At 40.5% G+C, this 72,089-nt stretch overlaps 3 protein-coding genes across 4 annotated transcripts; all 3 read left to right on the top strand.

The window, feature by feature from the left end:
- The first annotated feature begins 38,198 nt into the window (after positions 1-38,198).
- Positions 38,199-41,024, top strand: LOC121788893 (uncharacterized protein At4g15545-like). The gene is made up of 8 exons (XM_042187487.1): positions 38,199-38,587; positions 38,688-38,756; positions 39,624-39,677; positions 39,798-39,858; positions 40,018-40,089; positions 40,177-40,431; positions 40,541-40,586; positions 40,674-41,024. Exons 1-8 carry the CDS (start codon positions 38,303-38,305, stop codon positions 40,843-40,845), a joined length of 1,014 nt encoding a protein of 337 aa, XP_042043421.1. The 5' UTR covers positions 38,199-38,302; the 3' UTR covers positions 40,846-41,024.
- A 4,809-nt stretch (positions 41,025-45,833) lies between these two features.
- LOC121788896 (zinc finger protein CONSTANS-LIKE 2-like) lies at positions 45,834-47,159 on the top strand. Its single transcript, XM_042187491.1, has 3 exons — positions 45,834-46,258; positions 46,529-46,669; positions 46,814-47,159. The coding sequence occupies exons 1-3, from the start codon at positions 45,917-45,919 to the stop codon at positions 46,994-46,996; spliced, it is 666 nt and encodes a 221-aa protein (XP_042043425.1). The 5' UTR covers positions 45,834-45,916; the 3' UTR covers positions 46,997-47,159.
- A 17,624-nt stretch (positions 47,160-64,783) lies between these two features.
- LOC121788895 (transcription factor JUNGBRUNNEN 1-like) lies at positions 64,784-66,273 on the top strand. 2 transcript variants are annotated; one of them, XM_042187490.1, is made up of 3 exons: positions 64,784-65,150; positions 65,237-65,484; positions 65,723-66,273. In XM_042187490.1, exons 1-3 carry the CDS (start codon positions 64,940-64,942, stop codon positions 66,062-66,064), a joined length of 801 nt encoding a protein of 266 aa, XP_042043424.1. In that variant the 5' UTR covers positions 64,784-64,939; the 3' UTR covers positions 66,065-66,273. The 2 variants fall into 2 exon arrangements, with proteins under 2 accessions (XP_042043424.1, XP_042043423.1); XM_042187489.1 differs by having other exon boundaries at positions 65,231-65,484.
- The last annotated feature ends 5,816 nt before the right edge of the window (positions 66,274-72,089 follow it).

The raw sequence follows: 72,089 nt of genomic DNA, 5'->3' as shown, positions 1-72,089 counted from the left end.
GGGGGACGCAATGAAAGACAAAAATAAAGGACGAGATTGAATATGAAAACCCAATTAACTTCAAAAAGAAATATTTTGGTCTATCAAAAGGAGAGTCATAGGATGACGCCCATGTATGAAGACACGACGCATCCGGGAATTCCTAAAGCTCACTCAACATCCATCGCAACATCCCGCTCAACCTGCACATAGGGAAAACATATGCAGGGCTGAGTACTTGTTGTACTCAATGGGCTCATGCCGAAAACATTTTATAACAGTTATGTCATCCATACCAGTGAACTCGAGTTTTACATGTAGTTAAGAAATATCATCGAGAACACAAAAACATTTTCATAGTCTGGCCAGACAAAACAATCTCCCCACTTTCAACAACCAATCATTCACATCCTCTTACCATAGTGCGACGAAAGTGTGGCCACACTATTCGCCCACGAGACCGGCCCACAAGCAAGGACGGCTCACGATCCCGTCTGTGTACACAGCCTGATAGGGTTTGCGGCCCTACTCAGACCCGAATTCGTTTATTATAGCCCTATAGCCTAATGGAGCGAACTCACAAACTAGGCATCAAGCACAATCTCGACATAGCCCTATAGCCTAATGGAGCAAGCTCAAACGAACTAGGCATCAGGCAACAATCTCAACATCAAAACAATCACGGCATGACATAACACTTTAAACCACCCTTATAGCTCCACAATCATACTTTGGAAAAATAAGAGTTTAGTTAAAGAAAGCCCACCTCGATTGCTTAACAACACAATTCCAACTTATGCAACTCTCGTTCCTCGAGCTCACGTATACTCAATCACCCTTGCCAACGACAACACAATCAGCTTTCCATAAACTTATGTTATCATGCATGTCCTATTGTTCCTTTTTATCGTTTCCCTTAAATTACCCATCCCATCATTCATCAACCTAAGGAACAACATGCCATAATATTTCTCAACGTGCCACACATAATCACGTCACAGGATACCTTCCCAAATCATACATGCATCATATAATTCATTAAAACTTGGCAACAAGTGATATTTCCACATAACAACAAATCTGGCAGAAATGCGCGATTTGTTTGTAAAAATCACCAAAAATCCATCCGACCTCATATGAAGCTAAAATTTGGTCACAACACAGTAGACACATTCAAGTTCATTCAGGTAAAGTTTCACACTCAAATAATGTCATTTGTTTAGTAAAAACATTAATACCACTCTCTGGTCGGAATATAAAAATTCTGGCAGCATTGCGCAGTTTATTTGAAAAATTCATCATATATTCATCCGATGTCCAATGAGGCTGAAATTTTTACACGACTTAGAAGATACTTCAAATTTTCATCAAGTTTAAGAATCACATCAAACGGAGGTAATTTGATCGGTCAAACAGAATACGAAACCTTCTGGGCGAGAACATAAGTTTCTGGTAGAATTGTGCAGTCAACTTCAAACATTTTTTAAAAATTCATGTTTCGACAAAAAAGGGCTGAAATTCACAAGAAACACAGAAAACACCTTGAAATTTACTCAGTAAAATTTTCAAATGAAAATTCTATCATTTGATAGGTCAATTATACATCAGAAACCATTGTTCGAACGTCACAGATTTCAGGCTTACAAATTCGAAATTAGGGTTTCTTCCTCATTCATCCAAATACAATTTTTCATGCTTATATTACACAGTCATCCTTAAAAAGGTTCTCATAATCATGTTCTCATATAATCACACATCATTCACCAATGAATCATTCAAACTTCACACATATTCATTCAAAATCGCATATTCACAAATCTCCTCATACAAAACACAAATTCCCACCGATTAATTATGCGATCTATGATTCCTACACTCACTATATGCATGAGGGAATCAAGAACAAGGATTCAATGGAAAAGATGAGAAAGAGAATTCAAATATACCTTTCTTGTTCAAAAACAATCGGTAGGAAAGATAATTGATGCGATTCTTCGATGAATCTTGAATTTCCAACTCCAAATTGATGCAAGAACAAAGGATTGGTGAAGAATTGGTGGAGAAGGAGAGGAAGAGAGGAAAAAACGTGTGGGGTATTTATAGGCAAAATTGATAGATATTGATAGATTTGGTGGTTGGAGAGATTTGACAAGATATGGTAAGATTTAATTGGATTTTAATTTGGATAAATATCCCAAAACAATTAATTAAATCCAAGAAAGAAAATATTATTTCCAATAAATAGGAGGGCCGAAAATTCCAAATAAAATGGCTAGAAATATATGCATGATCCCATTTAATTTAATTCACACATTTGAAGCTTAATCACATTAACTCACATAACCCACAACAACTAATTTTACATAATTAACTCAAACACATAGAGACTCAATTTCCACAAAAGAAATTCTTATTCGACATCCACATTAATAAAAAAAAGCCATCAAATAAAAATTAAAAAATAAAAAGTCACAATTTTCCATGGTGCTACACTAGCTCCACTCTTCTTGAATCTTCCGCTCCTTACTCTTTATCTCAACTCTTCTCAAATCTTCCATCTTTGACGCAGCTATACTCGACTGAGGACATCTCACTCTCCGCACCGTCACCCACTAAGTTACATCTGAAATTTTAATTGAAGAAATTTGTTGGGTGATGATAAGGCTAATTTCATGCATTGGTTAAAGGGTAAAATTCATGTGTTTGCAGGGTCTAACGCATATTTTAAGCCAGGTGTGTAGAAGGTTTTCGCCAAATCCAGGAAAGAAGAGGACAATTACATGGTCCAAGGAACTGGCGAATAAGTGAGCAATTTGGAGGGAAAACGACTAGACGGAAGAGATAACGAAGCTGAAGGGTAGAATGGAGATTTCTACGAAGGCTTCTAGAAGATCAACTCCGCACCTATATAAGGAGGAGAGCATGCAAAAAGAAAAAAACTTCGGAGGGTGGAGGACTTGTGACCAGATTGTGGCTCGTAGCTCACTCACTTTTACACACTTGGGGGGGGGAGAAATGTTCGGGAGATCGTAGGGTAGTTTTCGGGTTACTTTGTGCTATTTCGTAGTTGGGCAACACCGTCCCCACAGAGGGCGAAGAAACAATTTAATCGCTTTCATTTTAATTTCCGTCGTGAATTTCACCGAGCTTCGCTGTTCGAAGCTCGGCTTTGTTTTCCGTTGAATTTCTGTCGGTTTATGAAGTTTCTATTTCCGAATTTGAGTTACTGTTAATTTCGAGCATGGATGCAATTGGTTTTAAGTTTGTCGAGGTACTTTGATTTTTGCGTTGTTCTACTGAGTTTGCGCAGAATTGTTGAAGGCTTGTGTTGATCGGGATAGATCGGTTGAATCAGAAGTTATGGAGTTGAATTTGTTGATTGATGGGTTCGGAATGCTTGGATCCGGAGTGGATTAAGCATCCGGCGTTTGGATCTGAAACAGGGTGATCGGAGTTGATGCCGGATTTTCGTGTTTTAATTTCATTCCATCTACCGTATGTAGATCTGTTTTATTTCCGGCTAATTGCAAGTTTCCGACGTCCACACTTTTACATTCTGTTTGAATCTGGGTTTGTGCTCTGTTTTCTACATGTTCGCATTTGATACAGGTAATGAGATGTGCGACAGTGTTGGTTAATCCTTTAGTTGTTATTTGCAGCTTTAATACTGCACTTTCTGTTTGCGGAAAATAGTCTCCACCGTTTTCCTGCTTCCTGTCTAGTCAAATTAGGAAGTTGATTGCTCAGTCTAAGAAGTTAGTTTAATGTCTAGCAGTTATGAGAAAGTTTAATGTCGGCATGATGTTTTCAGTTTCCTAGGTCCGGTGTTTATTTCGTTCCTAGGTCTAGTAGCAGTTACACCTCAAGCAAAATTTGTGTGGCAGCAGCCGCTTTCTAATCCAGAATCTTCTAAATGCTTTCTTACGCATCCATCTTCGTGGGATCGACCCCTTGCTTCTCTATACTAGTCTATAGTATAACGGGTTGAGGGATCTTTGAAACGTGAGAGTTGTGTGTCCAATCACCGAGTCTTCTATATTCCCTTGAGTTCCTAGACCGAGTGATCTAGTGAGTTCATTGGACTTAGTAGCTCGACCTAGAACAGTAGAACGCCCACACACTCTACTCCCACACACTTCAAATGGCGCCGTTGCCGGGGATGGAAGGCGTAATTTGTGATTGTGTTTAGAGATTTTGACGTACATAGTTTTGATTTGTTCTTTTCTTTCTTTACGGATTCAGTTTATAAGCAGCAGCTCACGGTTTGGATACTAGGGTAACTTGTCTGAGTGGAGGAACGATCAGTTTATTTGGCAAGTCAAGGACACAGCATCTACGGTCACCACCAGATCATGGTTATCTACGGGAGATCTATTTCCGTTTGGTTCAGGAAGCGACGAAAGTTGGAGTTCGTCAGGAAGGGAGGATCCTAAGTCGTCTTCAGAAAAAAGTACAGAAGAGGCAGAAATCGGGGACATGGCACACGTAGACGATCCAGATCCGGAGATTGGTTCGCTCACTGCCCATCTAGACGGTGAGCCAGCCCAGGCTATAGTGATGAACCCGCGTCAAAGAGCCATAGATATCAAAACAAATGTGTTAGGCATTTTACCAACATTCTCTGGATGGAGGAACGAGTGTCCGTATGAGTTCTTAAATGAGTTCAGCAAGTTGTGCAGTATTCAGAAAAGGCCCAACGACACAACAGAGGAGGATTACCGCCTACGTGCGATTTCGTTCGCCTTGAAATGAGAGGCCAATACCTGGTTACTAAGGTTACCTTCGGATTCCATTCGTACATGGAGAGATTTCAAGTTGGAATTCCTGGATTACTTTTTCCAGTCAAACAAGACGAACGCCCTCAAAAAAGGAAATCGTGGAGTGTAAGCAAGAGTATGACGAGTCTCTGAGTCAGCATTGGTCGCAGTTTAAGGGATTGTTGGATGCCTGCCCGAATCACAGAATGATCGAGGCAGAGATTTATTATCTGTTCTATGAAGGGGCAAACCCCGAGTTGAAGGATTTGATGAATTCCTCGAGCGGGGGAAATTTCACAAAGAAAAAGGGGAGTGAAGCCAGAGAGATCTTGGGAAAGTTGATTGAAGCTAAAAGGCATACGACAGCCCGAGGAATGCTATGAGGAGAGGGTCAGCAAATGCGCTGAGAGAGCAAGATGACGAAAGAGTTGAGGCGAGAATAGATAGGCTTGAGAAAGCACTCCTGAATGCAATCGAGAAGACTAATTCAACAGCCTCACAAGAAAAAGAAAAACCTCCAGGTCCAAGAGAAATTTCATCCCAGCAATACTATGGCCCTCAAGAGGGAGATTACCAGGCACAAGTTAATGCGATGAGAAGTTGGAACCTAGATGGAAGTTGGAATCTGGGGAGGCAGAGGGATGCACCCTGGAGGAACCATCCCAATTTTAGATGGTTTGACAACGATCTGGGAGAAATCAGGAGGGGCAGAGCAACTGGAACAACCGGAACCAGGGAGACCACTCTAATTGGGGGAATAGGAATCAGACTCAGGGAAACTCTTATGTGCCGCCACACCAGAGGAACCACACTGGAAACTATCAGAATTCCCAACCACCTTACCAATGGAACCAAGGGCCAGGAAATCAGTACAACAACAATTTAGGGGGTCAGGGAAATTTTCGCCATAGTCAGGGAAGTGGACCACATCTGGGTTCAGGACCAAGTTCTGGCCAGTCGAGTTCTAAAACACCAAGGAATCTAGATGACATGGTGCATGATTTAGTCAGTTCTCAACAGCATATGGAGAATAACTTGCAATCCAACAATGACGTAGTGCATAAGCTTCAGGACGCGCAGTTGGAGCAGAAGGCAGCAATGGATATGTTAGCAAAATAAATGTCCCAGATCGCAACATCATTGAGCGAGATGTGAGGAAACGAAGGTGAGATTCCTGCCTCAGTAAGGCCGCTAGACAGAGCTAACATCAGTCAAATCACTTTAAGATCTGGGCGAGGTTATGAAGGTACAGCGATGAGGAAGGAGGAAGAAATGCCTTCCGTGAAGGGCAATGAAAAGAAGAATCTAATTCCTGAGTCCAAGAATTCGGAAGCAGATGGTTCGAGGAATAGAGATGACCTTCAGGCAGGTGATCTGGGGAAACCACTAACTAGAGAAACTGAACCATTCTTCCTAGACCTAGAGCTGAAAGCAGAGAAGGAATTAGCAGAGGGAAAAAGGGACGGGTTTCCAACTGAAGGATCTGCAAGACCAGGGAGGAAAGTGAAACCGTTTCCGCACCGAGGAGAGGCTAAGAAGAAAAAGGATGAGCCTGTGGATTTTATGGACATCTTTGGAAAATTGGAGATCAACCTACCATTTTTGCAAGCTTTGAAATTGCCGGTGTTCAGTAAATTCATCAAAGAGTTCATAGCGGGCAAGACCAAACCCAGTGGGAAGATTCTGATTGGAGAAAATGTATCAGCAGTAATTCAGAAGCGAAGGATGCCATCGAAATGCACTGACCCAGGTATGTTCACCTTGCCCATTTCAATCGGTGATGTCAAAATTGAGCATGCCATGTGTGATCTAGGGGCATCGATAAATGTTTTACCACTGTCCATATACAAAAGTTGGTAGGAGTAGGGATGGTGAGTACAAAGGTGGTGATTCAATTGGCGGATAGGTCGTGCATTTGTCCAGAGGGAGTTTTGGAAAATGTTATAGTCAAGGTGCAAGATTTTCTGTATCCAGCCGATTTCCATGTTATCAAAATGAGCGACAATGAGTCTGCTGAGTCTAGCGGCGTACTTCTAGGGAGACCTTTTCTCCGAACCGCTAAGACCATAATTGATGTTTTTGATGGAACCATATGTTTGGACTATAATGGGGAGAAGTATACGTTTAGCATAGATGAGGCAATGAAGAAACCTTTAGATGTTGAAAATTTGCATGCTATCGATGTTGTTAACCCACTAGTCCAGGAATATCTTGAGACGAAGTTAATGCAGAAACAGATGGATAATTCAGAGTCGAGCCACTCTATCGACAGAGAAGTAGCTGGATGGTGCGAGGCAATGCACACAAGGGAATTATCAGATAAAGAGTTGGCCGAAGCTATTTCGGAATTCTGCATGAATCCGGAGGCAGCAATATCAAGAGGATCAGGTCATGTGGCTAGTATGGAAAATACTCCAGGGTCTGGGAAGGGAATGAAAACTGCTGAAAAAAATTATCCCTTGCCCCAGGAAACAAGCACACCCAAGAAGGAATTGAAAACGCTTCCACCGGGACTCAAGTATGCCTATCTAGAAGAAAACGAGGCATTTCCAGTAATCATCAACAGCAACTTGACCAAAGAACAGGAAAAGAAGTTACTGGAGGTAATCGGAAAGAACAAAAGGAGATAGGATGGACTCTCTCAGACCTAGTATGAATCAGTCCGGATCTTTGCAAGCATCACATTAGACTAGAGAAGGGAGCAAAGGCCTGTAGAGACCCCCAACGCAAGATGAATCCCAACATGAGAGAGGGGGTTCTGAAGGAGGTTTTGAAGCTGCTATCCTTAGGAATCATTTACTCTATTCCAGATAGCAAATGGGTCAGTCCGGTTCATATGGTACCTAAAAAGTCAGGGATATATAGTTAAGAATGATAATAATGAATTGGTGCCGACTCGACTTGTCACTGGGTGGAGGATGTGCATCGATTATAGGAAACTGAATGAAGCAACCAAGAAAGATCATTTTCCTTTACCTTTTATTGATCAGATGCTAGAGAGGTTGGCTGGAAAGAAATATTTTTACTTTCTTGACGGATACAGCGGATACTTCCAGATCTATGTAGATCCCGAAGACCAAGAGAAGACTACATTTACGTGTCCCTTTGGCACGTATGCTTATAGAAGAATGCCGTTTGGGATGTGCAATGCGCCAGACACTTTTCAACGTTGTATGATGAGTATCTTCTCGGATCTACTGGAGGATTGCATCGAGATCTTTATGGATGATTTCACGGTGTATGGGAATTATTTTGACTCCTGTTTAGCAAGTTTGGATATAGTGTTAAGGAGGTGCCAGGAAAAGCATTTGGTCCTGAATTTCGAAAAGTGCCACTTTATGGTCCATGAAGGAATTGTCCTAGGGCATGTAGTTTCAGAGAAGGGTATACAGGTAGACCCAACAAAGGTCGGTGTGATTTCAAAACTGCCTTACCCTACGAATCAGAAAGAAGTTAGGGGATTCCTAGGGCATGCTGGGTTTTACAAAAGATTCATAAAGGATTTCGCGAAGATTGCTCAGCCGCTCACCCATCTGTTGCATAATGATGTTGATTTCATTTTCGGCAAGGAGTGTAAGGAGGCTTTTCAACTACTGAAAGATAAATTAGTATCTTCCCCTATTATCAGAGCACCTGACTGGAGTCTGCCGTTTGAAATAATGTGTGATGCAAGCGACTACGCAGTAGGGGCAATGCTAGGTCAAAGAGTCGATGGTAAAAGTTACGTGATCTTCTATGCCTCGAAGACACTAAACCAGGCCCAGAAGAATTATGACACCACGGAGAAGGAAATGTTGGCGGTCGTGTATTCCTTTGAAAAGTTCCGACCATACTTACTGGGGTCGAGGGTGATAGTTTTTACTGATCACGCAGCTATTAAGTACTTACTGGCAAAGAAAGAATCCAAGCCAAGGTTAATCCATTAGGTGCTACTCTTGCAAGAATTTGATTGGGAAGTAAGAGACAAGAAAGGAACGGATAATAAGGTAGCGGACCACCTGAGTCGGATTTTTCAGGGAAAAACAGACGAAGCTATACCTGATGCATTCCCTGAGGAGCATCTGTACTACATACGAAAAATTCCTAGACCTATCAGCTGGGAAGCGATAATGGCGATAACAGGTCCATGAGATACTGAGAGAGAGAAATGTCAATTGAACGATGAACCATGGTCCGCGGACCTAGCAAACTACTTGGTCACTGGAGAAGTACCTAGTTCTCAAGAAATCACCCGGGCCCAGAAGATGAAGCTCAAAAGCGAGGCCAAGTATTACTACTGGGACGACCCTTACTTGTGGAAAATGGGAGCTGACCAGGTGATTCAGAGATGTATCCCCGAATGAGAACAGAGGGACGTGCTGAATCGTTGGCATGTGGAGGTCATTTTAGACCAAGGAAGACTGCGAGGAAAGTCCTAGACAATGGATTTTATTGGCCTACGCTACACAAGGACGCTTTTGAATTCTGTCAGAACTGTGAAAGGTGCCAGCAAACAGGAGAAATTTCTAAGCGAGATGAAATGCCGCAGGTCCCAGTGATTGTCTGCGAGATTTTTGACGTCTGGGGGATGGACTTCATGGGTCCATTTCCATATTCATATGGGAATACTTATATCCTTGTGGCTGTAGATTATGTTTTGAAATGGATAGAAGCAAAGGCTACCACTTCATGTGAAGCCAAAGAGGTGGCCAAATTCCTTAGAGCCAACATCTTCAACAGATACGGAGTACCGCGTGCGATTATTTCTGACCAAGGGACACACTTCCGTAACCGGACGATAGAAGCCTTAATGAGGAAATACGGGGTCCACCATAGACTTTCTACCCCCTATCATCCTCAATCTAATGGACTTGCGGAGATCTCAAACAGGGAAATCAAAGCAATACTGGAAAAGACGGTGAATCCGTCAAGAAAAGACTAGAGTAAGAGGCTTGGAGATGCGTTGTGGGCCTACAGGACAGCCTACAAAATGCCCATCGGAATGCCTCCCTATAGGTTGGTTTTTGGCAAGATGTGTCCCCTGCCCGTGGGAGTGGAACACAGAGCATATTGGGCGGTCAAGGAGATTAATATGAGACCCCAGGCTTCGGAGGAAGAATGGAAGTTGCAACTTCAGGAGTTGGAAGAGTTGAGACTGGAGTCATATGAGTCCGCAATGTGGTACAAAGAGAAGACAAGGCTCTGGCATGATAAAAATCTCTGGGTCAAGGAACTCCAAGTGGGGCAGAGAGTGCTCATTTTCCAATCCAGGCTCAAGCTGATGCCTGGGAAGCTAAAGTCCAAATGGATTGGGCCATACACTATTGTTGGCCTTCGAGCAAACAGAGCTGCGGAAATTCAGGGCAGTGCCTCTAACTCTACTCATTTCCTTGTGAATGGTCATCGGGTAAAGGTTTTTAGGGATAATTATGAGTTGTGCGTAGTGGAGGAAGTGCCACTACGCGCACTCTCTGTTATCGCCTAATTGGTCTAGTAAGGAGTGCTCTCGAAGAACTCCTGGGTCAGGTAAATGGGAATGCATTTTTAATCTATACACTGAACCAGGGGATCTCGAGGGTACTAAATTGAAAGTGTAAATATTTGGTTGTTTTTATAAAAGAAAAAATACCAAACAAAGAAAAAAATTTTAATCTTCCAAAAATATTTTCGAACACCAGGCTCCTTGACCTGGGAACCTGGCGTTTCATTTTTGTTGTTTTTATCTAAGTGTGGTGTTGCAGAGAAAAGCGTTTACATGGGGCAGAGAATTTGAGTTTAGGAGGGAAGTGGAACGGTTTCGAATTTCAAAATCACACTTTATGGGAAGGCGTACGGTTGCTGACCTCATGCCTGCAACCGCCTACTGCAACCGTTCCCATCTAATACCTATTTTCCCTCCTTATTCTTTATTTCTCAAACTAAACACACGCTCTCACTATAAAAAAATCTCCAAAATCTTCTCTCGCATTAACCCTAATCGGAAATTTTTCTTCTAAGTTTTTGTGTGATTTTCATAATCAGATCATGGAGAACAAACCAAGTGCAGGGAGCCCCTCCGCAACTGCCGGCGCGGCGACGTTCATGGAAGAATTAATGCAGAAGTTCGGCAGTCCAGAAGAAGCGATGAAAGCCTTCGTTATGTTCACGACGATGATGGAAGGAGCAAAACCTGCTGCGTCGACAACCACCGCACCACCACCACCGCCGATTCCAGAGGATTCGACAGCCCAACCTTTTGACGTATAAGCCGCAGCCGAACCGTTGACTCAACTTATTTTAACACAAGTTATACCCGCAAGTGTACGGGGCTAGTGTAGCAATCAGTAAGCAAGAGTATCGTATCCCACAGAGACAATTTTGTATCAGCTTAACTACCACGAACAAAGATCAACTAATATCTAGACAATCAAGTGCAGTTTTGTTTGTTCTAACAACTAATAAAAGCATATAATAAGCAAGTATCAATTAAGGACTAGAAAACACGGTGTGATAATGAAAGATAATATGGAGAAATTGTAGAACTCAAGGATCCGATGCACAATTCCAAGCTCTTTCCACTCCTAAGATTGATGGCCTTGCAATCCTTAAAGTCTTTAGGATTTACAACCGTTTGTGACGGAAATTGGCCCGGTTGATGCTGAATACCCACGGCCTGTGAAATCTGGCTCATCTGGTTATCGATGCTCTTCATGTGAATATTCAGGTCATTCACATTAGCTTCAACCTGCACTAGCCATTTGTTGGAGTCTTTCATGCACTCTCCCGTTTGTTTCATAAAGGCCATTAGCACATCTTTTAACTCATCATTCTTCGGTTCTTTGATTTGGCCATCTGATACCTGGAATCCGGGTGGTGGTTGCAGGGCATTATTCGGGTTCCCGTAAGACAAGTTAGGATGCACCTTGTTCCCATAGTGGTTGTAATTGCCTCCTCCTTGGTTGGGGCGGTAATTGTTGAAATTTCTGTTGTTGCCACCTTGATGAACGTAGTTCACATCTTCGACTTGCATCTCAGTCCCAACTTGACTCGTTCCCATATACCCAAGCTTGTCAGTTATGAATTCCAGCTGCTTGGATATTGCATCCATCCTATCATTATCGGAGGTGGATGCCACCCTATAAGATTTGCCTCTGTCATTTCTCCATCCATCATCATTTGAAGCCACTCTCTCAATCACTTCAAGTGCTTCAGCTTCTCCCAATTTCAAGAGAGATCCTCCGGCGCTCATGTTTAGTTCACGCATTGCTTCCAGCGTGCCTCCCCTATAGAAGGTTAAGATCTGTTGTCCCGGAGTTAGCCCGTGATTGGGGCATCTTCTCATCAGCTGCTTGAACCTTTTCCAAGCCTCCATGATATTCTCCTGAGGGTGCATCTTGTATTGAATGACCTCAGCTTGGCGTTTGAGTGCTTCACTAGGTGGATAGTATTTCTCCAAGAACAGCTCCACCATTGCATCCCATGTGGGCACGGAGTTAGGACTCATGCTGTCATACCAGTCCCTTGCATCATCTTTCAGAGAGAATGGGAATAATCTGAGGCGGACTTGCTCATCTGTGACCCCGTTCGCCTTCACTGTATTGCTGATTTGTATAAACTTGGTGAGGTGCTTGTTGGCATCTTCTGAGCCTGTCCCACCAAATGCATTTGCTTCTGCCCTGTCTATCAACCCCGCCCTCAATTCAAAGCTGTTGGCTGCTATCCCCGCATTGTTGACTGGTGGATTAGCAACCTGTATGTAGGCAAATTGATTTTGCACGGGCACTGGCCTCACATTCTGTTCATCCAATTGCCTCTGCATGGCAACCAGCTGTAGACGGAGTTGGCGGATGACAGGATCCTCATTGTTGTTCTCCTCCCCGTTATCCATTAGAATTGGAGAATGAGGCTCGTACTGGATAGGTGATGGAAGTGGAGATGGACTTGGTGATGGAGTTATCTGGATAGGAGAGGGTGGACACCTGTGAGCGGGTGAAGAAACCCGAATCCTTTGGTTTAACCTTCTCTGCGCGTTCCTCCTTCTGTTGGATGCTTCGATCTCGGGATCGATAAGCTCTAGAGGTGGACCTTTAGAACGTGTGTGCATACAACCTGAACAAGGAAACACATCTATTAGAGAACTTAAAATAAAAAGTAAAAATATAGCAAGTAAAATCTAGATTAGTAATCTCAATTATTATCACGATATTAAGCTATAGTGACACACAATTGTCCCCGGCAACGGCGCCAAAAACTTGACTCAACTTATTTTAACACAAGTAATACCCGCAAGTGTACGGGGCTAGTGTAGCAATTAGTAAGCAAGAGTATCGTATCCCACAGAGACAATTTCGTATCAACTTAACTACCACGAACAAAGATCAACTACTATCTAGACAATCAAGAAGCGTTTGGTTTGTTCTAACAACTAATAAAAGCATATAATAAGCAAATAATAACTAAGAACACGGAGACACGGTGAGAAGAGATAATATGGAGAAAATTGCAGAACTCAAGGATCCGATGCACAATTCTAAGCTCTTATCCATCGATTTGCCTTACCTTTTGGTGTCTCTAGAGTTACTAAGCCGACCACAATTATAGATTAAACCCCCTCCCGAGGTGAAAAACCTGTAGATTAGGTGCTAGGATCGAAGTCCCCTTCTAATCCTAAACTCCTAACTCCCAAAAGCTCGATTAGGTCAATGACCTCACTCAAAACCTCAACTCTCCCGAGTTATATTGTATTAAGGTGTGAATTATTCTTATTTCCGGATTAATTATTTCATCTCCCGATTAATCTAATTAATCCTACACAATCAAGTGGTGATCAAGCAATTGAAAGGAATAAACTCAAGAACAATCAAATAACTACAAGAGCAAGGCAAGAACAAAATCAATCGGATAAAAACTATGAAATTAGTGCATCATCACCAAGAATTCTACAAGAAAAGTTTAGCTACTCATGTTCATAAAGGAAGCCATGTTCAACACAAAGTAATCCATCAAAAACATAAAATAAAGATACTAAATACTCCTGTAAGATCGATCTATGGAGTGAAGCTTCAATCTTTCGATGTGGACTCTTCAATCTTCAAATCTCTCTCTCCAAAGTGTTCTTGAGGGTATTTGTGTGTGTAGGGGCGGTAGGTGTAATAGCTAGAATGTGTCTCGAACCCTAGGCATTTTCTCTATTTCATCCACTTCAAAAATCGCGTTTTCAGCTTTCAGACGCGTCAAGCTACAGTACCCGGCCGGGTTGAATTATTGTACTGGAAATTAACCCGGCCGGGTCTCCTTTTCAGACTCCTTGCTGGCCTCAGGCTCTACCCGGCCGGGTTTAATTATTGTACTGGAAATTAACCCGGCCGGGTCTCTCTTTTCGTGCCTCTCCTGCCTTGAACGCTTTTTGCCCCATTTTCTCCTCTTTTCAGCTATCCTTCCTAGAACACTCAACAAAACACATAAAACTCCAGAAGATAGAATAATCGGTTAGATGAAGACAATTTCGAGTGATAGAATTGACATTTAGCACTTCAACATACCAATTACACCTATGAAAATATGAGTTTGTCAACCGTCTACCAGCGCACCCGAGAAAGACGCCACGGTAGGCGACTAGAAGGGACATGAGGCGGATCTGGGTGAGGGGTTGGAGCAAAGGATGGGTATTGAGGGGGAAGCCCTAGTTGCTGTTGAAGGTGTGTCGGAGGGGGAAACCCCTGTTGTACCTGTGAGTGTTTCAAAGGGGGAAACCCCTGTTCTTATTAACAGAATTTCAGAGGGGGGAACCCCTGTTCTTTCTGAAAGGGTTGTTGAGGGGGAGACCCCTATTTACATTGAGGGGGCAACTCCTGGATTGTCTGAGGAGGCGGTGCCCCCCGTTACTGAAGAATCACTAGAGCCCGTTGATGGTGGGGTGAATCTGGTGGTAGATCTGACAGAAGTCCTAGAAGGGACGGGTTCGCCGGTAGATACACGGGAAGCTAGGCGGCAGGCTCGACGAAGCCTGTTGGAGGAGATTGATGATACAGCCCAACCTACTGAAAGAGAAGTACTGGATCCAGCGGCTATGGAAACAGGGAAGACAGATTCTCCTGGATCTAGCAATAAGGAGGAGCGCCGCCAGGCAGCGGAGAGGAAAGGGAAAGGTAAACATGCAGCTACTTCCTTGGTCAAGAAATCGAAGAAGCCCTCTAAGGCCAAGTCTGTCGAAACCTCACTTTTTGCACCCGCGAAAGTACCGTACACGGAGGAGCCACTTAACCCTGCCGGGTCCAGTGACTCTAAAGAGGTCGAGATAGAAGAGCCAGAGGAGTGTTTAAATTTTGAGCCTGCAGAAGTATGGATCACCAAAGGACTGCTAGACGCAATGAAAAAGTTCGATGATCCCAAGCGGGCGGCGACCTACAAGGAACGGTGTAGCACGGGTAAGCTTGCAAAATCTGGAAAGCGATATGTGCGGGAAGAATTGGAAGAAATAGACTCCGACGAGGAGTTTCGTCAATACATCAGCGCGATCGGGTTTGACTGGCTCTTGAAGCATAGTGAGGCGGAGGTGCCAGTTGCGTTGGCCCGGGAGTTCTTTTCCACGTTTTGCCTGAAGTCCACCACAGATCTAGATGCGGATTCCATCACTTTCCACCTTTTTACTGAAGAACGTGAGATGAGTCTTAGAGAATGGTCCCTCCGGATGGGCTTGTTCTCGCGTGCTGAGGATGACGATGGCATATGGAATGAGAGGATGGTAGGAGCCCCAAGGAACACACCCGGATTCACACCACAGTCCGCTTGGGAGTTCGTCACGCACCCGAAGGTTGGACAATTTAAGACCAGTTACTCAAAGGCGTTCAATATCGACAACCGGATCCTGAGGTTTGCTCAGACGTTTATCAATTACAACTTGATGGGGACCGCAAACTCAGCCTTGACCACAGCCGACTTATACTTCACATGGTGCATGGCCAAAGGAGTGAAAGTGCATCTGGGCTATTGGTTAGCCCAGGCCTGCCATCAGATGGCCGCAAACCTTTCCCGACATATGTACACCTGTCATCTCTTAGGTGCCTACCTCCAGCGAAACTCTATAATGAAGATTGCCAAATCTGCGCCGGAGATAGTAATGTGCGAGCCTCCAGAGCTTTTCAGTGTGGATTATTTCTTCAACAAAGGCTTGTTATACATGCCGGGGAAGGATGTGTGCTTCTACGAGGTCGGCAGGTTGGAGCCCCAGGTGAAGCCCGAGCAGTGTAGAATTGCAGCACTCGCCAGTGTTGGGTACGAGGAGAAGAAAACGGACGTGGGAGTAATGCACAAGGAACTGGGTGCAGTTCGACAGGAAATGAGTGTAATGCATACGGAGCTCAGTGCTATTCGGAAGGAAATGACTGAGATGCGGAAAGAGTTTGGCAGAGTCAGGAAGGAGATGCAGGCCCTCAAGGGGCGCGTCACTGTCTTGGTGGGAAAGTCATCTACACAGAACGATCGTATAGCGGAAGCCGTCAGCTTAATGATGATGATGACAAAGTGGCTGAGGGAGAAATTTCCCGAGCCTCAAATGACATTGCCTGCTGGACCTAGCAGTGTGCCCACGCAGCCAGGGCAAGGAAGTTCTGCCCTCCAGTTGCCCCCACCAGCGTCCAAGCCCTTGACAGCCCCGTCCGCATCAAAGCCCATGTCAGTAAGAAAACCAATGTCTACGAGAAGTGCGAAAGAGGAGGATAAGCCGGAGTCACCGGTGAGGAAGAAAGCAAAAGTCACTCGATCCTAAGTTCCACCGCAGCTTGGCTCCCGCGGGAGCCAAGCCCTGAATTGAGTTCCCCCTTTGACCAAGTAACTTTACTTTCGGTTATTCTTATGTTTTGTGTTAGTTCTTTTTCCAAGCATGCCTTGTGATATATCTGGTAGTCTGCGTTTTTTTATGTCTTCTCCCACTTAGCCCGTTGCACGGACTAAGGGTAAGAGGTTTGTGTTGTTCTTGGCATGTTTTGTTTTTTGTCTGTTGTCATTTCTCCCACTTAGCCCGTTGCTCGGTCTAAGTGTGAGAAGTTTGTTTTTGTTAAGTGCTTCTGTGTTTTGTTGGGATCTGTTATTACTTCTCTGCTTCCCCCCTTCACTAGGATAGCTTGGGGACAAGCTTGAGTAAATGGGAGGGGGAGGGGGAGGGAGTAGTACAGTTTGTGCCTAAGTTTGATAGTTAGGTTTAAGTGTTTCTATGTGTCGCATAAGCTAGTGAATATAATACGGCAAGATCCCCTTAGTAAGAGCAATTGATGATAGGATGCATGTCAAGTTTGAGGCCTTTTTTGTTTTCCTTAATAAGCTGAAGTCGGTTTGAATGAAGTAAGGACGGTAGAGGATGCCCTAGATAACCTAGTTGTGAAACCCCTCTATAAAAGTGAGTTATAAGCCTATACAGTTTGAGCTAACTTGTATAAAAAGGGGATCGCCACTTGTGGCTTAGGGAGTAGAGTCAGAAGGAAAAAATAAAAAAATAAGAAGAAGAGGAAATAAAAAAATATGGGTTCTGGAGGTATAAGCTGGACGAAGCCTAGGAAAAAGGAGGTAAAAGCTGGACGAAGTCCAGGAAAAAGGAGGTATAAGCTGGACGAAATCCAGGGAAAAATAAAAAAAATAATATATCCTAAGGGCAAGGAGCAATAGTACCCTGACCCAGGAAATAAAAAGAGACATAGGAAGGAGAAACTCTCATAACCCGATGCATCAGTGGTATAACTTGGACTTAAGAGTGATTCGATCCTAACATCCCTGGTGAGGAACGAGTGATCGAGTGAATCCAACAATTGGGGAGTCAAAGGGCTATCTTGACGAACTGGCAGACCGATTAGGTAGAAGAGGAAAATGGGAGGATTTAGAGACTGTAGACGAATCGGATAGACCTTAAGCTTGTGGGGACGGTTGCCTAAAAGTTGAAGCCAGTTCATGCCTTTGTGTTTTTTTCTTCGTGTTTTTCTTTAAGTGTTTATTTTCACTTTATTAGTCTGTTAGTGTGACTAGGTCTAGAAGTTTGTGTTTTTACTTTTGTAGAGTCGGTCTGGGGACAATCATGCATTGAAATTCGCCTTATTTCTTTTTCTTGTCTTTATACTTGAGGACAAGTATGGTTAAAGTGTGAGCAGTTTGATAAGGCTAATTTCATGCATTGGTTAAAGGGTAAAATTCATGTGTTTGCGGGGTCTAACGCATATTTTAAGCCAGGTGTGTAGAAGGTTTTCGCCAGATCCAGGAAAGAAGAGGACAATTACATGGTCCAAGGAACTGGCGAATAAGTGAGCAATTTGGAGGGAAAACGACTAGACGGAGGAGATAACGAAGCTGAAGGGTAGAATGGAGATTTCTACGAAGGCTTCTAGAAGATCAACTCCGCACCTATATAAGGAGGAGAGCTTGCAAAAAGAAAAAACTTCGGAGGGTGGAGGACTTGTGACGAGATTGTGGCTCGTAGCTCACTCACTTTTACACACTTAGGGGGGGAGAAATGTTCGGGAGATCGTAGGGTAGTTTTCGGGTCACTTTGTGCTATTTCGTAGTTGGGCAACACCGTCCTCACAGAGGGCGAAGAAATAATTTAATCGCTTTCATTTTAATTTCCGTCGTGAATTTCACCGAGCTTCGCTGTTCGAAGCTCGGCTTTGTTTTCCGTTGAATTTCTGTTGGTTTATGAAGTTTCTGTTTCCGAATTTGAGTTACTGTTAATTTCGAGCATGGATGCAATTGGTTTTAAGTTTGTCGAGGTACTTTGATTTTTGCACTGTTCTACTGAGTTTGCGCAGAATTGTTGAAGGCTTGTGTTGATCGGGATAGATCGGTTGAATCAGAAGTTATGGAGTTGAATTTGTTGATTGATGGGTTCAGAATGCTTGGATCCGGAGTGGATTAAGCATCCGACGTTTGGATCTGAAACAGGGTGATCGGAGTTTATGCCGAATTTTCGTGTTTTCATTTCATTCCGTCTAGCGTATGTAGATCTGCTTTATTTCCGGCTAATTGCAAGTTTCCGACGTCCACACTTTTACATTCTGTTTGAATCTGGGTTTGTGCTCTGTTTTCTACATGTTCACATTTGATACAGGTAATGAGATGTGCGACAGTGTTGGTTAATCCTTTAGTTGTTATTTGCAGCTTTAATACTACACTTTCTGTTTGCGGAAAATAGTCTCCACCGTTTTTCTGCTTTCTATCTAGTCAAATTAGGAAGTTGATTGCTCAGTCTATGAAGTTAGTTTAATGTCTCGCAGTTATGAGAAAGTTTAATGTCGGCATGATGTCTTCAGTTTCCTAGGTCCGTTGTTTACTTCGTTCCTAGGTCTAGTAGTAGTTATACCTCAACCCAAATTTGCGTGACAGCAGCCGCTTTCTAGTCCAGAATCTTCTAAATGCTTTCTTACGCATCCATCTTCGTGGGATCGACCTCTTGCTTCTCTATACTAGTCTATAGTATAACGGGTTGATGGATCTTTGAAACGCGAGAGTTGTGTGTCCAACGACCGAGTCTTCTATATTCCCCTGAGTTCCTAGACCGAGTGATCTAGTGGGTTTATTGGACTTAGTAGCTCGACCTAGAACAGTAGAACGCCCATACACTCTACTCCTGCACACTTCAGGTGAATAAGTATTTATGGAGAGATCTGTATAAATGCGCTAACATTATTACATTAATTACCGTTCCTTTGAATATTGGTGCATTAATCATTTTTTATTACATTTTAAGTGTAACTTATTGGAATATGAATATTCTAGCCTATTTTTTATGCATGTTTATAGTTGTTCTCGATAATGATTTTTTTTACGACAGAATTATATCCAAACATTTATTAATTATAAGGAGTATATTTTATTCAGCACGTTTAATCACCTATAAATAAGATTCTTCATATTAAAATTTATTGTGCCACCAAAATAGCTAAATCCTAAATCCTCCTTTCTACCTCAGTTAATAATAATTATGAAGTAACGTTTATATGATAAATAATCAATAATAATTGTATGAAGTAAAGCATATATGAGAACTAATAAAGAATGAAACCGTGATTAGTAATATTAATTTTTTACATCGCGGACTACTAAGAAGTAATGCATATAAGAGTAGTACATATTAATATGTAAAATTTATATTAATTACAATAGCATCCAAAATTATAAATATTTAAAATTATGCCAAAACACGCCTTTTATATTAGTATAGATAGATTTAATTTGGTGTTTCAAATTGAAGATAATCTTTCCATCGCTGAGTTATTTACTAGTGCAGTGGCATCTGTAGAAGAAACTGGAATTCACATTTGCAATAAGAAAGTAGTGCTGTAATTTGTTGTCCGTTTGATTAAAAATATTCATTATTTTGTGATTTCAGTGATAGTATGCGAGGAGTCCACAGAAAAACAAATGTGTTGAGTTGTATGAAACTTGTTGTTGTACAAAGTTGGTATTTTTCATAATAAGATAAGATGTGAACATGAAGTTTAGTAGTGGGTAAGACTATGATCGACGAAGTTCATCGGAAAACGATTCTATAGATTGTGATTTTAAATTTTTAATTCAATATTAATTACAAACATATTTTAGTCCGTTGAATCCCTACATAACACATGTGTGCTTTCTGGCAACTAAATAATTACATCGAATAATTGTGTATTTATGTCTTCCTATTAATTAATATGAAACCAATCCCACTAGCAATTTTAAAATTTGAACTTTATGTTTTGTCCTTTTGTTGAAAGTTGAATACCCACCAATTAAAACAAAAAGGTTGATCCCATATATTAAAAGCAATAAACAATAGCAGTACTACATTACCTTTCAATCTTTCATTCGTGGCATCATTTCAATAGGAGGATGGCAAGCAATAATTCCCAAATCCATTAAACAAACCGGAAAAATAAAGAATAAATCGCCTTAAAAAAGAAGGAACTGTTAAATTGATAAATTTGTTAAACCAAACTAGTAAATTAGATAATAATTATACTAGTTATTTGTCGAAGAGTAGTTTATCTTGAAATCAATAATCAAATCTCTAAAAATAAGGATTAAAATTAGAAATTAACTGATTAAGGAGGTGTTCTTCTTCTCCTAAATGGTAATGCCTAGAAATAGTTGTGTTTCATATAATTAGGTGGTAGGCCCCACCTTTACAAAATTTAATATGTATGTTCAGAGCATCAGCAATGGCGCGGAATTCCCGGTGGAATTTCTCGCGGAATTCCCAAAAACACCTCATGCCAAATCATACGGACTTCCCACTGCACTGCCATGTCATAAGGAATTCCCATTGCACAGTGGCGGACACCCCCAAGGACATCCCGAAGTACTTCCCACAATTAAAAAAATCTACAAATTCACAAATTAAACAATTTCCGGAAGTAAGAAATTTACGGAATTAAATAGTCGACACGAATACGGAGAAAATGCAACACTTTATTTAAAAAAACATACTTCATTATAAAAAAATACATAATTACTAAAAATAATTACATTATTAAAATAAAAACCGGCTTCTCACTCCTCGGATTCCCCATCGCCGTCCCCGCCGCCGCCACCCCCCTCGCCGTCACCGTCCGACATGTCTCCGAACCCCAAATCGCATCGCATACTGTTGATGAGGGGTTTTAAGCGACCGCTTGTAATGGGGGTCGGTCGATTGGCGCCATTCAACCATTGCACGTAACAAGGTTTCATGTGTCACGATGCGGGCGAATGAGGGGTTCTCGGGATCGTTTTGGGCGGGTGCTGCCGATTGGGCCTCGGTGGATCAGCTGGTGCTTCCCCTAGCCATCTGCGACGCGGACGTTTGCCCAACCGGGCGACGGCGGCGGGCCGACGATGTGGGTGTCGGAAACTCTGTCTCGGCGGGGGGAGTTTCGCGGAACCGGCACTGCTACTGTACTCTCCGGAGTCGCTGATCTTCATTCGCTTCGGCCAGCCAGATTCAACACCCGCAGTGAACTTGGCCGAAGACTGCACCACAAGAAACACCGGCCAATATTTGAATTCCCCGAAGCCCAACTGAGTGTCGGGGAACTGCTGATGAGACAGGAGCTTCACAGCGGAGGTTTTTGTGTAAATGCCGGCAAATCGGTTGAGCTTCCTCTTTAGCCGATCCCACTGTTTCCGACATTGCTCTCCGTTGTGAGCCTTCCCCCCTGGCGGTTTGAACTGGAGGTAGCTTTGGCTAATGCGCCACCACATCCGGTCGATGTGCTGGTTCGCCCTGACGAAAGGATCCTCTACTACACTGATCCACGCCTTTGCCAACGCGACGCACTCGTCCATGATCCAGATGGTCCTCATGTTCCCGCTAGATCCCTCCCCCACCTCAATGGCCCCCTCCTCACCACCGTATATCGGGACGCCCCATCCCCTGCCCCTCCTTCGCCCTGGCCTCCCCCTCCTCACTATCGTCGGTGGTGCATCGGTGGGAGAATCCCGGATCGGAGAAAGCCCCAACTCCTCGAGCGAGAACGTGCCATTGCCAGTGAACTGAGTCTCGAGAGGAGAACTCTTCTAGTTGTCCGTCGACAGTAAATCCATATAGGGCCGATAGACGTTATCCACCGGCGATTGGGGGACCCCCTGCCTACTCCCCCCGCAGCGACATGCGATCCCTGCATCATCCCGTGCATCATCATCCCCGGCATTTGGGGCATCATTCCCGATATTCCGGGCATCATCCCCTGCATTCCGGCACTCGCCCCGGGCATCTGGGGCATCATCCCATACCAATGAGGGTACATGTTGTAGTACCCGGGCATCATTCCCGATGGCACTTGAGATTGTGGCATCATCCCCGGCATTCCGGCACTCCTGCCGACGGGAAAATAAGGCACCGGTGACTAGCTAGTGGACGGAGAATTGCTATCGTGGTGCTCCATTATTCTTCGAAAGAAAGGTATTTTTAGAGAGAGAGATTGATAAGGCTAATTTCATGCATCGGTCTAGGGGTTCATTTCATGAAATTGCTGGGTCTAAGGCATTGAATTAAGTCAGGTATGTGAAGTTTTTCACCAGATCCAGGAAAATAAGAGGACGCTTGCATGGTCCTAGGAAACTGGCGAAAGGGTGAACAATTGGAAGAAAATTGCTAGACGGAGGAAGCCTCGGAGTTGAAGGGTAGAATAGGGATTTCTACGAAAACTCTAGAAGGCTATGTCCGCATCTATAAAAGGGAGAAACATGCAGGCTGGAGGGACTTTCTCGGCTGGAGGCCTCACTAACAGCTCCTTGCTCGATTCACCTTTCCACACACTTGACTCCGAATTCGCGAGAGATTCTAGTTAACACTTGGCTGGTGGTTCACGTTTAGCTTTCCGACAATGGTTCGAGGGTTGTAACACCGTCCTAGTTCAAGGGCGAAGAAACAATTTACATTTCCGTTGCTATTTACACTGATTCCGCCGAGCTTCGCTGTTCGAAGCTCGGTTTTCTTTTGACAACCAATATTTCCGATTTTATTCCAGATTTTACTTCGCTTATGTCTATTGTGTTCATTTCTGGTTTGCTGGTTGAGTTCGATTGATTTCGAGTTAGGATTGTCGGAGTTGGTTATTTTTGCAGTTGGTTCTGATTTATTGCCGATACTTGTTGTTTGGATCTGAAGAATGGTTCTGCTTTTTGGATGAATCGGAGGTTGGGTTTTGCTGGAGTTTGTGATTTGTTTGCAGATTGTTCATGATTGATTGAGATTGGAGTAGATATGTGAAAATCGGAGTTATGGCGTTGGTTTTGCTGTTTGTTGGGTTCGGATGGCTTGGATCCGGAGTGGATTAAGCGTCCGACGTAATCTGAGAAGGAGTACTTGATTTCCATGCCTAGTTTACGTATTTACATTTCATTTCGCCTAGTTTACGTAGATCTGTCGTATCTTCGAGTTATTGTAAGTTTCCGTCGACCAAATCTGTTTATCATGTTTGAATCTGGGCATTTCCTCTGTTTTCTCCATTTGCGAATCTGAATTAGTTAGAAAAGTGCATGAAGATTGTTAGCTGCAGCTTTACCGTACGTTGTCAGGCTTGGATTTCATGGTCCCCACTGTTTATTTCCTTTGTCTAGTGGTTATCGGTAGTTATGTACTCGGTCTAGGAATTGTTTAACTTTTTCTGCCTGTTACTTGGTTTAAGAGTCCTTTGTTCTTCGGTCTAGTATTTACGTTTTGTGCCTAGGTCTAGTAGTAATTAAAATCTCAACCCCTTTTGCGTGGCAGCAGCCATTTTGTCCAAATTCTCTCAACACTAGCCTACGAATCCATCTCTGTGGGATCGACTCCACTTCCATATACTAATCCATAGTATTCGGGTTGAGGAAATTAAATTGTTGAAGGAGAGTCGTGAGTGCCCAACGACCGGAGCGCCATTCGATCCCTCGAGTTACTGGACCCTGTGATTCAGTTAATTCGGAGAAGCGTGGTGTCTCGACCTAGCAATTGCTTAGATCGCATTTTGCAAGCGCATAACTCATAAGACGAGACTACTCACACACCTCTTACCCTTCAAATGGCGCCGTTGCCGGGGATGGATGGCGTGCTTAGTGCTAGTGTTCAGAGTCTGTGGTGTAAATAGTTTTGATTTGTTTTCTTTCTCTTTTTGTTTGCAGTTATGAGCAGAGGCTCATGGTCTACCTACTGGAGCAACTCATCTGGGTGGACACACGGCCAGTTTGGTTGACGGGTTAAGGATACAGTCTCTACTGTGACCACCAGATCAGGGTTCACCACGGGAGGCCCGTTTCCTAGTGGATTTACTAGCGACGAATCTTGGACGTCATCAGGACGCGAAGATCCAGAATCACCACCCGAATCAGAAACAGAGTCAGAAACAGGGGAAGCAGAGGAATTAGTCATGGCGCAGGTGGTAGACCCAGATCCAGAAATCGGCTCTCTCACTGCCCATTTAGATGGAGAACCAGCTAAAGCTATAGTAATGAATCCACGCCAGATGACTATCGAGATCAAGACAAACGTACTCGGCATCTTGCCGACGTTCTCTGGGCGTAGAAATGAGTGTCCGTATGAGTTCTTAAATGAATTCAGTAAGTTATGTGGTATTCAGAAGAGGCCGAATGATGCAACAGAGGATGATTATCGCTTACGAGCGATTCCGTTTACCTTGAAAGGGGAAGCTAATACGTGGCTATTGAGGTTGCCTCCGGATTCTATCCGCACGTGGAGGGACTTCAAGTTGGAATTCTTAGATTATTTCTTCCCATCCAACAAGACGAATGCACTTAAGAAAGAAATACTAGAGTGTAAGTAAGATTACGACGAATCGTTGAGTCAGTATTGGTCGAGATTTAAGGGGTTGTTGGATGCATGCCCGAATCACCAGATGATAGAGGCAGAGACCTACTCTCTGTTTTACGAAGGAGCCACTCCCGAGTCAAAGGACTTAATGAACTCCTCGAGTGGGGGAAATTTCACAAGAAAAAGGGGAAGTGAGGCAAGAGAGATCCTAGGGAAGTTGATTGACGCTAAGAAGGCGTACGATAACCCTAGGAATGCAGTGAGAAGAGGATCGGTGCATGCTGGGAGAGAACAAGAAGATAACAAAGTCGAAGCGAGGATTGATAGGCTCGAAAAGGCTCTTTTGAACGCGATTGAAAAGACGATTCCACTGGCTTCACAAGGGAAGGAGAAATCTCCTGGTCCAGGAGATAATCAAATGCAACAATATTACGGGACCCAGGAAGGAGATTATCAGGCCCAGGTCAATGCAATGGGAAGTTGGAATCCCGATGGGAGCTGGAATCCAGGGAGACAGAGAGATGCGCCTTGGAGAAACCATCCGAATTTCAGATGGACTGACAACGAGCAGAATCAGCAGGCACCACAACAAAGTCAGCAGTTTGCACCTCAACCCGAAAGACAAGGTAACTGGTCAGGAAGGAATCAAGAGAGGCAGGGCAACTGGATTAATCGGAACCAAGGAGACCACTCGAGCTGGGGAAACATGAATCAGAATAATCAAGGGAACCCTTATGTACCACCGCACCAAAGGAATTTCCAAAACAATTACCAGGGCCAAGGAAATCAATACAATAACTCTTCAGGCGGTCAAGGAAACGCTCGTCAGAATCAAGCAAGTGGACCGACTCTGAGTATAGGGCCAGGACCCAGTCAACCACCAAAGTTAACAAAGAATATCGATGATATGGTGCAAGACCTCGTCAGTTCTCAGCAACATATGCAAAACAACCTGCAATCGAACAATGACGTAGTGCACAAGCTGCAAGATGCTCAACAGGAGCAGAAGGCAGCCATGGATATGTTGGCTAAGCAATTGTCCCAAATAGCCACTTCTTTGAGTGACATGCGGGGAAACGAAGGAAAAATTTCGGCCTCAGTAAGGCCACCTGATAGAGCTAATATAAGTCAGATTACTTTGAGGTCCGGGAAAGGATATGAGGGACCGGTGGTGAGAACAAAGGAGGGGACAGATCCTAAGGAAGGCAAGAAGAAAGAGGATACAACTCCCAGACCCAGACACTTGGAGGGAGGAAGTCTCTTGGTCAAGGATGACCTTGAGGAGAAAGATTTGGAGAAACAATTGCCTAGACCGACCGAACCATTCTTCCTCGATCCAGGGCCGGAGTTGGAAGATGAGGCAGTGGGAAAAGAAACTGGAGAGTTATCAGCTGAAAGTTCTACCGGAGCAGGGAAGCGACTGAAACCCTTTCCGAGTCGGGGGGAAGCCAAGAAACAGAAGGAAGAACCGGTAGACTTCATGAACATTTTTGGGAAGTTGGAAATCAATCTGCCATTTTTACAGGCCCTGAAGATGCCAGTCTTTAGCAAGTTCATCAAGGAATTTATAGCTGGGATGGCTAGGCATTGTGGGAAAATTCTGATAGGCGAGAATGTCTCCGCAGTAATTCAGAAAAGGAAGATGCCTTCAAATGCAATGACCCAGGTATGTTCACCTTACCCATCTCTATTGGTAATGTGAAAATCGAGCATGCTATGTGTGACTTAGGTGCGTTGATAAACGTGTTACCACTTTCCATATACAAGAAGTTAGTTGGGGTAGGCATGGTAGATACGAAAGTTGTGATTCAATTGGCGGATAGGTCATGCATCTGTCCTGAAGGGGTGCTTGAGAATGTGATAGTCAGGGTACATGACTTCTTGTACCCTGCTGATTTCCATGTGATTAAGATAAGTGATAATGAGTCTGCTGAGTCGGGCGGAGTACTTTTAGGGAGACCCTTCCTACGAACCGCTAAGACTATCATTGATGTTTTTGATGGAACAATTTGCCTTGATTACAATGGGGAGAAATATACATTCAGCATTGATGAGGCAATGAAGAAACCTCTTGACGTTGAAAATTTGCATGCTATAGATGTTATTAACCCTTTGGTCCAGGAATATCTTGAGACGGAATTAATGCAGGAACAGATTGAGAACTCCGAGATGAGTCTTGACATTGATAGAGAGGTAGCCAGTTGGTGTCAAGCAATGAACACAAGTGAGTTATCTGATGAGGAGTTAGCTGAAGCAATTCTGGAATTCTGTGCAAATCCGGAGCTAGCCAGGTCAAGGAATACACCTTATGTGGCAAGTGTGGAAGGTTCTGCTGGGTCAAGGAAGGGAATGATTACGGAAGTAACAGAGAAAAATCCCTTGCCCCAGGAAAAAGATGTTCCCAAGAAAGAGCTGAAAACACTTCCACCAGGCCTAAAGTATGCTTATCTAGAGGAAAACGAAACTTTCCCTGTTATTATCAACAGCAGCTTGACCGAGGGACAAGAAGAGGAACTGCTGAAGGTAATCCGAAGAAACAAGAAGGCTATTGGGTGGACACTCTCTGACCTGGTAGGAATTAGTCCAGATTTGTGCATGCATCACATCCGCTTGGAGGAAGGAGCAAAAGCCTGCAGAGACCCTCAACGCAAATGAATCCTAACATGAGGGAGGAAGTGCTGAAGGAAGTATTGAAACTACTCTCCCTAGGAATCATTTATTTCATACCAGACAGTGAATGGGTGAGTCCAGTCCATATGGTACCCAAGAAGTCAGGAATATAGGTGGTCAAGAACGACAAGAATGAATTGGTGCCCACCAGACTAGTCACTGGGTGGAGGATGTGCATCGATTATAGGAAGTTAAATGGAGCGACCAAGAAAGATCATTTCCCTCTACCCTTCATTGACCAGATGCTGGAGAGGCTCGAGGGCAAGCAATACTTCTGTTTCCTAGACGGGTATAGTGGGTATTTTCAAATCTATGTGGATCCCGAGGACCAGGAGAAGACAACTTTCACGTGTCCTTTCGGCACGTATGCTTACAGGAGGATGCCGTTTGGCCTGTGCAATGCGCCAGGCACTTTTCAGCGGTGTATGATGAGTATCTTCTCGGATCTTTTGGAGGACTGCATCGAGATTTTTATGGACGACTTCACTGTGTACGGGAATTCATTTGACTCATGTTTGGCTAGTCTGGATAAAGTATTGAGAAGATGCCAGGAAAAACATTTGGTTTTGAACTTCGAGAAATGCCACTTTATGGTCCCTAAGGGAATTGTCCTAGGGCACGTAGTCTCGGAAAAAGGTATACAGGTAGACCAGGCAAAGGTTGAGGTGATCTCAAAACTGCCTTACCCGACGAATCAGAAAGAAGTGAGAGGATTCCTAGGGCACACAGGATTTTATAGAAGATTCATTAAGGATTTTGCGAAGATTGCTCAGCCACTCACTCATTTGCTGCACAACGATGTTGAGTTTGTTTTCAATGAGGAGTGCATAAAGGCTTTTCAACTACTGAAAGATAGACTAGTATCGGCTCCCATTATCCGAGCACCCGATTGGAGTTTGCCATTTGAAATAATGTGCGACGCGAGTGACTATGCAGTAGGGGCGGTGCTAGGTCAAAGAGTTGACGGAAAAAGTTACGTAATTTTCTATGCGTCAAAAACGCTCAACCAGGCCCAGAAAAACTATGACACCACGGAGAAGGAAATGTTGGCAGTCGTGTACTCTTTTGAAAAATTCCGACCATATTTGCTTGGGTCGAGGGTGATAGTCTTCACTGATCACGCTGCGATAAAGTACTTGCTGGCGAAGAAAGAATCCAAGCCGAGATTAATCCGTTGGGTGTTGCTTTTGCAAGAATTCGATTGGGAAGTTAGAGATAAAAAGGGAACTGAAAATAAAGTAGCCGATCATCTGAGCAGGATATTTCAAGGGGAGACCGAGGAAGCAATACCGGACGCATTCCCTGAGGAACATTTGTACTACGTGAAAAAATTTCCTCGACCTACCAGCTGGGAGGAGGTTATGGAGTTAACAGGTTCAAGGGATGACGAAAAAGGGAAATGCCATCAAAACGCTGAGCCATGGTTCGCAGATCTGGCAAATTACTTAGTCACTGGAGAAGTGCCCAGTTCGCAAGTAATCTCCCGGGCCCAGAAGATGAAATTGAAGAGCGAGGCCAAGTACTATTTCTGGGATGACCCGTATTTGTGGCGAATGGGAGCCGACCAAGTAATCCGGAGGTGTATCCCGGAGTGAGAACAGAGGGATGTGCTGAATCATTGCCATGCCCTAGCTTGTGGAGGTCACTTTGGACCTAGGAAGACAGCAAGGAAGGTGTTAGATAGTGGTTTTTACTGGCCTACGTTGCATAAGGATGCGTTCGAGTTTTGTCAGAATTGTGAGAGGTGTCAACAGACCGGGGGAATATCCAGGAGGGATGAGATGCCGCAAGTCCCAGTGATTGTGTGTGAGATCTTCGATGTTTGGGGGATGGACTTCATGGGTCCATTTCCGTCTTCATACGGGAACACCTACATACTTGTGGCAGTGGATTATGTGTCAAAATGGATAGAGGCAAAAGCAACCACCTCGTGTGAAGCTAAGGAGGTAGCAAAGTTTCTTAGAGCTAACATTTTCAACAGGTACGGAATGCCCAGAGCTATAATATCTGACAATGGGACACACTTCCGCAACCGGACTATTGAAGCTCTGATGAGAAAATATGGCGTCCATCACAGACTGTCTACACCTTATCATCCTCAATCCAACGGCCAGGCGGAAATATCCAACAGAGAAACAAAGGCGATACTGGAAAAGACGGTTAATCCGTCCAGGAAAGACTGGAGTAAGAGGCTTGGAGACGCACTATGGGCTTACCGGACGGCATACAAGACGCCTATTGGGATGTCACCATATAGGCTTGTGTTCGGCAAAATGTGTCACTTGCCCGTGGGAGTAGAACACCGAGCATATTGGGCGGTCAAGGAAATAAACATGAGACCCGAATCCTGCGAGGAAGAGAGGAAATTGCAGCTGCAGGAGTTGGAGGAGCTAAGGCTGGAGTCATATGAATCGGCGATGTGGTACAAAGAGAAAACAAGACTCTGGCATGACAAGAACCTCCGGGTCAAGGAATTGCAAGTCGGGCAGAAGGTTCTCCTATTCCAATCCCGGCTCAAGCTAATGCCTGGTAAGTTAAAGTCCAAATGGATTGGGCCATACACTGTTGTGAGTTTGCGTGCAAATGGAGCTGTAGAAATCCAGGGAAGTTCTTCAAACTCTACTCCTTTTCTTGTTAACGGTCATAGGGTAAAGGTATTTAGGGATAGCTCGGAGATGTGTGTAGTGGACGAAATGCCACTACGCGCACTCCACGATATCGCCTAATAGATCTGGGAAGTGAGTGTTCTTAGAGATTTCCTAGGTCCAGCATCCAAGAAGTTTTAGCCTGACCTGACCTAGGGAATCTTGAGAACACTTGAACATAAATTGTAAATATTCAATCGCTTTCTTTAAATCAAGAAAAACTCAAACAAATCAGAAAAAAATAATCTTCCAAAAATATTTTCGAAATACCAGACTCCTTAAGGAATTTTTTTTGATACCGTCATACCCTAGACCCGGGGAGTCTGGCGTTTCAATTTTTAGTTTAATGTTTATCTTTAAGTGTGATTTTGCAGAAGGAATTCACAAGTGCAAGGAGTTGTGGAGTAAAATTTTGGAGGGAGTTGGCACCGGTTCGGATTTCAAAAGGAACTTTATGGGGAGGCGTACGGTCGCAAGCGTCATCACCTGCAACCGCCTGCCAAAAACGTCCTCTCTCCTGCCTACACTATAATCGGTTTAGCCTTCTTATTTTCATTACCTATTCTCTCTCCAATATTCACAAACACAAAAAATCCCCAATTTCCTCTCCCCTTTTTCTCTCTCTCTAACCCTAATCTGCAAATTCCGCCACAAATTCTTTACAAAAATTCCACAGAACATCCATGGAAAACAAACAAAGAACCGGAAGCACCTCAGGGCACGCCGACTCTGGGGCGGCGGCGTTTATGGCCGAGCTATTCCAGAAATTTGGGGGTGCGGAGAAGGCGATGGAGGCATTCGCCATGTTTGCAACCGCAATGGGTAAATCCGTACAGGCTGCTCCGTTTTCTAGTGTACCGCAACCGGAGGCCGTCTCAGAGCCCGTCGCCGAACCTGAAGCCGTTCAAGAAGCCATCGCCATTCCGGAACCCACTGCCGTACCAGAGGAGACAGTTGTTCCGGAGACCACCACCCAACCAGAGGACATTCAAGAATCTACGACCACTAGCCCGGAACCAACCACCGCAGGGAATCGTGAAGACGACTCAGATTTGGTCACATGGTTGGAATTGTTGGCTATGTGCGAACCAAGGGTAGACTCTGCAACTGAGGGGGAAACCCCTGTTTCGGTTAGTGTTTCTGAGGGGGTGAAGCCCGTACTTGCTAGTGAGGAATATGTTGAGAGAAATGTTCTTGAACCATCTGGGGAAGTCAAAGATTTTGTTGCTGATGTTAGTATTTCTGAGGGGGAAACCCCTGTTTTGGAAAAATCTGTGGGGGGGGAGGCCCCTATAGTTGGTGAAGATGGGGGCGACGAGGCCCTAATTTCTGAGCAAAATGTGGAGGGGGATACCCCTGAGAAACCGGTGGGTACTGAGGCCCACGTCGAGGAAAGATTTGAGGGGGTAGAGACCCCTGTTTACATCTCGGGGGCAACCCCATTGCTGTCCAAGGAGGGAGAAGCCCTCGATTCTGAAATTAGCCAGGAACCCACTGACGCCGGGGTGAAGTTGATTGTGGATCTGACCGAGATCCCAGAGGAAACCGACTCGCCGGTCAACCCCAGAGATGCTAGGAGGTGGGCTCGCCGGAGCCTCATTGATGAGATTGATGAAACAGCGGAGCAGACGGAGAAAGAATCGCTGGGTCCAGAGACCGCAGCATCTGAACAGGTGAACTCTCCCAGACCTGGCAGGGGGGAGAGTGATGAGGAGAAGCATCGCCAAGCGGCTGAGAAAAAAAGGAAGGGGAAACAAATTGCTCCTTCCTCGACCAAGAAGGCGAGAGGGAACTCTACTGAATCCACACTTCCGCCGGCAGCTAAGGTACCATATGCCGCAGAAACCGAGAGCCCTTCTGAGTCCAGCGACTCGGAAGAAGAACAGGAAGAGGAATTCAACTTTGAGCCAACCGAAGTGTGGATAACAAACAGCTTGCTAGATAAAATGAGGACGTTTGACGACCCAAAGCGCACGGCCATTTATAAGGAGAAGAGTACTGAGGGGAAGGTCGCTAAGTCAGGAAAGATGTATAGCTCATCGGAGCTCAAAACGATTGCTTGCAACGACGAATTCCGGACTTATATCGACGCAATAGGCTTCGATTGGTTGCTCAAGCACAGTACTACCGAGGTCCCGATTGACCTGGCCCGAGAATTCTTTTCCACCTTCCGATTTAAATCCACTACCGATTTGGATGCCGAATCCATTAATTTCAGACTTTTCAGTGAGGAACATACGATGAGCATCCGGGAATGGACCTTGCGGATGGGTTTGCAGACGCGAACGGAGGACGATGAGGGCCTGTGGAACGAGAGGATGATTGGTCCACCGAAAATGACGCCGGGATTCAAAGCGCAAAGCGCCTGGGACTTCTTGACTCATCCGAGGGTGGGTCAGTTTAAAACAAGCTTTTCGAAGGCACACCACATCGAAAATAGGGTCCTGCGATTTGCCCAGACTTTTATTAGTTACAATTTAATGGGAACCGCCAACAACGCTCTGACTACCGCCGATCTATACTTCACATGGTGCATGGCTACGGTGGTAAAAGTTCACTTGGGCTATTGGATAGCCCAAGCCTGCCATCAAGTGACTGCAAATCCTTCCCGGCACCTATACACGTGCCACCTGCTCGGAGCCTATCTGCAGAGGAATGTAATCATGAAGATCCATAAGGCATGCCGAGAGGTAAAGACATGTTCGCCCCCTGAGGTTTTTAACATGGATTATTTTTTCAATAAAGGGTTGCTGATCGCACGCGGAAGGGAAGTATGCTTTTACGAGGTTGGGCAGTCAGAGGCTCAGTTGAAACAGGACCCCGATGCGGTGGAAGTGAAGGATATTGCTGCCGTAGAAGCAGGGGCCAGGATAGAGGTAGAGGAAGTGCGAAAAGAGGTTGGTTGGATGAGGTCAGAAATGAAGATGGTTCGGGAGGAGATTGTGTCCCTGCGGGGAAAAAGTAAGAATAGTACTGAGAGTGTCAGGAAAGATGTCGCTGGAGTACGAACGGAACTGGAAGAAATAAGGACGGAAGTTCGGAAGGTTAGGGAGGAAATGGTGACCCTCAAGGGGCGCATTTCTGATCTTGTGGTGACATCGACCAGATGTACTGGGAAGATGACGGAAGGAGTTGAGTTGATGATGGCGATGACAAAGTGGCTTAGAGCAAGGTTCCCAGAGACACCGAAGGAACTTCCGAAGCCTAGCGGCGATTCTACAACGCCAGGTCAAGGAAGTCTGACTGCGCAGAAGCCACCGCATGCCCCAAGGCCCCAGACTACTCCATCTCCCTCTCGGCCCGTGATATTGAAGACAACCGTACCCCGCCCGACAGAAGAACGACATGAGAAGCCGGAGTTGCCGGCCAGAAAGAAAGCTAAGGTGACCCACCAGACAGCGCCACCAAAGTCTGGCCCTCGCGGGGGCCAGACCCCGAATTGAACCCCCACGGAGCCAAGTAACCCTTATTTTCTTTTTTTTTTATTTTATTTTCCGTTTTGTTTGTGTTCTTATATGCCAAGCATGCTCTGTAATTGTACATATGTGTTGCCTTTCTTACACTTAGCCCAACTTTTGGTCTAAGTGTGAGAAGGGGGTGTTTTGTTTTTTTTGCATGCCTTGGTTGTTTGTTGCGCCTTCTCCCACTTAGCCCGATGCTCGGTCTAAGTGTGAGAAGTTTTGCTCTGTATTTGTGTTTGTTGTTTGCTTTATCAGTCTGCTGTTAGTACTTCCCTTTTCCCCCCTTCACTACGATGGCTTGGGGACAAGCTTGAGTGAAGCGGGAGGGGGGGAGTAAGTATCGTTTTTGTGTCTTAGGATGTATGCTTCGCATGAGCTAGCTAGATAATAAGGCGAGATCCCCTTAGTAAGAGTGATTGAAGAGAGAAAGCAGATCAACTTTGACACTTTCTTCCTTAATAAGCCGAATGCGATCTGAATGAAGTTAGGACGATGGAAAATGCCTTAGATAACCTAGCTGTACAGCCCTACTATAAAGTGAGTTATAAGCCTAAACACTTTTAGAGCTAACATGAAAAAATGGGCTATCACTTGATGCTTAGGGAGTAGAGTATGAAGGAGAAAAAATGGGTTAAGGAGGAATAAGCTGGACGAAGTCCAGAAACCGGAGGTATAAGCTGGACGAAGTCCAGGAAATGGAGGTATAAGCTGGACGAAGTCCAGGGGAAAGGGGTTATAATACAGGAAAATGAGAAAAAAAAAGAAAAAAATATAATCCTCAAGGGCAGAAAAAAATCGTAGTCTGGCCCAGGGAAATTCATAGGAAAGGAGGAAGAATATGGAGAAAACTCTCATAACCCGACGCATCAGTGGTATAACTCTAACTTTGGAGCGTTTTGATCCTAACATCCCTGGTGAGGAATGAGTGATCGAGCGAACCTAACAGATGGGAAATCAATAGGCTATCTTGACTAACTGACAGACCGTTTAGGCAGACGAAGGAAGGGGGAAGATTTGAAGACTGTAATCGATCAGATTGAACTTGAGCTTGTGGGGATAGTAGCTTAAAAATTCGAAACTAGTTCATGCTTGTTTGTTTTGTTGTGTTTCTGTTCTTTGTGTTCTTTTCTTTTCTTAGTCCGTAGTTGCTTAGGTCTAGGAGTTTGTTTTGTTTTCATTTTTAGGGTTTTACTTGGTAACCATGCATTGAAATTCGCCTTATTCCTATTTTCTTGTCTTTCATACTTGAGGACAAGCATGGTTTAAGTGTGAGCAGTTTGATAAGGCTAATTTCATGCATCGGTCTAGGGGTTCATTTCATGAAATTGCTGGGTCTAACGCATTGAATTAAGTCAGGTATGTGAAGTTTTTCGCCAGATCCAGGAAAAGAAGAGGACGCTTGCATGGTCCTAGGAAACTGGCGAAAGGGTGAACAACTGGAAGAAAATTGCTAGACGGAGGAAGCCTCGGAGTTGAAGGGTAGAATAGGGATTTCTACAAAAACTCTAGAAGGCTATGTCCGCATCTATAAAAGGGAGAAGCATGCAGGCTGGAGGGACCTTCTCGGTTGGAGGCCTCACTAACAGCTCCTTGCTCGATTCACCTTTCCACACACTTGACTCCGAATTCGCGAGAGATTCCAGTTAACACTTGGCTGGTGGTTCACGTTTAGCTTTCCGACAATGGTTCGAGGGTTGTAACACCGTCCTAGTTCAAGGGCGAAGAAACAATTTACATTTCCGTTGCTATTTACACTGATTCCGCCGAGCTTCGCTGTTCGAAGCTCGGTTTTCTTTTGACAACCAATATTTCCGGTTTTATTCCAGATTTTACTTTCGCTTATGTCTATTGTGTTCATTTCTGGTTTGCTGGTTGAGTTCGATTGATTTCGAGTTAGGATTGTCGGAGTTGGTTATTTTTGCAGTTGGTTCTGATTTATTGCCGATACTTGTTGTTTGGATCTGAAGAATGGTTCTGCTTTTTGGATGAATCGGGGGTTGGGTTTTGCTGGAGTTTGTGATTTGTTTGCAGATTGTTCATGATTGATTGAGATTGGAGTAGATCTGTGAAAATCGGAGTTATGGCGTTGGTTTTGCTGTTTGTTGGGTTCGGATGGCTTGGATCCGGAGTGGATTAAGCGTCCGACGTAATCTGAGAAGGAGTACTTGATTTCCATGCCTAGTTTACGTATTTACATTTCATTTCGCCTAGTTTACGTAGATCTGTCGTATCTTCGAGTTATTGTAAGTTTCCGTCGACCAAATCTGTTTATCATGTTTGAATCTGGGCATTTCCTCTGTTTTCTCCATTTGCGAATCTGAATTAGTTAGAAAAGTGCATGAAGATTGTTAGCTGCAGCTTTACCGTACGTTGTCAGGCTTGGATTTCATGGTCCCCACTGTTTATTTCCTTTGTCTAGTGGTTATCGGTAGTTATGTACTCGGTCTAGGAATTGTTTAACTTTTTCTGCCTGTTACTTGGTTTAAGAGTCCTTTGTTCTTCGGTCTAGTATTTACGTTTTGTGCCTAGGTCTAGTAGTAATTAAAATCTCAACCCCTTTTGCGTGGCAGCAGCCATTTTGTCCAAATTCTCTCAACACTAGCCTACGAATCTATCTCTGTGGGATCGACTCCACTTCCCTATACTAATCCATAGTATTCGGGTTGAGGAAATTAAATTGTTGAAGGAGAGTCGTGAGTGCCCAACGACTGGAGCGCCATTCGATCCCTCGAGTTACTGGACCCTGTGATTCAGTTAATTCGGAGAAGCGTGGTGTCTCGACCTAGCAATTGCTTAGATCGCATTTTGCAAGCGCATAACTCATAAGACGAGACTACTCACACACCTCTTACCCTTCAGAGATACTCGTTAATACAAGTGATGCGAATGAAATGAAGTTCAACGGGACGTATTTATAGAAAATTTAAAAATATATATTTAATGCAATAAACGGGAATTACGCGCAGACGTCCGTGGGAGTCAACGCAATGGCGGACGTCAACGCGGCGTCGCGACAGAATTCCGCGTAAACGCCGCGGAACTGCGGTTTCTTCGGTAGAATCCACGTAGGGAGTATCTATATTGTTGTTTTTGTGTATAAAGTACTTTCTCCGTTTCATTTCTTTTCGATTCATATTTATGCACGGATACGGAATTCCGCTGAGGACACCGCAGTTCGGCGGCGTTACGCAGAATTCCGTCGCGACGCCGCGCGTACGTCCGTCATTGCGTTGACTCCCACGGACGTCCGCGCGGAATTCCCGTTTATTGCATTAAATGTTTTTTTTTTAATTTCTATAAATACGCCCCGTTGAACTTCATTTCATTCGCACCACTTGTATTAACGAGTATCTCTCTCTCTAAAAATACCTTTCTTTCGAAGAACAATGGAGCACCACGATAGCGATTCCCCCGCCACTAGCGAGTCACCGGCGCCTTATTTTCTCGTCGGCAGGAGTGCCGGAATGCCGGGGATGATGCCCCAATCTCAAATGCCATCGGGAATGATGCCCGGGTACTACAACATGTGCCCGCATTGGTATGGGATGATGCCCCAGATGCCTGGGGCGAGTGCCGGAATGCCGGGGATGATGCCCAGAATGTCGGGAATGATGCCCCAAATGCCGGGGATGATGATGCACGGGATGATGCATGGATCGCATGTCGCTGCGGGGGGAGTAGGCAGGGGGTCCCCCAATCGCCGGTGGACAACGTCTATCGGCCCTATATGGATTTACTGTCGACGGACAACCCAACGAGTTCTCCTCTCGAGACTCAGTTCATTGGCAATGACACGTTCTCGCTTGAAGAATTGGGGATTTCTCCGATATGGGATTCTCCCACACGATCCCGAGAATCCCTCATTCGCCCGCATCGCGGCACATGAAACCTTGTTACGTGCAATGGTTGAATGGCGCCAATCGACCTACCCCCATTACAATCGGTCTCTTAAACCCCTCATCAACAGTATGCGGCGCGATTTGGGGTTCGGAGACATGTCGGACGGTGACGGCGAGGGGGGTGACGGCGGCAGGGACGACAGGGGGATGGCGGCGGCGGGGACGGCGACGGGGAATCCGAGGAGTGAGAAAGCCGGTTTTTATTTTAATAATATAATTATTTTTAGTAATTACGTATTTTATTTTTATTATGAAGTATGTTTTTTTTAAATAAAGTGGATGCATTTTCACCGTATTTGTGTCAACTATTTAATTCCGTAAATTTCTTACTTCCGGAAATTGTTTAATTTGTGAAATTGTGAATTTTTTTAATTGTGGGAAGTCTTTCGGGATGTCCTTGGAGATGTCCGTCACTGTGCAGTGAGAATTCGTTATGAGTCTTATGACGTGACAGTGCAATGGGAAGTCGTATGACGTGGAAGGAGGTGTTTTTAGAAATTCCACGGGGAATTCCGGCGGGAATTCCGTCTGATGCTCTAAACCCCAAATTTTAAACATTTCTTAATAATTTTTCCCAATATCTGACTCTCCGACGTCGTCAAACAGCTCCGCCGTTCTCCCCCTTCCGCCCTAATTTTCAGTCAATAATTAGTCGAAATTTAGGGTTGTTTTGTGGTGGTGGCACATGGCGAACGGCGGAGAGGACGGTGGTCGGCCGGATTTCGATCTTCCCGAAGAGATATTATCGGTGATCCCCACAGACCCCTACGATCAGCTGGATCTGGCGCGTAAGATCACGTCCATGGCGATCGCGTCGCGCGTCACCAAGCTCGAGACCGAGGCCGGTAGCTTCCGCCAAAAGCTTCAAGAGAAGGACCGCCTTATTCAGCAGCTTGAGGATAAGGTCGCGCAACTCGACGGCGCCTATCAGGACGCCGAGTTCCGCTTGAAAATTACGCGCGAAGATAATGTATGCTTTTTATTCTATTCTAATTTCTAAATATTGTTTGCTTTCTTTTTTGGTGTTTTGAATTGGTGAGTTGGGGCTTCTCACACTGCGTGTGTTGCAGATGAAACTATTGAAGGAAAGAGATTCATTGGCTGTGACAGCAAAGAAGCTCAGTCGTGACTTGGCCAAGGTAATTAACATGTAGCAAAACATAAATTTTGATAATCTCTCTCATTTTTTGGTTGGACAATGGAAGCAACTATACAGATACAGTTGTAATTGATCTAAAGTTACTGTTATTTTATCCCTAGAATTTAGGGAACAACTCTTTACCAGCGTGATCTTAGTCATTTAGTCTGTAAAGTATGCCCGTAGGAGCAAACATTGCAAATAATCCAAGTAATTTGATTGCCTCACACCCGAAGAATAAAACACCTTTCGTAACTCTTATACGATTCACTGAGTTAAATATCAGGACGACTTGGTTTTCTAGTTTATAACTCCGGCTTGCCCCAAGGCAAACAAGTATTGCCATTTCCTATTTCTTTACCTGGATTTGATATGTCTGCCTATGTTTTTCTATGATGATTTTAGCACTTTTTCAAGGCCCTGTAATTTGATATAGAAAAGCATTTCCCATGCTAACCGTTTAATGTGTCAAATAATCTTCTTTTGAGTTGAGATGGTTTAGTTTGAGCTTCTTATTATCTTCTTAGGGTATAAGTTTAATTTGCAAATTGCAAATAATACCTGTTTACTTGTTGTATTCGTTATATTCCCATTTTAGTTAAACAAACAGACATTAAGACTAAAGCACATTTTGGTCTTCCTTTGAGCAGTTGTGTTTGGTGAAAAGATAATTGAAACCAAAGTAGTTACTTCTGAAATAGGTTGGTTACCTGTCACTTGTCCAATTCCACGATTTTTGACACCTGATGTAACAGCTGGTTCAATACACTTTGTTGTGTTATAGCTCTTGTCTTCTTTTTCCTGATTATGTTAGCTGCTTGATTTTCATTTACTCCTTTTAACATTCTAATTTCTGATATTTTGACAGCAAGAGGCGTTTAGGAGGCAACTCATGCAGTCATTAAATGAAGAAACTTCAACAGTATGGACTTGCATTTGTTTAATATTCCATATTGAGTTTGATACTTTCCTAGTTATACTAGTATCACATCTCGTTTTTAATGGCTATCTAATGACTAAATTTCAAATGTTCTTACATCAGTCAGAAACTGTTGACATTGGAACTTATGACCAATCAGTGCCCAGGGTTTACGCCACAAATGGTAATGTTGATAAATTCTGTGTAATTCTTGCCTTTTAATTACTAGCCTTGCTGAGTATTCTTTTAATGTCACAGTTGTTTAACAGTTAATAATATGTTTTTCTTTTTCCTGTTGTAATGCTATTGTTGATTTTTTGTTAACTATTGCTTTATTGTACAGATGATTCAAATGGCTATATGAAACATAATTCTTATAGCGGTTCAACTGACAATGCGAGCACAACTGATGAAGGTATTTGGAAGTTGGTTATTGAGTCCTGATTGCTATTATGTACATATGATTTTTAAGTTCTGATTTCATGGATTACTTTCTTTGCAGTTTCTACACAAGCTGGGAAAAAGTTCTCTCTTACACCCTACATAACTCCTCGTTTCACTCCTACTGGAACTCCAAAGGTGATTTCCTCTAGTGTATCCCCGAGAAGGTACTCAGCTGCTACCTCTCCTCAGAAAACCTCTGGTACTACTTCTCCTTCTGCGAACTATGACGGAAAAGGATCCTATTCGTCTTGGTTTCCTTCCAGCCAGCAGTCGTCAGCAGCCAACTCTCCTCCTCGGGGACGCCCACTGCCAGGTCTATAAATGCATGAAAGATCCTAGTTTCGTTTCATACCAGATTGAAATGAGTACATTTCTACTTCCAGTCGAGTCCTAAACATGGCTAATTTATCTCCTTTGAATAGGTCGTACTCCTCGAATCGATGGTAAAGAGTTCTTCCGTCAAGCAAGGTGAGTTTGAGATTGCTATAATAATGATGATGTTGTGACTGAAAATCTTTGATCTATGTCATGGTGGGTTTATATTGCATCATGCAGGAGTCAGTTATCACTTGAGCAATTCAGCGCATTTCTGGCAAATATAAAGGAATTAAATGCGCAAAGGCAGTCGCGGGAAGAGACACTGAGAAAGGCGGAAGAGATTTTCGGGACAGACAATAAGGATCTATTTATATCATTTCAAGGGTTGCTAAACCGCAACGCTCACTAAGAAGGAATGACGTGATTGTTGCTTCGTGCTCAAATTCTCCCCCCTCCTCGTGGGATATGTAATGTCCGATTTTAGCAGGTACTGCTGTTCCAGATTTAACAAAACATGGCAACCCTTGTTTCGTTATTATGTGCAAGAACACAAGTAGTTGTAAATAATTGCATTTTTGGTTTGGCTCTCGTCTGTCTGCTGCTATTTGATGTCATTTTCTTCCAATTGAAGAACACAACAGCTAATGCACCTAAAAAAATGTATAATTGCCCCAATTCGGAAATTTATTCATCTCTGTCTCTGATTGGCTTATTCATAAAATTTAGTGAAGAATATTATTTTCATAATGTACTTTCCAAAACAATCCAAAATGTATATGTATTACTGACAGATTTGATAAAGATTGATGAAAAATATGTTTCAGCTGAAGTATGAAAAGTTAAGATGCCGGAGAGGCTCCAAGTGGGCAGCAAAAACTGCAAAGCTGATTGATTTCTGATGATTATTCTTACAATGGTATCTGCTTCTCTTTTGATTTAATAAAAGTTTGTATTCATTTATAATATCTTTTCATCTTTTTTGTGCTTCTAAACAATATCTGAACATAATCTTGATTATAGACTTCAAGAACTCGTCAATTTTTTTACAGTCTATGTTAATTTTTAATTTGTTAACTGGAACCATACTAACTCACTAATTAAAAGAAGAATAAATTAAATTAAAGCTTATTATGTTTTAAATATTAGTCAAATCAGCAGATTATATATGAATCCAATCAAAGTTGCACAAAAGCACAGTACTACTACAAGATTTTCATATCATATCATTAATTTATTTCAATCAACTCAAAGAATCACTATAAAATTATTCTCTTTGGGAATATATTTTGAATTTTCCTATCTAAAAGGCTCTAAACAAACATGGAGCTAGGCGATCTACCCAATTGGTACAGGCAAAAGCATTGTAGCTATAAAAATTGATAGTAATACATGAAAGATTGAAATGTCCACCACCTTGTAAGCATGATTACAAATAATATATTCTTTTATTCAGAAAAAGCAATTAAACATTCCAATATTTTGGAGTTTCATTGTTTTTACCACAAAGAGAGAGACAATAAAACGAAAAAGAAAAAGTGAAGTGTGAGATATGAAGCATGCATGTGCAGCAAAATAAATGTTGGATCCTATGTTTGACTAAATTATATCTCTACAATTAAAGTTTTACAAATCCATGCACGCTTAGAGTATCCACCACGCTGTCCCCCCCACCGTCCCTTAAACTACTATTTGAGGGTCTCACTGTACTTTATTCCTCCAACCCTTAACTAAGGGACGGAACCTGCAACGCTCCATCCCTTATTCCATCCCTTAAATTACTATTCATTCAATTTCATTTTTTATTTTTTTTCCAACACTATTCAATTAAAACAAACACACTTCATTAAAATTAAAATAACATTACAGCATAAAATAAAAATACAACTTAAAATTAAAAAAAAACATAATTAAAATCTTAAAAAAAATAAAAATGACATAATTTAAAATACAATTTTATATGGACATCCTTGAATGTTTTATGTTTCACTTTCGATGTGGGACAAAATCATTCCAAGAATGATTTTGTCCCACATCGAAAGTGAAACATAAAACATTCAAGGATGTCCCTATAAAAGAAGAACAACCAAGAATGATTTTATCCCACATCGAAAGTGAAACATAAAACATTCAAGGTTGTCTCTATAAAAGAGAAGAAACCAAGAATGACATTGTCCCACATCGAAAGTGAAATATAAAACATTCAAGGTTGTCTCTATAAAAGAGAAGCAACCATGAATGACTTTGTCCCACATTGAAAGTGGAACATAAAACATTCAAGGTTGTCTCTATAAAAGAGAAGCAACCAAGAATGACTTTGTCCCATATCGAAAGTGGAACATAAAACATTCAAGGTTGTCTCTATAAAAGAGAAGCAACCAAGAAAGAGTTTCATAAATTCGCAAGCCCATCAAATATATGTGGGCTATTACGAATTTCTTGTGTTTATTTATTTGTAAAAATTATTTTTAAATATAAAAACAATTTTTATAAATAAAAAGTTTTTTTTTTTAAATTTGATTTTTTTTAAAAAAATTGATTTATTGCGTCAGGGTGACGACGCCCACTCGCGGGCCGGAGAGTGGGAGTCACGCATGGCACGTCGCCACGGCGCGTGGCGTGACAGCCCGTCCCGTGTCTCGCAGGCACGGGTCGCAGGACGGGATCGGGACGGGCGCGGGACGGGACGGCTTGTCTCAACGCATCGCGCGAGCGTTCCGTCCCTCCGCGACGGAACGCGGGACGGTGGCGCGCCGCGTAGTGGATGCCCTTATTCTTTCGTTAGTCGCGGTGCATGTTATTATATTAACTCGTGTGCAAAAAGTTGCTGATTAAAGGATTTGTGTTCACAAATATTTATTGTGAATTTTTTAAGAATTGGTTACTATGAGATTTTTTTATTGTGTGTGTAAATTTTCTGAATGTGACAATACTATGCTATTAATAAAATGCATGTTACTTGTTACTTTGTTAGTATGATTAAAATGCAGATATGTATACATACTTTCATGGAGAATAATGCAAATACTTTATACGTTCTCATGCAATTTTTAAAATTTCAAAAATATTTTAACAATTTATATTTATATATAATTTTCAAAAAATATAACTATGGAATTAGTCGTATTTCTGAAAATTTATCTTTTAATAATTTCTTGTAAATGCATCCCAAGTTATGGTGTTTATCTAATACTCCTATTATTGATTTGGTCAAAAAATAAATTAAATGTTTTTTATATGTAGCATAGTCCAATTTTCATGGGCTAAGAATCAGATGTATAATCCAAAGGTATAGTTGGAAATATCTCGATGGTAGCTTTCTAATGATATCCAAAAGTGTTGAGTTTTGGTCATGGAAATTAAGTATCTAATTTAGCATATATAGTGTAACATGAAATATTTAATTAGCTAGGCTATAAATCTAGTGTGGGCTTAAGATGATGAACATGCAACATGCAGGAACATGATCTTGTCCCGGCAAATATATTCAAAGAGAAATTGCGAAAGAGAAGTTGGCACCTGCTTGATTTACTTGTTTTCTTTGCAGGATCATGGAATCATATTTCTCATTCTACATCTCTACCCCACTTCTCGAATCTCCATCACTTCTAAAGTATGCAATTTTTTATATGGAGTTTGCGTCACATCACTCCCACCACTTTTCAATAATGACAACTCACTAATTAATTTTCATCGCCGAAATTAAAAAGGCATGTCTACTTAAAATATTTGAGATCTCTTAATCTCTTTTCATATTTTTATGGAGTACTATTTAATTTGTACCTCAAGAAATATGATCCAATCATGAAAATATGATCAGTGTGGTAAACATAAGGATACAGTTTTGATGTTATATACTTGTAATATATAATCATTAAGAGATGATGAGGCATATATATATATATATATATATATATTATTAAATCTTTTGACCATATATTCTATGATGTGTGTGAGAGAAAGAGAGGGAGAACCGTAGCATTAAAATTCTGATTCTCTAATACTAAGATGTTTGTTAGCTTTTTGTGGAGAATTGCCACAAAAAACAAGTTACCCTTGTATAAGAAGTAACTGTATATGTCTCTAGTGTATTCCCTGACATGAAACCACCACATAATATTCCCTTTTCCATCTCTCAATATATATAGATAGATAGGCATTATCTAATTAGTACTCCTTATTAAAACAACAACAGATAAACACACACACACGAGAATCCTTATTTTGATCCTAAATTCTTTCTTTGACCATTCTTTTTTTAGTAACTACTGTACTTAAAGACCTAATTATAGTTTTACCCCTTATTGTACGTGCTTTTTATTATTCACGCCATCATATATAAGTAATTATATTTTATACTACTAATAGTAAAACATCATACGTTCATCTCCATATTTCATTAAGTTAAGAAAAAAAATTCAAAGTGAGATTGTTGCTAAGAGTCTAGACTAAGTATTGAATTATGGCCATATATATGTAGTTATGGCTAGGCGTTTTCTTAAACGACGATGAAGCGCAATTTAAAAAAAAAATGATTGCAGTAAAAGCAAAATCGTAATTAAATTTGTAGTGTAATGATATGTTTATTGTGTCAAATATTTGATGGAATTTTATGAAATGATTATGCTAGCTGGAAAATGTGAGTAAATGGTCCGAATAATAGATTCTTAGGCTATGTTTATAGACCAAATCAATGCAGACAGCTTTAAACAGTAAAAGTACAGTGAGCACATGAAGTGCTCTATCTCTATTCTATTCCGCTCTGCTGCCGCCTTTGGCATATATAAACACTTGAACTAATTAATTTAACTTAATTTGATCCAAATATGATATTCTCATACTCACTAAATACGGTTAAAATAGATTACTAGCTAGTTTAAGCTGTCAAAATAAGTAAATCACTAATTTGCTTCCAGGTGTGGACATCATTGAGGACACAATGGATATTACATCTTTGATGAACAAGGCAAATAGGAATCAACATGAAGACATACTTAGAAGTTAGAACTACTATTTTTAGGATTTTTTTAAAAATTATCTGAAAACTTTGAATTTCTAGCAAACAAAACCTAAAATTTTAGAAACCCAAAAAAAAAATCAATAACAACACTAGGAAATAAATTGATTGGAGAGTAGAAAATGTGCCTTCCTTTAAACAAGTTGCAAGTTCTAACATTATCAACAGAGAATCCGTTCGTATGCAAATCCGTCAAAAGTAAAATAGAAAATACACATGCAAGTAGTCCCCACAATTAATAATATTGAATTAAATTAATGTAATGCAATTTAAGACAAACTAGTGTAGAAAATCCTCGTACACAATTGAAGATTCTTCATATGTTTATAAATATGCATTAACATCAGAATAAGACCAAAATCAAGAGTAGACAGAAAGGCAGAGAGTGGAGTTGTTGGATGCTATAAATAGTTCCCACCACTATCAAATTCATTCACAAATTAACCTATCTTCTTTTCTTTCTTCAATGGCTGCTTCAGTCCCTCACAACCACTGCTTCGATTACCCTGCAGATTTCTGCCTTCTCCCTAATGACGGAGAAACCTCCTCAAACATGTTCAACTCCAACATGCAGCTGCTGCAGCTTCCGTTGCTGAGCTACGATGTCAATTCCCCGGTTTCAGTAGCGTCTTTTCCCGACGTCCAATTTGGCCTTGCTTCGGATTATATGGTCGTTCCTCAGATGGAGACCGGGTTTCGTGATTTCTCCGCCTCTGATTACAATCAGAGCCAAGTTTTCGATTCCGGATCGGAAGAGTGCAGTGGATCAGTTTGGCCACCTTACAATCCCTCGCTTGCTGAAAATTGGGTTTGATTTTCAACTCTATTTCTGTATATGCTACTGTGATAACCATATCAGCTAGCATATACATTAATATCAGTTGGCGTCACAAAATATATCAGGACCTGATATATTTTGTGACGCCAAATGATATTAATATATCAGAGAACTGATGTGATTTTCAGTTCCTAAAATTCTCAATTTAAGGAAGTTCTCATTGGAACCATTCCTTGTATATATATATATATATATATATATATGAACTTCATTACTAAAATAAATTATGTTTTAATTTAGGGGATACAAGGGAAAGATGCGACAATGGTGGAGGAGAGCGATCAGGTGAAGGTGGGGAGATATTCAGCTGAAGAAAGGAAGGACAGAATTGTCAGATACTTGAAGAAAAGAAACCAGAGAAATTTTAACAAGACCATCAAGGTGAGAATGTCAAACTAATTTTTGGTTGAGATTTAGTCTCTAGTTATATAGTACTACTTATTAGAATAGAATTTAATTATTTATTGATCACTAGTATATACTATAAACTGATTTTTTGTAATTATAAATATGGTGGTGGTGCAGTATGCGTGTCGTAAAACCCTAGCAGACAAGCGTGTCCGAGTTCGTGGGAGATTTGCCAAGAACAATGAAGCTGAAATATTGATGGACGCACAACAAAACAATTCATTTCACCAAGATGATGAGGACTATTGGCTGCAAGCGGCCATGGACAATCTTGCCAACTTTCCTTATTTAGCCACCTAGAACCTTGGAATTTTATACATATTGGTGCTGTCACAATTAATCACTCTATCCTGTTTATTGTATAAAATTGAATTGCATGTCTCGTATTAATCGAAAATGATTAACGAGGAGTACTATATTAGTGGTCAGTTTTATTCCAATATAATTCTACGTACTTATGCAATCTTTGTAGTTTTAAGTGACTAAATTCCTTACCAATTAATCTCTAATTAGTTCTAAGCCACGAATCCAATGCTATAAAGTCTTGAAATGATGATGAGCATATAAGGACTAACTTTTGTGGTTGTGATCGATCCCTTGATTTGATTTTTATTCCACTCACATCCACTTCCATATCTATATAGCCATATTTATATATGTGTACATATAGGCTTAGCCAATCCATTCATCAAATTTAAATTCGATTTGAAATATTTATCCATATATTAGTGGATTCATTTGGCATGCCCTTACCATTTTCCAATTCACGAGAATTCAATGTTTCTAGTATCTAATTGAGAACTAATAAATTCAACATTCCACATGCACATTTGAAAAGGAAATAAAGCATCTGACTTTTAACAATTAGGTCAAGAATAGAATACAAGTACAATTCACCATCATCAAATGCCAAGGCCAAGTTACATGCTCCATCCATCCACCTCAAGGCAGTTGTGTCGTATTCTTTTTTGGATTCTTATAAAAAAGTTGAGCCATTTCATTTTTTGGCAAAAATTTTATCTTCTCTAACATTTTACTCTATCTTACTTTATTCACTCTCTTACTTTACTCTCATTACTTTAATCTTTTAACACGTCAATTTCTTAAATCCCGTGTCCAAAAGAAATATCCCAACTACCTTGGGACGGAGAGAGTATATAAATGGAGTACTACTTAAATATTAAGCATTTACTATATTATTCACATGTGTTTCTGCACTATCCACAAACATACACATAGAAAAGCACTTACATTATTCATATTTATTTTTCCTTACAAATTACGAATAAAACTAAAATCATAATTTTATTAAAATAACTAAAAATAGGTAATAAAGATTTAAAAAATACATAAATATAAAATAAGAAATGAAAATAATGCATAATTCAATAAAAATGATAAGCATCCTCATGGGTAGATCATGCCGGAGTCGGACATATTAATTGGTCCCTCGCGCAAGTCGGCCCACGAACCGTAAGTGGAGGGGTCGCTATGAATCATGTCACACATAGCCACCGCCGCTACATTGCGAGCCATCCGGTAAAAACGGTTGGAATCAGTGTTTTGAAGATTGTTACCGCCAAATGCATATATCTATCTATGTGGAACGCGATAAATTTTGGTGAAGAAATTTTAAGTGAAAAGAATTCTAGGGAAGTTAATGAATTTAAAAGGGTTTATATATAGATTAAAAAAGAAAAAAAAAACTTTATAAAACTGTTTGAAAATATAGCAGTTGCTAATTTACAATTTTTAATAAAACATGATTCCAACTTTAAAAAAAAATAGGTATTCACATGTCACCCACCCATTAGTCATAGAAATGTGTGCATAGACCCATATGGATATGGACTATTTGGTTTGAAAGATTATATTTCTGAATTAAATATGTACTACTCCCTCCGTTCCTGAAAATTTATCACTTATTTCCATTTTTGTCCGTCCCTAAAAATTTGTCACATTTCACTTTTACTACCATATTTGGTAGTGAACCTCACATTCCACTAACTCTTTCTTACTTATATTTTATTAGGACCCACATACCACTAATTTTTCCAATCCACTTTCTATTGCATTTCTTAAAATATATGCTCAGTTAAATGGTAACAAACTATAAATAAAGAAGGAAGTATCATAAAATAAATAAATATGTGATAGGTAATGTTTCCTTTCTTTATGCATAAACTCCAACAAATAACTGTACATATTCGCAATTAATTAGTTATCTTTGAATGGATTGCCCCAAGCATACACTCTAACCAGCGTAAGAAGCCACTAACTAAACTGAAGTGACTATTAAACAAATTTTATATTCAAGTGTCCCCATCACACAACTTGGGTCACAAATTCAACCATGCATCACTATTAATTTTGCACCAAATATCCTACCTCTATATGTAGATTATATATCCGTCGACTAGGTCCTCATTTATTAAATTAAATCAACAAAATACAGGAAACCGCACGATTAAAACACGGAAATTTCGAATGCTAAAACCAAATAATCCATCCTTGTAAAACATTGCGACCGTCTCGACGACCGGAAGGAAATGAGTAATGGTATATCTAGGATTTTCGATTCGAATGTGTGATATAATTATAGCCAGTCATAGACTCATAGTTCAAATTCAGACCGACCTTCTATCTTTTTAAATAGATTTTCTTAATCACAATGTGAGTATATTTTTTCAACAAAAAACTTTGTTGCATATAAAAAATGAATTACTTTCTAGTTTCGTGATAAAATAATTAAATGCATTAGAGCGGCCTACTGAGCGGATTCTGTTCGATCTCTTTGAGCAATTCCGGCTGCCCTGAAATGCGAAGTCGGCAATCTGTTATTTCAGTTCTACAATCTCGAGTATTTTTGGTGGACCGCTGACAACGTTATGCTTGCAGTTTCGAACCTAATTATTTTTGTACTTTGTTTTTTTTGTAAATATTCCTTCTGTTCCACGGTAGTGGAGATGTTTCTTTTCCGCACGCGATTTAAGAAAAATTGTGTTAAATGAGTTAAGTAAATGAATAACATGAAATGAAAAAAGTATAGAGATTAAGAGAGAATAAAGTAAGAAAGAGTAAAGTAAGTTAGAAGAAATGTGTTGACTTTTACTAAAAAGGGAAATGACTCCACTATTATGGAACCTCTCAAAATAGTAAAATGACTCTACTACTATGAAACGGATGAAATATGAATAATAAATGATAAGAATATAAAATGAGCAAACAACCAATTGTTGAAATATAAATAACATGATACTCCCTCAGTCCCAAGGAAGATGACCCCTTCATTGGAGAATTTATGCAATTTTATTTTATGTATGAAGTAGAGAGAGTAAAGTAGAGAGGGTGAATAGAGTAGAGAGAAAGATATTTTCATTTTTAGTAATGAGTCATCTTGATTGGGACAAATCAAAAAAGAAAGTGAGTCATCTTCAATAGGACAGAGGGAGTACTGTTCAATGAAATCTAATCAAGTCTAATTACTAGAAACAAGTAGTAAAATTTATGTGGATCAGAGAGTTAGTATAACCCTAATAAGATCATATATACATATGATTAGAATGAGGACTATAATTGATGGCTTTATTACTGCAAATTTATGGAGGATACATGATTAGAAATGAGGACTATAATCGATGGGTGTTATTAGTGCAAATGTGTGGAGGATAAGTGAAGTCGTTTTCGGAGGTAACAGTGTGCATATAATTGATTTCAGAAATCAGAGAAAGAAAGCATACATGTCCCTTGAGGGGTGGGGAAGGTTAAGACTCATATACATACCTATGCATATATTAGTGGGATGAAACAATTTTTCATGATGGCTCCGATCTTTATGCAACTGTTAGGCTCAATATTACATTACTAAAATAATCTGTCGGTGATTAAGGAGCTGACTTGCACCCATTTTATGAAATCTGAAAATGACATCGACATGATCAGCTGCCACATCCAATCACAATAATTCATGACTATCATCTTAACAGTATCAAAAAGCAAATTGTGATAGTACTTAATTTTCATGCCTTGAAAATGAGAAGGTTTAGTTAATTCGACCCCATGATTCGAAAGATGCAGCAAATTCTATGGTTCCACAAGATCACAAAATAGAATATGTGTGTGTATCAATGCATGTGCAAAATCATCTGGGAGTTGACCATTCTTCAAAATAATAGTACTCCACAAGTGATGAAACTGATGATAACTTGTGTTGTTGATTCCACTATACATTTGTTTAGCATAGTGTGTTACTTTTGGTTTGAGAAATACCTCGGAAATATTAACAGTAGTTTGAGCCCCCAATATAAAAATTCTAGCATCGCCTTTGGATATGGGGATGGTGTTCTTTCACCTGGAGGCATCCTACAAGTTTAAAGTTACAAATAACAAAGATTCAATTATAAATGTTTATCAAATTAACATTCATCAAATAAATTCCGTAACCAACAATCTAGTGCAGAACATGATTTGGCATGCAACAAGTCTAAAGCTATATAAAATAAAGTGATTTGAAAAAACAAGATAAAACAGAGTCCAATGTCCAAACAGCCCAAAGTAAGTGGACTTGTTTTATGGGTCAAGTCCAAAGCTAAAACAAAGTCCAAGAATCGCATAAAAAGAAGTAGATTTTTGTAGAAACAAAGTCCAAAACTGATTTGCAAAATCACAATAAAGAAACTAAAAAAGAAACTGATTCGCTCCATTTTTAGTGTTAAAAATGTTAAAAGAAACTGCATCATCTACAATCTGTATCTATTCAAAAGAAACTGTCAAAAAACTGCCACAAATTGACTGTTTTTATCCAAACAATTTTAGATGGATGCCTATCAAATGTGAAATGCAAATGCTCACAATGGATAGACTTAATTTTTATAAATTAAAGAGATGGATGAGTGAGATAAGGGTATGATGGTAATAAGAGACATTTATGGACTTCAGGTTTCATATAAACACAGGTCACCATGGAATGCTCTATTCAAGTTACTAAATTAATCTTGTCTTCAGTTTTGATTTCATGAACTCATTCCATAATGTGAATGTGGAATTTGATTCCTACTCCCTCCGTCCACATAATATAGTCTCATTTGCGGACGACACGGGTCTTAATGAGAAATTGGTAAAGTAAAAGAGAATGAGAAAAAGGTAGGTAGAGTAGAGAAAAAGTAGATAAAGTATGAGCAAAAAAGGAGAAAAGGTGGATAAAGTATGGAAAATAAACTTTTCATTTTTAGAAATGAGACTATATTTTACGTACATCCCAATATATTTTGCGAATATCCCAAAATGACAAAATGTGACTATTTTTCGTGGACGAAAGGAGTATTAGATTGTAGTTGAACTTGAATATTGCCTGAAACAGGATCGTTTCCTATGTTTGTTGATTATAATCAATTCATTGTATATGATCAACTATGTGCAATTTGTTTATTCAGAATACTTTTATCCATGTTATAGATTAAGTCTCCATAATAAACGAGAACATCTTGGAATAAGTCATTTTAGGCAATGAGTTGTGCTTCTTTTGATTTTTGAACATATCTGCTGCTCGTGGACCGGGTATGGAGTCTGGAATCGGTCCTCTTCACGTTGACCGGACTTGTTATACGTCGATGATGTAGGAGACAATGCTGATATTAATTTGGTACGAGACTTAGGATAATTTTTTTTGCCGGCTGTAGTGTATTTTAGATTATTGCTCTCAATGGCGTGTGCTAAAACCAATCATAAAACTAATGCTATGTTTCAACGTAGAATTACTAGAAGTAGACAAGCTAGGTAGATCCACGGGATTTATTCGAGTTGCTTGCAAATACAAGAGACAGAGGTTTGATTATATTAAATCATAGGGAATTTGTTTGATGGAATGATGTTGAGTACGACTTATTCTTTTCAACATTCTTGTGTGCAACTATTTTGTTTGCATGTTTGTTACTCTATTAATGAAAAGGTTTGTTACCGTAAAAAGGGTGCAAATTTGTTGTTGATAGTTTTGATTGCTATTAATAATTTTTTACAAGGAGCAAAATGTCAAAATAAAATTGCAAAGACTAGTTCAAATAAAATAAAATTATTTTAATTTGATTTAATGAAAGTAAAGATGGAGGTGAGCTCATAAAAGAAGAAAAGTTTGATAACATGTTGCTTACTTGTATGACCATGTACAAACAATTTTCGTATTCTTATTAACAGGGATGTCAATCGGGTTCATCTGTTCAAGTTCGGGCTAATCCACTCGAATTTTCGGACTATGTGGGTGCAGACGTCTGGTTAAATTTTTTTAACTTTAACCCTAATCTACCGAGTTTTGAGCTAATTTCTATGGAGGCTATTCAGATCAAAAATCTTTCAAAAACAAACTCATTTCCAATCTTAACACAATCCAAATAAAATTCGGAAACGACCAAATCACTAGGAATGAACTCAAGTGCACAAAACATAAAAAATACTAGTACATACTAAAACAAATTCGTCATAGTATATAACAAAGGATAAAGTAATATAGTTGAAATTTATTACGTTGGGGGTGATGATTTTTTATGCACAATAATACGTAAAAACCTGTACAAGTTTAAATGAATCGATTTCGAACAAGCGTATATTTATGCACAATAATGCATATTTGCATCTACGCCTATTTATTATCACGTCTACAAATTAGATACGTATGGTAAGCAGGGGTGGGGAAACAGTTCCAGGTTCTCAGTTAACCGAGGACCGAACCTTACCCTAAACCCTAAACTCTAAGTCGTTAACTAAGAAGAACGGTTGCTCTTTCTAAAAAAAAAAGAACTGTTGTTGTTTTCTCCTCTCCCTTCTTCTCTGTTGCTGCTGTTTCGACGCGACTGCTGCGCCGACCGCCGTTGGTTCTTTGACCGCCATTGCACTCTCCTCCTCGTCACTCTTCTTTGTTGTTGATATCTATCAAAGCATATCAAATGGAGAGAAGATTGAAGAATAATTAGAGAATAATTGATTGTATTATTTTCCTAGAATAGATTGATTACAATTGATTGTATTTTCCATAGATAGACTATACCCACACTTATATAATGAGGTGTTGAATTACATTGTAAAATATGCAAGGAATACAAAAACCATCTTCAACTATCAAAGCTTTTCCAATATGCATTGCCCTATGAATCTCGCCTCTCTCGATTACCATCTTTAAGATGGTATTAGAGCGGGTTTATTTGGGCTTGAGACTCAGAAAAATATCATCACAGTCTCAAATACCTTCCCCGACCCTTTGAAACCTGCAAAACACAACCAACGAAAATGTCAGATTCTGAATCTGATAATCCTCCAAAAATAATGATGATGATGATGATGATGATGATGATGATGATGATGATAATAATAACAACAACAACAATAATAATAATAATAATAATAATAATAATAATAATAATAATAATAATAATAATAATAATAATAATAATAATAATAATAATAATAATAATAATAATAATAATAATAAAAACTGTACTATATTGCATTAAATATGTAAGAATCCTAAAACTGCGAAAAAGAATACCTAAGAAAAGTTAGGATTCAGAATCCTGGAAAGTTGTACTAACTTTCCTTGTTTCAGGATTTTGATTACTTTCCCAGTTTGATTAAAAACGGAAACAAACACATGAATTTAAAATTTAAGGAATCAGATTACTTTCCCAGACAGAATCCTGGCAACCAAACATGGCCTAAAAGATTATTAAGTTTAGATTTACTAAAGGCAAATGAAGTAGAAACTCAAAACAAATGTGAAACTTGTCTTGAGGCGAAAATGACTAAGTTACCGTTTCATTCGGTTGAACGGAACACGAAACCCCTTGAATTAATTCACACGGACGTATGTGACTTAAAATTGGTGCAAATGAGAGGTGGTAAAAAAATACTTTATCACATTCATAGATGATTGCACAAGATATTGTTATGTCTATCTTTTAAGAAGTAAAGACGAAGCAATAGAAGCGTTCAAAAATTATAAGAACGAAGTCGAGAATCAATTTGGATGTAAAATCAAAATGATTCGAAGTGATAGAGAAGGTGAATACGTAGCCCCGTTTGAGGAATTATGCAACGCAGGTGGTATAATTCATCAAACGACTGCATCATATTCACCACAATCTAATGGTGTCGCAGAACGCAAGAATCGAACTCTCAAAGAGATGATGAATGTGTTACTGATCAGTTCGGGATGCCCCAGAACATGTGGGGGGAAGCTGTTTTGACAGCCAACTACATCCTAAACAAAATCCCACGCAAAGGTAAGGACGTTACTCCTTATGAGTTGTGGAAGGGAAGGAAGTCATCCTACAAATACCTCAAAGTGTGGGGGTGTTTGGCAAAGGTGATGGTTCCTCCTCCCAAACAAGTTACAATCGGTCCTAAAACAGTTGACTGCATCTTCATTGGGTATGCACTTAATAGTAGTGCATATCGATTTGTTGTCCACAAGTCTGAAATATCGACTGTGACCGTGGGAACAACAATCGAGTCAAGAAATGCTGTATTTTTTGAAAATATATTTCCTCGCAAAGACAAGGAAAATATTGCACCCAATTCTGAGATGAGAATTGAGGATGAAACCACTAGTTCTAAATCAGTGGATGAAGAGCCAGAATTGCGCAAGCGAACAAGGCCTGATCCAAACGATGCGGTACCAAGACGTGGTAGCAGGGTCAGAACACCAAGGACATTTGGTCCTGACTATATTGCATTTATGTTGGATGAAGAACCAACATCGATAAAAGTAGCCTTTGCTGGCCCAGACGGTTGCATTGGAGAGAAGTTGTTCAAAGCGAAATTGATTCAATTTTGCTAAACCACACGTGGGTGTTGGTTGATCTACTTGAATGTACTAAACCTTTAGGATGCAAATGGGTCCTTAAAAGAAAGTTTAAGGCCGATGGAACAGTGGACAAGTACAAAGTTAGACTGGTAGTTAAAGGCTTTAAACAAAAAGGAAGGGTACAATTCTTCGATACCTACTCACCTGTAACGAGGATTACATCAATACGAGAGTTTCTCGCGATTGCTGCAGTACACAATCTTGAGATTCATCAAATGGATGTTAAGACTGCATTTTTAAATGGTGACCTTGAAGATGAAATCTATATGGAACAACCTTAAGGTTTTGTAGTACCTGGACAAGAGAAAAAAGTATGCAAACTGGTTAAATCCCTCTATGGATTGAAACAAGCGCCGTTGCAGTGGCACTTAAAATTTGATAACGTGATGTTATCAAATGGATTTAAAATCAACGAATGTGACAAATGTGTCTACATTAAGAACATTGATAATGGATGCGTTATAGTGTGTCTCTATGTTGATGATATGTTAATGAGCGGTAGTAACACTCAAGTGATTAACGACACGAAAGCCATGTTATAGAGATACTTCGACATGAAGGATATGGGTCTAGCCTATGTAATTCTTGGAATTAAAATTCTAAGAACATCCGAAGGAATCACCGTAACACAATCTCATTATGTTGAGAAAGTATTAAAGAGGTTCAACGCATATGATGGCATCCCGGCTAAAACGCATATAGAGCTCAATGTTCACTTGAGCAAGAACAGGGGTGAGCCCGTTGCACAAGAAGATTATGCATGGGTCATTGGATGCATTATGTATCTTACTAATTGCACTCGACCTGATATTGCTTGCGCCGTGAAAAAATTGAGTCGTTATACGAGCAATCCAAGCAAAGAGCATTGGAAAGCTATTGTATAAGTTTTGAGGTATCTCGAGTATACTCAAAATCATGGGCTACACTTTTTGAGATACCCCCGGTACTTGAAGGGTACTGCGATGCAAACTAGATATCCGATAACAAAGACTCACTTTCGACAAGTGGATATGTCTTTACCATCGGGGGTGGTGTTGTCTCGTGAAAATCCATGAAACAGACATGTATAGCCCGATCCACCATGGAATCTGAATTCATAGCTTTAGATAAAGCTGCGGAAGAAGCCGAATGGCTTAAAAACTTCCTTGAAGATATTCCATGTTGGTCAAAGCCCGTGCCTCTAGTGTTAATTCACTGTGATAGCCAAGCCGCTATTGGAAGGGCAAACAGTGGCTTGTACAATGGTAAGTCTCGACACATTCGTCGACGACATAATACCGTGAGATATTTGATCACAACATGGGTGATTACAATTGACTACGTGAAGTCATTGGATAATCTAGCGGATCCGCTAACCAAAGGGTTAAATCGTGATCAAATGAATAAATTGCTAGAGGGAATGAGTTTGAAATCCACAAACTAAAGAATTGTCATAGTGGTAACCCAACCATGATGACTGGAGATCCCATGAACATGGTTCAATGGGAAAACTAAGCTATGAGAATTCGCGTGAACACTCATCTACATCTATTCCCTAGAGAGTAATAGAGTGTTGAAAAAACTTGCCTAGTGGTGAGGTTAAGTCTATGACTTTTAATGATCCCTAAAGGATCTCGTTGAGATGAAGTTCTCAAGGAGACCGAGTATGGCAAGATACTTAACGAGGAATCACCTATGTAAGTGTGAAGTGGGGCCGCTTCAAACAATACACTTATGAATCCAAAGTGGTGTCCAAGTCCTGAAATGGACACAAAACGTGAGATCGGATGAGGTTGAGGTGTTTAAGTGTTAACATCATTGTCTCGGTGCACGCCGTGGAGGAATAGTTCAAAGCATCGCGCTACTAGTCCGCATGTGTATCCGATGGTGTTGACTATGAATGGTTTAAAGCCAAAAACTACCTATCATTATGCTTACATACCTCTTGAGGGTTGAGCTTGTGCCTGCATACATATGCATTTGGCAATTTCCACTCATGTGGGGATTGTTGGAATCGTGCTTGGTCAAACGACTTTGACTAATAATAAATATTATAAGACATTTAATTTTGTGAAATTAAATGCAATAGCCATGATCTACGTTCCGAGTAGATGACCGTAGTATATTCATTTCTCAAATCCGATTCCCGGTGAGTGAGAAATAATATATTAAAGTTGGTCACAATAAAGCTAAAAATGAGCTATGGAAAAAACTAAGGGATTAATTAACTAAGTGTTAATTATCCCACATCGGGGATGATAAACTTCTTTGATGAAGTATTTAATAAGATGAATTATTATGTGTAATAATTATCGTGGAACAAGACGGGTGACAAAGCCCACATGCACGCACACGCGCGCCGCGAGTTGCGCACCGTGACCCGTGCACCGGGTGCCGGGTGTCGTGTGCCTTGTGCCTTGGCAATTGGTCTTTGGGTGGTCTTTGGGTTGTTCTTTGGAGCTGGTCGTTGAGCGTGGTTCAAGCCCTGTTTATTCTTTTTAGACCACCCCAAACTCCACGCTATCCCCGACGGGTCTGGTCCACGTCATGTTCCCGCTAGACCCCGACACATAACGGTAGACAAAAGGTCCCCGCTTGACCCCGACGCATAATGGGAGATAAAAGGTCCTCGATGGACCCCGACGGTCCATGGTGTATCCCGTCGTGTAGCATGTCCAGGTGCGTCGTGTCTCTTCAGCTCTCAATGGCTAGTGCACCAGTCAATGACCCCCGGCGGTTACAGTCAAGTCTTCATGGCACACATAATGGTTGTTGACTCCATCAATACCCCTGCGGGTGGACTTGGCCTATAAATAGACATGCATCCATTGCATTCACGATAGAACATACACAAGCATTCTTGCATACACGCTCTCTCCCTCTCTGCATAATCTTCCCATCAAAGCTCTGCCCCCGCCTTACTCCCGTTGGCCGGAGCTCTGCTGCTAGCGGTGCTGCTACTTCAGAGACAAAGCCGTTGTATCTTTGGGGACGACACGCCAAACCGAGAGCACTAGCGGGGCGTATCTCGTCTTGCGAAAAGAGGACTCCTCGACTCGGCTTACCGCTTTCCACAGCTTTTTCCGTGTAATTTTTAGTTGTTTCAGTGTAATCTTCATTGTTTTATTTTCCGTGTAATTTTCGCCCGGCAAGTTTGTATCTCATTTTCTAACACACACCTATATAATGATGTGTTGAATTACATTGTAAAATATAAAGGAATACAAAAAACCATCTTCTACTCTCAAAGCTTTTCCAATATGCATTGCCCTATGAATCTCGCCTCTCTCGATTACCATCTTTAAGAATATCCAATGCGGCTGCTGCACCTACCGCCATTGCTCTCTCCTCCTTGCCACTGTTCTCGGTGGCTGTTGTTCCGACGTGGTTGCTGCACCGACCGACTGCTTCTCTGACCGCCGTTTCTCTCTCCTCCTAGCCACTCTTCTCTGCTGCTGCTACGCCAACCGCTACCACTGCTGCTCCGCTTCTCCGACTGCAATTGATTTCGGTTCCTTCGGTGGAACCGAAAAACCTGTAGGTCTGATCCGATCGGTTCCTTGAGAAACCGAACCGACTAAGGGTTCGGTTTCGGAAAAAAGTGAGTTGGTTAACCGACAAATCGGTTCGGTCGGAACCGAACTGACCGAATCCCCAGGCCTAATGGTAAGTGCTGTATGAAAAGACAAAATGAGCTAGAAACAATGTGTCACCTTGACGTTTGACGTAGAAACATGGATACATGAAACTGATTTGTATATATGCTAAAAATTCAAATCTAACTCGATCATATATCAGATAGAAATTAGTATAATGTAAAATCATACTATTTCGTATCTTGGTGCATTGACTGGAGAGACTTTGAACTGTCCATTTATTATGTTTCCACTGAATTTAGTGTCTGTTTAAAAATAAAGACCATAAATATTAGAACTGTTTTGTATGGGATTTTCGACTTGGGGGAAATAGTCTTGGCACGAGGATTAGGATGTATGGTTTTCATGTAATTGCGTCTTTAGTCTACACTTCTTGGAAAATGGAAATAGACTAATTTATACAGTCATAAGAGCATCTCCAGTGGTCGGTGAGCGAGCGGCTCGCCGATTTTTGGCGCTCGCCGAACTATTGCAGCCGGCGAGCGCCAAATTGGCAAGAATTTCGGCGAGGGCACGCCGATTCCCGTGCGCTCGCCGATTCTCTCGCCGATCGGCTCGCCGCTATTGCAGCCTCCCGATCGGCGAGGAACCAGCGAGCCAAATTTTTTTTTTCGAAACACTATATATACGTGATTTGCACGACATTTTCGAGTGTTTGCGATGACCCTCTCGCATCGAACAATCAGAGGATCGTTAACTTGTGGGCTAAAATAGCAGCAACCTACAAGGCATTTGCCCAGAGGGGAGGCCACGCAGCGGGGAGGAGTGCCGGAAGGGGTGGGACCGAATCCGGTCTCGGGTGTCCCGATTTTCGGGCTTGTACACCAACGCCCTCCGAATGAAGTCCAGCGGCCAAACTGACGACGACTGCAGGAGGCTAGCGGAGAAAGAGTTCCCCCTGCCCGGGCTTTACAAGGACTTCACCTACTGGAACTGCTACGAGGTGCTAATGGACTCTGAGAAGTTTCGGGCAGGTGTCGACGCGGGCTGGCCGAAGAAACAGCGCCTGAACTATTCAGGTGATTACGCCGGAGGTAGCAGTGGTGATTCCCACGACCTCCCCGAAGATGCTCAGGAGACCCCGTCCCCTCCCTCATTTACTCGCCGCACTCGCCCGGTTGGTCAAAGACGGGCGCAACACCCTCGCCAGAGGTCCCAGGAGGTCCAGTCGGCATCCCCCCCTGTTGGCAGCTCGACAGCCGACCTCGTCTTCTTGGCGCGTCAACAAGCGCGGGCTCAGATGATCAAGGTCATAGATCAATGGAAGAATGCAACTGACCCCGGGGAGAAGAGTTTTTTTCACGCCGTGCTCGTGAGTATGTGACAGGATTTGAATCCCGGCGCGGCACAGGTGGGGGGCTCTGACGCAGGCTTAGATGTCGCAGGTTTGGGGGTCCCGGATAGCGGCGACGTCGGCGAGAAGTGAGGCGGCGCCAGAAGGGGTGTGCCCGTGCGTGGATTAGGATTTTTTTTAAAGTAATGTAATTTTTTTTTTACTTTTTTTTAATTAATGTATTTTTAAAAATTTAATATTATTAGAGAATTTTCCCGTATATGTGTCGTAAATTTAATTCCGTATTTTGTATGATTGTTTAATTATTTGTTTTTAGTGCTGATGATGTGGCAAGGCTATGGTTGGGCTATTGCTTGTCCAGTTGTTTGTCCAGCTGATGTGGTAGGAGGAATTTAGTGCTGCTGATGTGACATGGCTGGGCTATTGCTTGTCCGCGGACCACTGGAGATGCTCTAAATCATGAATGTTTGTAGATTGAAAATTAGTCATACTTATTTTATAAATATCTAAAGGATATAGTAGGACAAATTATCCCATTTCCGTAATGAATAGTATTATTAAAATTATATTACTGTATTAATTAGTAAGGTAGTATTTCATATCGACATAACCATTTTCCATGATCATACTTGAAATGAATATGTACATCAATTATTGTATGTTCCATCATAATCATTCATGATAGCTAAATATTAATTAATATTCACAATATTTGGAAGAAATATTCATATAGTCTTAGTTGAGTATGCACAAAGTAAAAAATATCTATACGTTAAGAAAATTCAATTGAAATAATTGTAGTATGATGTTATTGAATTCGTCATTGAAATAATTGTACAAAAATATGAAAAAAAGTTGTTACCTCTGGAATTTGAATCTAGGGACTACATTTATCAATCAAGAAGAACATTCACAATAAATCTGATCAGTGATATGGTTGAAATTTTATTTATTTAATGTAAAACGTTACTACATTAATTACAGTGAAATTAACAAACTACATTTTACTTTTAAAAAAAATGTTTGGAGTATTAATATTAGAATCAGCGGCGGATCTAGGCGGGGTCGGGCGGGGTCGGCCGACCCCACCGCCAGCCGTGGAGAATCGCCGGGAGACGCCCTCCATCGCCCGCCGACCCCATAGTCTCCGCACCTTCGACCCCATCCTCAACACCCATCCGACGACGGCCTGCTTCTTGCTGTGAACTGGAGTTTAATTTCCTATTAATTTTTTATTAGTTGGGCATTATAAACTGGATCATCTTATTTTATTACTGATTAAGTTATAGCCTAACCCATTTTTCACCTTGTATTTTAACAGAAATTCCAACATTAATTCAAGGTTTCATAATAATTGAAGTTGAACAAAAACGCTGTATAAGTTTCAAGTTTCAACACTAATATTGATAACCTTTAACTCACTTTTCTATAATGAGACTATTATTATTTTCATTCTTTTCACTTTGGGGGTTTCGGTTTGCAAGATTGTATTCGTGATTAAATTTAGTGTGTTTGGTTCAAGAGATTCAATCTCACAACTCAATCCTGGATGAATAATCATGGAATAATTAGTTTTAGCTAACCTCATATGACTAAAATAATCTCGCAACTCGATCCTATATTATATCTTGGTACTATTTTATCTTGGAAACCAAACACCACCGTTGTGGACTAATCAATAATTATTATAATCTGTATTCCATATTTTGTTCTCTTATTCATAATTTTTTTTCTCTAATTTAATTACTTTTGCTTTTGATTATTCATTTTATTATACTCCCTCCGTCTCCTAAAAATAGAAACTTTTGAAACGGCATGATAGTCTTAATGCAAAATTGATAAAGTAAGAAAAGATAAAAAGAAAAGTGTGTTAAAAATTCTTAATATAAAAAGTTATATTTTTAGGGGACGTAGGAAGTAGTAATATTTATCCTATAGACCACATTAATAAGTGATATATGAAAAGATTGAATATATCTCGACTATTAGTAATTTTGTTAAATCTATTCAAACTATCGCGAATAATTTTTAATGAAATAATTTCAAGTCATTTTGTTGGAGTCAACTTTCGTGTACAATATAACATAGTTTTATTTAAAATTTAATATTTTTATTAATAAAATAATATTTAAATATTATATTACTGTCTTGTTTGATCCGACCCCACGAATATGAATTCCTGGATCCGCCATTGATTAGGCTTATGGGAATCTTGTTCAGAAAAATCATCACATCGAACAATCATAAATTATTGACATTGTCGTTGTTACAGTTTTAAATTTCCGATTCCTATTCCTACTATACTGTTTTTCTTAGGATCGATGTTTCTATGTATTATTTGAACTAGGTCAAACATATACGCTGTGGTATTAGGAAAAATGGGTGGCTAACTTCCAGAACTAAACCAATATCAATATGTATTTTTTAATGTTTGATAAATTCTCGCCGTTTCAGTAGTTCTAGATGCAATGAATTAAATATTTTAGTAAGCATAGATGCGTTCGACTGGACATAAAGTGGTGGTGAAATTTTCTGATTAATCATATACTATATATTACACAATATTTACAAAATACCCACCTATAGTAGAACAACGTTCGAGTTTATAACATCTATGTTCAAGTCGAAGATTGCTTGATAACATGATTTGTAACTTTAGTTTGTAATAGTTGTCTCGAGCTATAGTACAATTAAAGTGGTATTGTCAATTTTCATTTCAAAGGTAAACGTACTAAAGTCTAAAATAATGTGCAAATGTAAAAAATAAAATAAAATTTATTTGTGAACCAGTCAAATTATTTTCGAATCTTGATTTTTTGATGATATCAATCCTGCAACTTGTGCTCTACATAATACAGAACAAATGAGAAAGCCAAGTTCATGCTATATTCTAAAATACACAATATACATGCGTACACATATTTTTTCATTTTATTAATATGTATTATCTCCAACAATCAAAGTAGCGTAATTAGGTAATATCTTAATATTAGGTTTGGAATTCAAATTTTATATCTCAATCACATAAATACATAAACTAGAATATTCGTATGTTGTCTATAATTTATTTAATGCTGAAGGTTAGTTTAGATAAACAAAACATAATACTACTATTTAACTTGAAAAATCAAAATCGCATGTGATATCGATGTCAACATAATTAATGGAATCACACTAGCAATCTAGCTATGACCGACTTGGGGATTTTTCCTAGCTAGCTCATGCACTGGCGGTCGATTTATTCACATTATTATAAAATAATACTCCCTCCGTCCCGCACTACTCGCACTTATTTTCTTTTTGGGCGTCCCAAGTTACTTGTACTCTTTCCATTTTTAGTAAAAAATTTCACCTACAGCCTCATTTTTTACTTTCCTATACACTCATTCCTTAATCTCCGTGCCGAAAAGGAAAGGAGCGAGTAGCCCGAGACGGAGGGAGTATAAAATAGTCATGCGACATAAATTTCATGTAAACGAAAATGAAATAGTCTTGCGACATAATTAGAGTTTCGCATTCGAATTTGTTCATCACATGTATACGAAAGTGTTATAGCATTAAATAATATTTGTTAAATTAAGTTTGGAGCTGATGACTAAAAATAATGGAGGGGTGTGAATTTTGGGTTGGATATCAATTTCAAAATATTTTTAAATAAAATCAAATATACTATAAGAATTATACTGTCCTTAATTTTATTTCTATATTTTAGTGATGGTACAACAATAGTACTCCTACTTTGGAATGGTGTGATATAGAACTTAGTTAGAAGGTAAGATCCTTCTATTATTCGTACAGAGCCTTTGTCCTAGCTGCAAGGAGCTTAGACATTATTGTATGAGGTGTCGAGTTCGAGTTCTCTTGACCTCAGTTGTAATTTCCTCCTTCATATAGTATATATGAAGTTAAATTTAAAAAAATCCTTCTATTATTCGCCTAACTTTTCCAAGTGGAAAATGGAAATTAAACTTGGAGTTTCCCTAATGTCACTGCACGTTGGCAGTATGTTGAATTAGTAGCACCAAACTGGATATTGATGTTATTTGATTTTGATCTAATAGAAAACACTGTCTCGTTTAAAAATTAACACTGCTTCCTATGGAAATATAAAACCAAAATAGTGTTGATGGTGATTTCATTAGAAATTAAAGACCGTTTCCATCGACCATCGTCCATAATAAAAAAAATCAGGACCAATGATGCGACAAGTCAACATTCGTGACTTGACCAAATTAAATATTGTATATACGCCCACACATCTCACTACACAAACTTGTCTATCTCTATATTATTATTATTATCTATATTGCTGAGAATGTTCCTTTTTCTATCAAGTACGAAGTGGTTTCACACAGAAAGTTCAAGCAAAAGAAAATGGTGATTGATTAATTGCTAGCTACTACATATACACGTATGATATGTGGAAAATAAAGTAGTAGTAAAAGTTTCCGGTGGTATTATCCATGATGGAAGAGGAAAACGTGAGCAACACAATCTCAGAGGAAGAGGAAGAGGAAGACGATGAAGATGCCCAGCTTCCGGGTTTCCGGTTTCACCCCACAGACGAAGAGCTAGTTGGTTTCTATCTGCGACGCAAGGTCGAAAAGCGGCCCATCCGCCTCGACCTCATCAACCAAGTCGACATCTACAAATTCGACCCATGGGATCTTCCAAGTATATATGTTAGATTAATTTCATATGATAATACGTAGTCGTTTTGGTTATAATAATATAACAGATACGATGATAATTAGCCACAGGGGGGAGAGAGTGCTACTTCTTCTGCAGAAGAGGGAAGAAATACAAGAACAGCATGAGGCCAAACAGGGTGGGTCGATCAGGGTTCTGGAAGGCCACAGGGATCGACCGCCCCATCTACTCCTCCGACCGCGACTGCATTGGTCTAAAGAAGTCCCTCGTCTACTACCGCGGCTCAGCCGGCAAGGGCACCAAGACCGACTGGATGATGCACGAGTTCCGCCTCCCCGCCACCACCCAACAGGAACCAGTAAGCCCACTCATGACTAATCTATATATCTCTTGTTTGGTTTCATTTTTCTTATAAGCTTGGTCGTGACAATATATATCTTGGTCTGCCTGCCAAAATTAGATTAACCATCTCATCCTTACTGCCATGATAAATTTAATTCTAGATAAATATTATTGTAACAATATAATATGTTACTACTATTAACAAACTGACTGTCACCAACTAATATATGTTAATTTGGTTTTTGTATATGCAGGAAGTGTGGACTCTATGCCGAATACTGAAGCGAAGCGCCTCCAACAGGAAGTACGTGCCCGACTGGAAGGATATGGCGGCAGCGAAGAGAGTGACAACTGTAGCCGCGAGCGAGGATCAGCACGGGCGGAGCTACATCAGCTTCACAGCTCCGCTTGTGAAGAAGCAAGAAGTATCAACTGAAACCAGTGTGGAGAATCTTCAGCAGCAGCAGCAATCTTCTTCGAGCTATAGCATGTACGGTGACATCAATGAGTTTTTGAAACACGCGGATTGGGAAGATCTTCGATCCATGGTCGATTGCGCTGGCTGCTGCTGTTGCTGTTGCTCCTACTCCTACTAATCCTTACTGTTTATGAGTTGATTATCATCTACTAGTATATAACTAGATTGGAATATTTAAGAAGGAAGTGGCAGAGAGAGACACCATGTATAGGAAGTAATAGTTTTGTCAAAGCAGGTTTGCTGTTACATATTACTACTACATGCTTTTCAGACTTCAGTTATGTATCTCACTCTAGCATATCCTACAGATCAGGTTTTCATGTTTAACATTATTATGTGTTCTAATTTAATTAACTCACGGAATATAAAGAAAAATGAAATGAACAAATTAAAAAGGAATGTGAGCAACTTGTATTTCAAAGCACAATAGCATATGCAATTTCTTAAACGCAGAAATTTGGGCATTAAACACATGATATGTTCATTTCTTTTCATCTCTTATTTCTCTTTTTCATTCTTTCTATGAAGTATTTATATATTAACAAACATTGTTGAATTTTTAGTTCAATTATGCAAATTTTAACAGTGATTTCTAAGTAAAATGGTGAGCTCAAATATATTTAAACCCATGATAGGGTCCTGTTTACGTTGACATCTTAAATTAATACTATGTCAATAATCTACGTTATAGATATTAACACGAAAACATTTGTATTTCAATTAAATGTAGTTGATATACGTACACATATATATCAACTACATTTAGTTGACATACAAATGTCTTCACGTTGACGTCCATACGTAAGTTGTTGACATAGTTGTCAGTTATCAATTTAAGATATCAACTAATCATATCCCGCGCACGAATATTCTTATATTTTGTTTATAGTGTTTTTTAATCATTTTTTCTTTTTATATATTTTATATTTATACTAAATACGTTGTAAAATTTAAACACTAAGAAAACAATTATGGATATCATTTCTAAAATAAGATGGTCAACTCAAAAATATTTATCCTTAATATTTTCACTTTTGTAGTTAATCATTAAATATAATTGATGGTTTCATCAATATTTAACCAGGATATATATTTCTATACAATTTGAAATATATTTGAGCTGAACATTGTATTTTAGAAATGATAATCACAATTAGTATTTTTATAATTGAATTTAACAATGATTTCTAGTACTGTATAAATGTAAAATAATACTACTTTCTTCGTCCCATAAATGATTACACACTTGGATAATGGCACGAGATTTTATAAGATGTTTTGTGTGTTGAGTGGAGAGAAAAAATAGTATATTTATATTAATGTGAGAGAGAATTTTAATTTTTTTTAAATGAAATGTAGTAACATTTTTTATAAGACAAACTAAAAAAAAGTGTGACATCTATTATAGAACGGATGAAGTAGTATAAAAAATGAAATAAAAAATAAGAGAAAAAAAGAGCATAACATGCAAAATGAATACTCTCTCCGTCCATGAATAAGAGTCCTGCCATTTCCTTCGTCCCTTAATAAGAGTCTTATTTTACTTTTACCATAATGGTAAATAGACCCAACACCCACCAACTTATTCACCTCACATTTCAATATAAAACTAATATAGATGAGTGAGACTCATATTCCATTAATTTATTCAACTCGTTTTTCTTTACATTTTCTTAAAACTTGTATCATAACTAAATAGGACTCTTATTACATAACGAGGTATATGTCTTTCGTGTAAAAGCTTTCTGATTAAAGCACGCCAGGGGATTCAATCCCATATCATGGATGCGGTAACTCCACGTGTCACATCAATGGATAATAATTAATATTATTATTATTATTATTATTATTATTATTATTTAAGTCTCATCTTTTACTAACTCACTTCACTCACATTTTATTATAAAACTAATACAAAAAAGTGGATCTCATATTCCACTAACTTTTTCAATTCACTATTCTTTACATTTCTTAAACACGTGCCTATAATAAAGAGTGACTCCTATTATAGGATGGAGGGAGTACTTAATTTATCTTCAGGACTTTGATTACTTATTTAGGAATGTATTTAAATGCAAATAAATATGGTACAAACGGCAAACTATGATCTGGACCGTTAAAAATGTCAACAAGTGACAAAATAGTAGCAACATAAATGTCAACACAGTGTCAACGGTTGATGCTGTGTTGATATTGTGTTGACACTGTTTTGACATTTTCTATTGCTACTATTTTGTCATTTATTCATATTTTATAAGGGTCTAGATCATAGTTTGAAGTTTGTACAATATGAGTTTGCATTTTATCATTACCCTACTTATTTAATTATAAATCAATGAATCAGATTATTTCTCGACAGAATTTTAACAAATAAACATATATACATCTGAAATTCAATCTAAGGCCTTTAGCTTGGGAAGTATTTCCCCGTCCCACCGCATGTGATTGATTTTCGTTTGACACGGGATTAAAGAAAATTATATTTGTTGTGTTAAGTTGGAGATAATAAAACAGGAGAGATGATAAACTAGGAGTGACAAAGATATTTTCTTTCAGCTAAAATGAAAATTAATTACTTGTAATGGGACAAAAAAAAGGAAATCAATTACTACCTCAGTCCCACTTTAAGTGTCACATTTTGCTATTTCTGTCTGTCCCACAATAAGAGTCACATTTCACTTTTTCCATAAATGATAAGTAGACCCCACATTCCACCAACCAATTCTACTAACATTTATTATAAAACTAATATATATAAGTGAGACTCATAGCCCACTAACTTATTCAACTCACTTTTATTTACATTTTTTAAAACTCGTGCCCACATTAAATGTGACACTTAAGAGCATCAGCAGTGGCGGACGTCACCGCGGAATTCCCACCGGCGTGAGGGAATTCCGTGACGGACGTCCGGCATTGTGCGTGGCATGCACAGATACGGAATTCTGTCGAGGAATTCGCAGTTCCGCAGCGTTCCGCGGAATTCCGCGGGGAATTCCGTGAGGACGTCCGCCATGGCGTTGACTCCCACGGACGTCCGCGTGGAATTCCCATTTATTGAATTAAATGTTTTCTTTTATTTCTATAAATACATCCCGTTGAACTACATTTCATTCGCACCACTTGTATTAACAAGTTTCTCTCTCTATAAATTTCTTTTATATATCTGTAATGGCCGGTAGTGGTAGTGGTAGTGGTAGTGATGGACATTATGAACACATGATGCGACTGATTCACGCACGTGTGCGGGAGGCCGCAGAGAGGGAGGAACAAGCGGCCTCGGCGCCCGCGGTTGCCTCGACCCATCCATCGTCGCACTATAGTACCCGAGACCACCTCGCTGCCCACCATAGGTTGTACGCGGATTACTTTGCACCGGAGCCACGGTTTGGGGAGAACCTATTCCGGCGACGGTTTATTGATGCATCGTTCGCTCTTTCTGCATATTGTGGGCGCTTTGGAGCGTCGATACAGGTATTTCAGGGTGGCGGGAGGATGGCGGCTGGTAAACCCGGCCACACGCCGATTCAGAAGTGCACTGCCGCAATCAGGCAAGGCTGGCATACGGAGGCGCGACCGATATGTTCGACGAAGTACCTCCACATCGGCGAGACGACTGCCGAGAGTGCCTGAAGTATTTTTGTCAGGGCGTTAGGGAGATATTCGGGGATAGGTATCTTCGGAAGCCTACCCCCAAAGATTGTCAGGCTTTGCTGGTTATGCACGAGAATCAACACGGGTTTCTGGGGATATTAGGCAGCATAGATTGTATGCACTGGGAATGGAAGAACTGCCCCACTGCCTGTAAAGGGATGTACACTACTGGTGTCAGGCCAAGAATCCCACGATGATCATTGAGGCGGTAGCTTGACTACCGGTTGTGGATTTGGCATGCCTATTTTGGAGTAGCCGGATCCGAACACGACATCAACGTCCTCCAGTGGTCGCCCTTTTCAACGACCAGTGCATGGGCGTCCGTCCGGCCGTCAACTTCGTCGCCAACGGCAACAACACACATGGGCTATTATTTGGCGGATGGGATATACCCTATGTTGCCCCGTCTTTGTGAAGACAATCAGATGCCCAGCAATGAAAAGAAGATATATTTTGCGGGTCGCCAGGAGGCAGCGCGCAAAGGATGTGAGTGGGCATTTGGTGTGCTCTAGGCTCGATGGGCGGCAGTGAAGGGTCCAACACGGTTGTGGTACATTGACAACATCGCCGACATCATGTACGCATGTATTATCATGCACAACATGATTGTCGAAGATGAAGGTCCAGCACTGACTGATTGGGCCAATGAGGATGCTGATGCTGATGCTGCGGGTCTAAGCCACGGCGTGGCCACTAGCAATGTACGCATGAGGATACCCCATGACGAAGTCGATAGAGTCCTTGCATTTGCCGACATGCGCAAAAACAAGCTCATGTTCGACTCCATAAAGATATTATTGAAGAAGTATGGCAGCGGAGGGTCGTCGTTGATGTAGTTTTAAATTATTGAAATATATATTTTTTAATTTGGTGAAATGTACTTTTCCTTTTTTAATGGATTTTTTCCTATTTGTGTCGAAATTTTAATTCCGTTAATTGTTTAATTCCGGAAATTGTTTAATTTGTGAATTTGTGAATTTTTTTTATTGTGGGAAGTCCGTCGGGAATTCCGCGGGGATTCCGCCACTGTGCAGTGGGAAGTCCGTATGATATGGCAGGAGGTGTTTTTGGGAATTCCGCCGGGAGCTCCGCGCCACTGCTGATGCTCTAATGTGAGACGTAGATAGTACTTGCAATGAGATGGAGGAAGTACATAATGTTTCCAAAAACTTTATCCATGATTTTAAAATGTGGATGACACACATTTTTCAAATTTTACCGTGAAGAGATAGAGAAAAAGTGATTAAACAATTGTCAGTAGAAAATTCTATTGAGACTCATTTTACTAAAAAAATTAATAAATATATTAAGATTAATTTGTTTGGAGGAACCAATAAGAAAACAAAGACTATTATTTTTTGGGGGTAGTGTTTTAATATGAAATTTCATATATACGGTCCAATGAATTAAGAGTGTAACGGTTGTTTTTATGATTAATAATCATTTTAGCATGATAAAATTAAAATGAAGTGCAATATATATTTTTTAGGAAGTGTGCTAGAGAGTTGTTCAATGCTTCCATTCCATATTTCCAGGGTTGAAGAGCTCAACTTTATGCCTTATTTCCCTCCTATTTCCTCTCCCTTCACCATTTCTAACTTCTCTTTGTTCTTCTGACTCCGGAATCTCATCAATTCTTGGACACGGTCGCCATACTGGTATGTCATTTTCTACAATCCGCCATTCCTCTCTAATTTAATTATCATTTGGCCTGAGTTGTTTATAGCGTGACCTAAATCAGATATGTTCCTTTGTTTATAACGTGGACACAATGTTGAAAATTTCACACAAGATAGTTTCCACTTTAATTTCGATAGTTGATGTTGCTTTAATAATGGATAAATCTTATGTCATGGTAGAATTGCAACAACATCGATCAGTAATTTCAGTTTGTTTGATAGATGCATAAAAGATGTTGGATTGAATCTTCAAGCATGGAACTTGATCATTGCTAATTGCTTGATAAATTAATATCATTATCGACCATTTTGCATTTAATGTGTTTAGAATGTAAAAGTTCTGATCGTTTTGATTGATGATACTATTTAGATGTTTTATGGCTCAAGTAAGAATCATTTGAGCAAACGAATCACTCACCAGCTATTTCATGTTACAGTTTATCTATTTCGTGTTACAGTATTAATACTTTCCTTTCTCGATTGTGAACTCGTGATTTGTTTTCAATGAAAAATTAGGCAAACTTTATGAGTTTCAGGATCATTAATCTCCATGCGTGGACCTTCTTCATTCCTTATTTATAACCAAATACAATTGGCATAATTTGTGTGTACAGATGGCCAAATTTGCTGGATTATATGCTTTTTCGTGTTCTCATCCCTTGTCAGAGTATATGAAGCCAGTCCTAATCCTGGTGATTCTGACCATTATATAAGTAAAGCTCGTCCCTTGCTTTTGGTTTGGCATTGAAGATAATTAGTTGTTTGCATTAAGCAACTTCCGAGTCAACTTACTATATTTTGTTCAAATCA

Source organism: Salvia splendens, unplaced genomic scaffold (genome assembly GCF_004379255.2).
Source record: "Salvia splendens isolate huo1 unplaced genomic scaffold, SspV2 ctg1174, whole genome shotgun sequence".
NCBI classification, from domain to species: Eukaryota; Viridiplantae; Streptophyta; class Magnoliopsida; order Lamiales; family Lamiaceae; genus Salvia; species Salvia splendens.
Note: the sequence above shows the minus strand (reverse complement) of the source record. Positions and strands in the feature narration are given on the sequence as shown.

Bases quoted from the DNA above. Each gene is read 5' to 3' on its own strand.
- LOC121788893 (XM_042187487.1), top strand. From the start codon at position 38,303: ATGGCGAACGGCGGAGAGGACGGTGGTCGGCCGGATTTCGATCTTCCC. The intron at 38,757-39,623 runs GTAATTAACATG...ATATTTTGACAG, and splicing joins TCAGTCGTGACTTGGCCAAG to CAAGAGGCGTTTAGGAGGCA. The intron at 40,090-40,176 runs GTATTTGGAAGT...CTTTCTTTGCAG, and splicing joins TGCGAGCACAACTGATGAAG to TTTCTACACAAGCTGGGAAA.
- LOC121788896 (XM_042187491.1), top strand. From the start codon at position 45,917: ATGGCTGCTTCAGTCCCTCACAACCACTGCTTCGATTACCCTGCAGAT. The intron at 46,259-46,528 runs GTTTGATTTTCA...GTTTTAATTTAG, and splicing joins CCTCGCTTGCTGAAAATTGG to GGGATACAAGGGAAAGATGC. The intron at 46,670-46,813 runs GTGAGAATGTCA...GTGGTGGTGCAG, and splicing joins ATTTTAACAAGACCATCAAG to TATGCGTGTCGTAAAACCCT.
- LOC121788895 (XM_042187489.1), top strand. From the start codon at position 64,940: ATGATGGAAGAGGAAAACGTGAGCAACACAATCTCAGAGGAAGAGGAA. The intron at 65,151-65,230 runs GTATATATGTTA...GATGATAATTAG, and splicing joins CGACCCATGGGATCTTCCAA to CCACAGGGGGGAGAGAGTGC. The intron at 65,485-65,722 runs GTAAGCCCACTC...TTGTATATGCAG, and splicing joins CCACCACCCAACAGGAACCA to GAAGTGTGGACTCTATGCCG.